This window comes from Impatiens glandulifera, chromosome 1 (genome assembly GCF_907164915.1).
Source record: "Impatiens glandulifera chromosome 1, dImpGla2.1, whole genome shotgun sequence".
In the NCBI taxonomy this organism is placed as follows: Eukaryota; Viridiplantae; Streptophyta; class Magnoliopsida; order Ericales; family Balsaminaceae; genus Impatiens; species Impatiens glandulifera.
The window spans coordinates 130745771-130817859 of NC_061862.1; the positions used below are offsets into that span (position 1 = coordinate 130745771).

Here is a 72089-nt window from a genome sequence, read left to right on the forward strand (position 1 = left end):
GATTTTCAATAAAGAAGTTTCATGTCATCCAAATATGATAAGTGTAGTTCTAAGCCCATATTTCATAACGGCCTGATTTTCAGCTTTGAATCCATTTCCATATACCAAAGATGTGTTGTTATTTAAAAAAAATTGGGTAGCTACAGAGCCCAGGTAAGGTTAAACGTGGTCCCGCCCCTGTTTGTATTGGCTTCTAATTAAGCAGAGGCGGAACCACGTTCCACCTTACCTGTGCTGTAGCCCGGGTAGCCCAAAATTTTTTTGTATTCATTTGACAATAACTTTGGTAAAATATCGTCGTTATTGATAATTTTCGGTCACTAAAGTATAATAGCTATAGTAAACTTGTTTTATTTTGAGCTCGGGACACGAGTAGGATATTGGCGTGTGTTCTGTCCATTCTTCAAGCGTTCCATGAAGATAGTGCGATCCACTTTGCGAACTGTTTCCTTCCGCGTTGGCTTTCCATTTTCCTTTGTTTGGGCAATTGGCAAGCATGTTGGATCATTTAGGTGGATGTGCAACCGTTGGATGGATTAGATCAGTGCTCCATTGCCTGGTCTCAGTCCAATCACTGTGAAACAATTCATAATGTCATACATTCTAGAAAACTCCAACACAAAACCCATTTCTAAAAAATAAAACAAAAATAATAATTTATATTTTTTTTAAGGACTATTCTATTTATTTATTCACCCATTTATTTATTAATTTTGAGTTTTATTTAAATTCTCCAGCATTAATTAATTTGGGATTTTGATTAATACGACACTATTTTCTGAACCAATTATTTATTTTAAATTTCGTACACCGAGTCTATTTCTGAATTTTTGAAAAAAAATTATACGCTTAAAAATTTTAAAGTTAAAAGATTGAGGTGTAAAAAATAAGTGTCTACACATGGATTTGAAAAAATAAATTAAGTGTAAAAAATTGTAATTTTATAAATGAAATATTTGTAGTAGAGATCACTCAATTGGGTGAACACTTGAGACATAACGTTAATGTATTTTTTTCACGTGTAACTAAGTATCGAACTAGAAAACAAAATTTATTTTTAATACGTTTGTACAATCAACATCTTTTTGTTTTCTAATTTTTCGAGAAGAAAATTAGGTGACGACTATTAATAAGCCAAGCTATATCTAGTTTTGTTAAGTTTTATTTTTGGTTCATCAACTCACACTTAGTAAGACGACTCTGATAGAGTTGTTTGCTCGTCTCGTTTTACAAATTCAAGAGAATAATAAATTATAGAACTTAGCAAAATATCGACGAATTAAAATTAAATTATGGTTTATATTCTGATTTAGTTCATCATCTCTTATTCAAGAGAAATGTACGTAGGCATCAAATTATCTCTATCGAGTTTGATTTTTTTTTTTTAAGGTATGCTATAAATACATAAAACCTGAAATCTATTCACATATAGAATGTCATTTTTGTTAAATTAAATGAGAAAGATTGTATTGAATTGTTATTTATGGTTACATAGATTATGTTTATTATATAGACATTATAATTGACATATAAGAAAACTAAATAATATAATATTGATATTATCACAATTTATAATGTTGTGATAATATCTTACAAATATAATATATTATACTATAACATCCCCACTCAAACTCACAATGCAACAACAATAATCATTAAAAGTTTGACAATTAGAAAACGAAAGCGCAAACAATAAAAAGTTACGTAGCATTCTTAATCTTCTTCTCTTCCTTCTCTTCTGCCCAATCCATTAACCATCCACTAAAAAAATAGCTCTTCTTCGATTCAGACCAATCAAACCAAAAAAAAAAAAAAATCAACAACCCACAACAACCAAACCAAACTAAAACCAATCAAACCAAACATTACAAACTTAGGGAAAACCCAAACAAAATTCAACTTCATTTACTCAACAAAACAACCAAAACCAATCAAACAAAGACCAATCAAACTACTAAAATCCTTAATACAACTAGATGACAACAAATTCACTCAAACAAAATCCAAGACCCCATATAAGTTACTTAAGAACACCGACATAACAAATATTAATAATAAATGATTAAAGACCTCCATGAATGGCTAAGGTAACCATTTATGGAGGCAACGAAAGACTATCACTTGATTGACTCAAAAACAATAACCTCGCTCTGATACAATGTTAAAATAAAGAGAAAAAGATTGTATTGAATTGTTATTCATAGTTACATACATAAATTATGTCTATTATATAGACATTATAATTGATATATAAGGAAACTAAATAATATAATATTGATATTATAACAATTTATAATGTTCTGATAATATCTTACAAATATAATTTTACCCGTCTTTAATTTCATCATCAACCCACAAACAAATTGACGCACTTTGTCAATATATTTGGACTTTTGATTAACTCTTGGGAAAACACCAATAGCACAAGAACTATGACTCAATTTGTAAACCAAAATAAATGGATGGCTTAGAATTTCAATTGCATAAACACCATAACTTCATCCTCCTTTCAAAGGTTATTGGATAAACCTTCACAACTATGAAAGAGATGGATCCCTCCATCATTGATAGATCATCTTTAACGTAAATACTTGTAAGACCAATCAAAACAATAAATCTTTCAAAAATGTCACAAAGTAACCCCAAAAAAAGCATTAAAGATAAAAATCATCAATGAGATTTGTTTCAAAATTGGAAACAGAACAAAAATATACATTTGGACGGAACACTGGATTCACTTTTCGGATAATCCTTTAGTCTCAATCTTGGTCACAAAAAATCTGAACAACTTTCTCAATCCAAATGTTCCTTTCATTTGGGGGACTCTTCTTATGATAATTTTTCAGAAAAATGATACTAACAAATTCAACATCAACCAGAACAATATCAATTGAAACAATTTTAAAAAAAACTAATTAAGATTTGCAAAAATATCTTATTCTTGTATCGTGAATTCTTTAATGGGCTCTGTTTATAACCGAAAATTTTAATTAATCAACTAAGTATCTCAAATGGAAAGAATGGTTCATTATCTAACAAATATCACAAATTTATTAATTTTCAACATTTAAACAAAATTCAAATTTTAAATTAAGCAAAAATATATTAAAAAAAGAAAATTTAATACTTTTTTATATAAACTTTCTGTCAACTCTATATTTATTAATATTAATTTAAATTATAATATGAACAAATAAGTTTTAAATAAATATATTATAGAGTTGAACTTATTTAAATTAATATATTCTAAAGTTGATAAATTAGTATATTTGTCAACTCTATGTATAAACTCATTTAAATTAATATTTATTATATATTCTAGAGTTGACAGAAAGTTTATATAAAAAATATTAATTTAGAGTTGAACTTATTTTATATTTTTGCTTAGAGTTGAAGTTATTTAATAATCAACTTAGAGTTGAACTTATTCAAATTATTGGAACTTAGAGTTGAGCTTATTTAATAATCAAACTTATTTAAATTAGTGGAATATTATATTTTTTTATTTAAAACTTATTTGTTACTCTAAGCAAAACTCTAAGTGACAAAATCAAATATATATAGAACAAATAAGTTTTAAATAAATTTATCACTAATTTTAAAAGTTATCACGAATTAAATGTATATATATATATATTTTTTATTCAAAAAAATATTCTTATTTTATTATAACTTATTCAATATTAAATTTAATAATATTTTTTATAAAATAATATAATTTGTTTTTATTAATAATAAAATTATAAATTGAAATAATAAATTATCAACTATTTAAAACATATCAAAATATCATGTTAAATAATTTAACTATTTTTTTATTTAATAATTGATTATTATGTTTTGTATGATTAAATTCAACAATGTAAAATCATAATAATATTCAAAATATTAATATGGCATTTTGTGTATTTTGTATTAATGTTTTAAAATTATTAATTATTTCTATAACTATATATAAAAATAAATTTATAAAATATAATAAATTCATTATATATATTCAAACATTACAATAAAAATAATTAATTAATTTAGTATTATATTTTGACATTTTTTAAATATTAACTATTTAATTTATAATTACTGTACATTTTTACAATTATAATTGTTAAATAAAAATAATACCTAATATTATTATTTAATAAAAATAATTATATTATTTTAAACCTAAAATAGTATTGAATAAAACAGATGAAATAAAAATAAATTTAAAAATATAAATTTAACTAATTATTTTAATTTTAATATATTTAAAAACTACTCATTTATTCGAACAACAAAATCATTACTTATTTATTTTAAAAATCGATCGGAATTTTATGATAAAAGAATAATAAAAAATGTCCATTTGTTTATGGACATAAATGTGTCCCAGATTCGTACATAAACGGTATAGTCAATAAATCATGATGTTATGTCTCTCTTTCTTTATCATAATGATCTATTTATTTCTCTATCTACTCATTTGGACTTATTGACACTATCTTCATAAATAATTAATGGTACATATTATGGATTAAGATAGTTAAAATCTCTATCTTTAGAATTTTAAAAAGAATTAATCAGTTAAATTAAGTGTAATTTTTATTTGCCACTAATTTAGTAGAATTAAAATTTTTATCAGTTTTTTCACAGAAACTTTTATATTAGCAGTTAGTCTTCATATTTCAAAATCTCTGTCGGCCGGTCAACAATTTTGTTCGGATATAAGATGTGATTAATAAGTTTAATGGTTATTATATATATATATATATATATTACAATAAATTACTAAAACAAAAACTAATTGATAAATATTATTCTAAATAAAATTTTAATAAATTAAATTATTTTTTTTTCTAAATCATTAAAATATATAATATTAATTTAACTTAAAAGAAAATCATGTTTGTACTTTTATCATTTATTTATATATTTTAGTAATTAAATTATTTAAATAGTTAATTAATTTTAAATTATTTTATTTTATTTTTTAAAAATATTTTAAAATAATAAATATATTTAGTTATTTCATTCAAATAACTTAAATTATAAAATATTTATAATTAAACATATTTTTAAGTATAAACTAAAATTTATTTTTACATCATTTTGTAGGTTTAAGTTTATAATTTCAATTTTTTTCTCTTATTATTATTTTTTAATTATTTTTATAAATATTCTATCTCCTCTTTCTATTTTGTATAATTTTTATAGAATTTAATTTAATTATAAATAATTATATATATATATATATATATATATTAATTTAATCAATTATGTAAAATTATTATAATAATAATAATAAAACATATATTTAAATGATAAATTTAAATTTTTATACCTCTTCACATTATTTTTATTTATTATTTTTAAAAATAATTAATTATAATTCTATAGATAACATATAATAATAAAAAATAAAAAACTACCACCGTAGTTACTAACTTACTACCCACAATAAGAAGATTACAAATATTATATATTTTTGATTTTATAATGGTTAAAATTAATTGGAGAATGAGTTTTTAACTATTTATTTTTAATTTATTTTTTTTTATTATATTATTATAAATTTAACCATTAAATCTATTAATTCATTAATTAATATATTACTTTATTTTTATTAAATTTAAATTTTAAATACATAAAATTATTTTAATAATTAAATACAAATAACATATTCTTTTAAATTATTAAACAAAATCTAAAAAAACAAACACTAAACAAACTTTTAGATATAATTTAGTTTTATAAGATTTATTTATTTACTTATTTTAATTAAATTTTAAAATTATATATTAATAAAACTTATAATTTATTAATTATTTAAAATGAAGTTATATATATATATATATATATATATATATATATATATATATATATATATATATATATATATATATATATAGGGCTAGTTTGATTCAGCTTATTCAACTTATTCGTATGATATCATTTATTTATTCATTAAATTTAGATAGAGCTTATACGTCTAATTTATTTATTTTTTATATTTATAATATTATTTACTAATAAATATTATATATATATAAATATATAATGATATATATATATTAATTTAATTTTAAATATTAGTAAATAATTTAAATTAAAAAAATTGTACATTTGAAAATAAATTATATTAATATATTAATTTTTATAAATTATTGTTAATATATGATTTTAAATATTAATAAATGACTTAAATTAAAAAAAATAATATATTTTAAAATAAATGTTATAAATATATTATTTTTTATAAATATATAATTTGAAATATATTTAATATAAATATGATATAATATATATATATATATATTTAATAATATTAATATCAATTTCTTTATTCATATTATAAATTAATTAAACTAAAAATTAGTTTATTTTAAAATAAATATATTATTTTTTATAAATTTTATTAATATATATTTTTTAAATTTAATTAAACGTAATTGATTTTTTTAGTACGTTGTTCATAAACAAATTTTTTTTCTATTCATATTTCTATTTCTAATTTTTTCAAAAAAATATTTAGATATTAAGAAAATATATTTAAATCTATGTTTTATTATTTTAATAATTTATATAAATATATAAAAAAATATTAAAAATAAATATAATAAATGAGAGAATGAATAAAATTATTAGAATGAAATTATATAGATTAAAAAAAAGAAAAAAAAATTAAATATATGAGGGAGAATAAATAAAAAAAATATTTAAAAGGATAGAGAGAAAAAACAAGAGATTATAAGTTTTAACTCCCAGAAAGAAAAAATTGAATTTAAACGCAAAATTTGTGTTTGATTATAATTTTTTGCATAAACTTATTACGCAAAATTACTGTAACAGCTTATTATACGACACCAAAAACGGTTTATAATCGTCGAAACAATAAAAACCAATAATAACTAATTAAGTTAGAATAAAAGTTTAATAAACCTACCCAACTTTACTTTATGATAAAAATAAACTAAATATAGTAATTTAAGAATAAACTAACTTTAACTTTAGTTAGTATAAGTTAAATCAAACTTATTCCTTAAGTTGACAATGATAATGTCTTGTTTCATATGTTTTGTACTATGATCAAAAGATTTCAAATGATTTATCCTTTATTCTATTCTTATTAATTAATTAATTTAAGTAAATGATGAATCTAAATTATAATTTTGGATGAAAATCATTTGTGGGTCCACCTAATCTTGTTTGTTTTTCCTTTTAACCTTTTCTCTCCTCATAGAACCGTCCACGTATTTCTTTGCATCTCCTTGTTTACATCTACTTTTCATATTCCAGTTCATCATCATCTTCTCTTTCTAGAAAATGGCGTCGTCAAAACAATCATACAGAGTCTTCTGCTGTTTCCGTCGCCGATTTATCGTCGCAGCGGCAGAAGCTCCGGCAGATATAAAGGCTTTGTTCAATCAGTACTCAGAAAATGGAGTTATGACTGTCGGTCATCTTCACAGGTTCTTAATTGAGGTTCAGAAAGAAGAAAACGCTACAGAAGTGAAAGCGCAAGCTATAATTGATGGTCTACACACGATCAAACATCTCAATCTTTTTCATAAAGGAGGGATTCATCTTGATGCTTTCTTTAAATACTTATTTGGGGATGAAAATCTTCCTCTAACTCCTCTTGGGGTACTAGATCTGTTCACGCCTTTGTTTATTCATGATGTGGATAAAACCTGATTTCATTTTGTTATTTATTGCAGATTCATCATGATATGACTGCTCCATTGTCTCATTATTTTATATTTACTGGGCATAATTCATACCTAACTGGGAATCAGCTGAGTAGTGATTGTAGTGATATTCCAATTATTAAAGCACTTCAAAAAGGGGTGAAAGTTATTGAATTGGATATATGGCCTAACAATGCAAAGGATGATATTGAAGTTCTTCATGGAAGGTAAGGATAATCTAGATCTTGATCTAGAAAACAGTTTTGTTATGATTTTTTTCTTCTTTAAATATGATCTGCACTAGTTTTCCAAAAAGGTATGAATAGAGGCATTTAAGGAAATCATAGAAATAAATGTATTAGTTATTTCAGATTCATTTCCATGATCCCCACTTAAATCAGGGTGAATGTGCATTTGAGTCTCAGGCTTTAGATACAAGATCCCATATGAATCAATAACTTGATGCAATAAAATAAAATAGGATTTTGGGTGTTTACAAATGAAAATGAAATTGGGGATTCTTCCTTTGACTTTAGAGTTATGGTGTTTGTAGGACACTTACCACGCCGGTTCCATTAATCAAATGTTTGAGATCCATTAAAGAATTTGCCTTCTTTGCTTCGGAATATCCTGTTGTGATAACATTAGAAGATCACCTTACTCCTGATCTTCAAGCTAAAGCTGCCGAGGTATGTATAAATAAATGAATGTTCTTATATTTCAAGGTTTTGATCTTTTAATCTAACTGATAAAGAAAAACAAAATCTATAAATGTAGATGATCAGTCAAACTTTTGGAGACATCCTGTTTGCTCCTGGTCCAGAATGCTTAAAGGACTTCCCTTCACCAGAATCACTGAAAGGGCGAGTCATGATATCAACCAAACCTCCAAAAGAATACCTTCAGGCTAAAGTGGTTAAGGAGAAAGTGGATAACAACTCACAGAAACCAGCCACTAATGAGACATGGGGAAGGGAAGTTTCGGGTCTAAACTCTGGTATAGTTGGAGATAATAAGGTATACCCCACCCCTTTTGGTATATTTGTTTCACTTTATGTTTGGATGTGTATAATTAGAATTAAAACTTGAATCAGAATTCTAATTCTAATTTTTTTTATTCGAGAGAAGGAATTATACTTTCGATTCCATTGTAATTATAATTGCAATTCCTTATTTTAAGTCATGAAACAAATAAAGGATTTGAAAGACCCCCAACTCCAATTCCACTTTAACCAAACATAGCCCTTAAGCAATTTGAAGTATCTCAACAAAGAAGCTACGTTTTATAGGATGATTTGCAAGACGAGGACGAGAACGGAGATGAAGAGGAAGAAGAAGAAGAGGATGATGATAATGAAACCAAGTCTAAACATATTCTAGCACCTGAGTACAAGCGCTTGATTGCTATTCATGCTGGTAAAGGTAAAGGTGGATTAAGTGATTGGCTCAAAGTATACCTTGATAAAGTTAAACGCCTTAGCTTAAGCGAACAAGAGCTCAGAAAGGCTGTAATAACTCATGGAAAAGAGATTGTCAGGTAATAATATCTTGATGATAGCATTTGTGATTTTTTTTATACTAAAAGTGTTCAAATTTCTGATGTTTTTCTGTAGGTTTACGCAGCGGAATCTGTTGAGAGTGTATCCAAAAGGCATACGGTTCGACTCATCCAACTATAATCCTCTGATTGCATGGATGCATGGAGCACAAATGGTTGCATTTAATATGCAGGCAAGATATGGTTCTCTTTATTCATGTCCACTGAATAGGAAAAAGAATAATTATTTAGGTAGGCAGTATAAATATTCAAACTAAAAGCTCTTTTTCTTTTTTGACTATGAATCTCTATTGTTTTCTTTAACTTTTTAATTAGGACAATGGAATAGAAGTAAAAATAGAAGGCAACTAAGCCTTGTATGATGTTGGTTACTAGGATAAAATCTTAGATCCCACAACCAATCATCAATTCTTCCTTCAAATCATTGATAAGATATCAAAAATACATATTTTGATCATTTAGCCCAAATAACCCCCTTATTCATGAAACAAGATTTTTCATCCCAAAAAAACCCATATTATATGAGATAATTGGGCTCTTTATGTATTCCCTTTGAATTGTTTGTGAAAAAACAAGAAGGGTAGTTTTATATTATATAAAAATAAAATTAAGAAGAAGAATGTTTTTATTGATAAATTTGATCGATGATGGGATAAGTTTTATTTTAGAGCCATAAGATTCTGATACTGTGAATATGTTGTAGCCATGGCAATCCACATGATTATGTTTCCTTTTTAATATAATTTCCAATTGATAGTTTAAAGATGTTCTTCACAGGGATATGGACGATCCTTGTGGATAATGCACGGAATGTTCAAAGCCAATGGTGGTTGTGGATATGTAAAGAAACCAGAGTTTCTGTTGAATGCAAATTCGAACCACGAGATCTTTGATCCCAAAGTTCAACTGCCAGTCAAAACAACCTTAAAGGTAATACATTTAATTTACTTCACGCTTTACCCCTAGAGTTAGTTAATTCTGTTTGTGCTAACTTCTGTTCCCTTATTACCCACCAGGTGTCTGTTTACATGGGCGAAGGATGGTATTTTGATTTTAAGCACACCCATTTTGATGCTTATTCACCGCCAGATTTTTATGCAAGGGTTAGTTAAAACTCTCTTTGAACCGATATTTTCTGTACAAGCATCCGTTAAACAGAAATGTTAATCTCGTTATGCAGGTAGGAATTGCAGGGGTGCCTGGTGACACAGTGATGAAGAAGACTAAAACTATAGAAGACAGTTGGGTACCTGTTTGGGACGAGCATTTTGAATTTGCATTAACTGTTCCAGAACTAGCTTTGCTTCGGATTGAAGTTCACGAGTATGATATGTCGGAAAAGGATGATTTTGGTGGCCAAACAGTTCTTCCCATATCGGAGCTGAGAAGTGGTTTACGAGCTATTCCCCTTCATGACCAAAAGGGGGAGAAATATAAATCTGTAAAGCTTCTTATGAGGTTTGAATTTGTTTAATAAATTCAAATCAACAATATTCTTGACTATTTGTTCCTTTTTATGTATGGGCTCTTGTGGTTTTTGTGTTTCTTTTATTTGTGTGTAAAGTGATGATGTTTGTATATTTATCTGCAGAGGAGTAAGTAAAATGAGTGTTTTGTCCATTGTTTTGCTATGGTTATCTGATTATTAGTATGTTTTGTATTTTGCATTGCCATATATATAATATAATATTATTAGAATTATCACCAACATAAATGAGACAAAAAAATACATGTTTTTGTTATGAAATTCTTAAAGTTTATTTCACAAAAAAGGGAGGAAAATATTGTTGCAATATTTTAAACTTTGAGGAAGACAGTCAAAATTAAGATTTTATTTAAGATAGTTATTCATTTATAAACTCTTGAAATTGAGTTTACTTGAAGATATAAGATTATTTAATATAAACTTAATTATAAATTAAATTTTATTCCCACAAGTCAAATTTTGATAGATTTAATTGCATATTAAAAATAATCATTAATTGCATCAATAAATTATCAACATCACACATATTAGCAATATAAATCAAATAACCTAAAAAATAACTTGAAGAATATAGGACAATCCTCCTTGGTAGTAATGACTTATTTCACAACTTAATATATTATATTACAAGTGTGAATTGAGCCCTGATTTTTATTTTTTTTAAATACTAATTTTTCTCATTTAAACTATTTTATCCTAAATAAAAATTAAAGTAAGGCAATAATCAGAGAATCACAAATTCATGAATCAATTACATTGGTCAGGACAACTCATTCAAAAATCATGAAATTGATATTAATTTATCATATACTATACTAAATCAAAAAAAAAAATCCCAGCAACTCTGTCATGATATTAGCCAATAAAGTTCAAAATTATGCAACTAATATGCAACCAAAATTAAATTTCTTCAATATGTATCCACCCACATTATTTATTAATTAATATGAGTTGGATGGGGGTATTGGTTGGGTAGAATATTAAATTTTGTTTTCTTTCAATAAATTTAATTTAAGTGATTATATCTTAATACATTTTTTTGTCCATTTAATATTTTTTTTTATCAATTTGAATGGACTAATTCATACCCAAATTCAATCTACAGAACTCACATCTCTTTATTAATATTGGTTGGTAATTCATATTAAATTTTGTTTTTTAACAATTAAATTTATTTAACTTATTTTTAGGTGTTTATAATTTTAATAAGTTTTTAACCATTTCATTTATTAACATATTTTTGATCCATTTAATATATATATATATTTTTTTACTGGATTAACATATTTGGACTCATTTAACATGTGTTTTTAATCGATTAAAATATTTTTACTCATTTAACACGTTTTTTAAATTTGATTAATGCGTTTTATATACCAAATTTGAAAAATAAATTCTAAAATAAATGATTAGTTAAAAGTATAAAATCTAAAAAAAAAAATCACATTTATTTTTAATTATAATCATATTAATATAAACAAATTTATTTTATTTTAACTTTTTTAAATTTGTTTTTATAATTACAATTTCTTTTAATTTAATCTGATTAATATTATAATTAAAATAAAAACTTTAAAATATTTTTATCAACCAAAATTATTAAAGTATTATTTTTATAATTATCCTTATATAGTAAAACTTAAAAAATGGATTAAATACAAATATTTTATCACCTAAATAATTAAAGAACTAATTTTAAATCTTGGTTTTAAATTTATTTGTTCCTTTATAAATTTTATAAAAAATCCAATATAATCAAATATTATTCACCACTCATTAATTACATTAATCAAAATATTAAACTATTTCTTATTTAAATTATTTTTTATCATTATATAGAAATACATTTAAATATTTTTACTAAAACAATATACTAGATTAAAATATTTGCTTTTAAATAATCTAAATTTTGTACTAAAACAATGTACTAGATTAAAACAATTTTTTTATAAATAATCTAAAATTTATTACAATAAACATATCAACCACAAAAGTTTGTATTTTGAGAATAATCATTGGGATATAATAATTTTTTAATTTTAATTTTAGACCTGGAATATTAATAGCAGCAGAATCAATTTTAGATTAAAATTTTGAATCAAATAAAAGTTCTGAAGCATCTACACCGTAAGCCTACTTACATGGGATAAAATTGTAGATATAGCATAATAGTGTATATAGTAAATTATAATGTTTGTTTTGTTGGTTAATATTTATAACTACAGTAATATGTAAGTATAAATTATACATTAAACTGGGTATAATATAATACCTACTCAAAGTAGTTACAAAAATGTATTAACTTTTCTAAAATTTAATATTTCTTTTTTACCCTTTAATTTTAAAATTTATAATTTCTTTATTATATTTTAAATATAATAATAAAAATTAATTATAATTAAATATTTATATATATTTAAATGGGTTTGATTTTATAATTTAAATAATAATAATAAATACTAAATTACTTATTTTTATTTAATTTTTAAATTTATATATTTTTTTTTTATCTTGTAAACAAAAATTATATTATAAAAAATTTAAATGTGACAATTTTATATCTAATTAAATATAATAATTATTTAAAAAACTAATAATGTTAATTAATAGATAATACTTATATATATAATTAATTTATAAAATAAAATTTTATTACATTATTAATAAATAATATTTAAAATTAATTATATAAATTAGTGATATTATTATTATTATTAATTCATATAATTTATTTATGAAATTAATTTATAATTATACCATTCTAATTTAAAATACGATTTTATTAAAATTATTATTAATTAATATATAAATAAGTTTTATTTATATAACTATATAATTTATATTGTGAGGAATTATAATAATATTATTTATTTTAAAAATACATTAATGTGATAATTATATATTATTTTTTTTTTTTATTAATTTCAATATAATTAATAATACAAACTACATCTTAAATAAACATTAAGATAATAATTTATATAAATATAAGGACAAAATAGTCTTTTATATTTCTTATTATTTTCTTATATCACAAACCAAACACAAAATAATAAAACCTATATAATTTATACATATTCTATACTCCCAACCAAACACTAATAACTTATATAATTTATATCTCCTAATACCTCCTTACAATTTATACCCCTTACAACTTAACTTATATAACTAGTACCGCATACCAAACACTAATCAATTTTAAGAGAATAAACAATGAAGGCATTTATTAAATAATCATAACCCTAAACCCTAAAAAAATTTATATAGTGATGGTTCAATTTATCATCAAAATATTAAAATAAATTTTATTTTAAATTAATAAATTTTATTTTATTATTATATATTAATACATTTTAATTTTATTTTTTATATAAAAAAAATCACATTTCATCCAAATCAAAATAATTAATTATTTTCTAAATAACCCAATTATTTGAATAACCACTCAGAACAAACGTATAATTCTCGATTTCTTCCTCCGGGGAGGGAATGGAAAAAATTGGGAAAGCACCAATACAAAAAATAGGATTGAATAATGTATTTTGAAAGTAGAGTCTAACACTTTAAATGGAGTGAGATTTGCTGTCTTAAAAAGACAGTCCTAAAGATCAAAACGATCTCATTTTGATAAATTAGACAAATAAAAAATTATATATATCACATAAACCTAAATTCTAAATCCTTAAAATTATATATATAATTATATATATGACATTTTATTTTAATATTCAATTTTCTCTTTCATCTCTACTCTCTACTCTCTCCTGAGCAAGTAAAACAGTCTCTTGAGACAATAATAGATTCTAATTCATTGAAATGACTCAAAATAACCTGTTTGTGTGATTTGTTTCTTACCTTTGTTTTCATGTCATTGTAATCTTAAAATAAATGCGCTAATAATTTATCAGATTAAATCCGGTTAGATTCGAGTTAAGAGATACAATCGGGTCATTTATATATAAACAAAATTCAGGTTCATGTAAGATTTTGAGACGCTAAATCGGCAAACCTCTAAGGTGTTATTCTATTGTAAGTAAATGCAGTCGGAATCAAACTAGCTAGTAAACAAGTTTTCAAATCATAGTGGTGCTTTTATTCAAAATAAAAAAACTAGTCTATATTACTTACTTACTGCCACTGGCGCCACTATTTTCTCTTAGGTGGTGATGGTGCTGAAGCGAATTGGAAAAATTAGCAGAGAGATCTGAATAAAGAGAAGCGACCGTCGATATATTCGAGTTAATCTCCTGAATCATTGCAACGTTCTTCACCAGATTCTCATGAATCATCGATTCTTGATTTTCGTTCACCTGCTTAATCAGAACTCGATTCCGATCTAAAATCATCTGAACCTGATTGAACTTCTCTGCAAGGGCGCCCCAAACTTCTCTGCGCTCTCTGTTCCCTATATCTCCTTCTTCTTCTCCTCCTCCTCTTCCTTCGTCGCTGATCCTTCTGTAGCGGCGGAAACCTCGACCGCCGCTGTTGGCTGTGCCGGTCGACGTTGAGGCGGTGGCGGGTGAGTGATCTTCGATTACATTTGTTTCAGGGTTACGGCGACGATGACCAATTAAATTGTTTCCTTCCATGAAGAATGGTGATATTGATATTCGTTCAATCAAGAAGAAGAGATATTAAAGATTTGTAGAGAATCTTGAAAAACAAAATTATGAACACAAATTGAGAGAAAAAATGGAAAGGGATTTATGATATTTAATTGAATATTAATTGTATTAACTACAATATAATTAAATAAAGAGTTAATTTGATATTTAAATATATAAAATGATTAATTATATGATTGAAATAATAGATACCAAATGATTAAAATTTAAAATAAAATCCTGAAAAACAAAAAAAAAAACCAATACATCAAATATCAAAATGAACCCTTAACTCTCCCTAAAAAAATCTATGTTTATCTTCACCTCACTAATTCAATAGCAAATAATTTAAAGTAAACCTTGAGCAAAACTCATAGGCATCCAATCTATGGGTACGTGAAGCAGCCAGGGCATGAGTGCAAGGAAGACCAGATACATCAAATACCCTACAACTACAACTCATTCCTCTCAAGTCAACTTTATAATCAGATTCACCGTCATGGACATAAAACTCGAAACGGTTAAGTGGATGAACGTTATATAATCTGGCCTTCTCAGCTTGATCACGTAAGAACTTTTCATAATAAAAAGATAAACGTTCATTGTGATTGGAAGCTTTTTCTCTTCGACTGTTAAACCAATCTTGTAATGTGAATCTTAAATAATCAGCTAAGATTGATATGGGATACTTTCTAGCTTCCCTACTTTGACTATTGAAGCTCTCAGCGTAATTACTTGTCATTTGATTGTATCGTTTACCCGGAAAAAATGCACGACTCCATCTCTCAAACCCAATATCTGCCAAATACATAGCAATACGAGGGTCCTTAGCATTGATCTTGTCAAAATGCTGATTAAACTTCAAGATTGTGTATGCTTGAGAAGCCAAACCAAACTCGGCGTGGCAGTGATCGGTTTTGAATTTGGCCATAATATTCATCTTGATATGATATGTGCACGCACCGTGGTCAGCTTCTGGAAAAACAGCACACAAGGCATTGGCGATGCTTGGGTGTCTATCAGATACAAACACGAGATCATCAACCAATCCAATTGCATCTCTAAGTTTTTGCATGAAATAAGTCCAGGAGTTGTTATTTTCAGAATCAACAACGCCGAATGCAACAGGATAGAGTTGTTCATTCGCATCTAATGCTATCGCCACCAATAGCTGACCTCCAACCTTGTGCTTAAGAAAACTGGCATCGACGCACAATACTGGACGACAACAGTTTTTGAAACCCCTAATTGAGCAGCCTAAGGACATGAACATATACCTGAAATGACCGTGCTCATCCGTCTGGATGTCTGTTATGGTACCCGGATTGTTCTTCTCCAACATGTACAGGTATGATGGCAATTTACCGTAAGAATCTTCTACAGTTCCTCGCACCGCCATTAGGGCCTTTTCTCTAGACCACCAAGCCTTATTATAAGACAACTTTATTCCATAAGTAGTCTGTATGTCTTCCATTATTTTCTTGGGCATGTGGTCATGGTGATGGTCCATGTACTTGCTCTTCATGCATTCCCCAAACACCCATGCTGGTGCTGGCCTTTGATTCTCTTGCCTCGTCACAATTGAACAGGTATGATCTTTTACGAATTTACGAATCTCAAACATTTCCGAGGAATTTACTCTGACAGCACGCAGTCTCCACTTGCAATTCTTATCCAAACATTTCACAACCCAAAGTTCTTTTTTTGACTTCAACACTTTGAATTCAAAATGATTAGTCATGGCATATTTATATAACCTCAGCTGAAGTTCTTTTTTATTCTCAAACAAAGAACTGACTTCCAATCCGATTCCGGTACTTACTGCCTCATGTAAAGGATTTTCACTACTTGGTATGTTACTAGCAACCCATTCACTGCAGCTTGGTTGAGTACGAACAACAACATTGTTTTGTTGTGTACTAGGAACCCAAGAACCGCTTGGATTTGGATTGGTACTAGGAACCCAATCAGAACTACTAGGTTGGGTAATAGGAACCCAATCATCATCAGCATCATCCCCCACATTCAGACGCAAATGTTCATCTTCAATGTCATTTTCAAAGAAAACCTCACGCTGCATCGGGAAGACGTCGGGGTCATCAATTTCTGGAACAGCTACACTTTCTTGAGTTGGTAGTGACTTCTCTACTAAGGATACACACAATGGAGTGCGGTTGTGGACTGAAACTGCTTCATGTAAAAAGAACTCCACATCCACATCTTTTTTTATATCAGTTATATAAGAAAATTTGGCAATCATGCCAGGAGCATTATACTTGGCTTGAAGCAATAAATCATATCTAGATTTGTCAACATCGGTAGCAGAATAAATTTGATCAACTAATTGGGCATAAGTAGAATTTTGGGGAACAATCATACCGCTGTTTGACTTTGCAGAAAAATGAGTAAGATCGTCCGTAGTTTTCCACTCTCCATCAAAGTAAAGAAGTACAGGTACTTGAGCTGCAATTGAAAACAGTTCAACAACATCACAAGAATTGAAAACAGTTCAACAACATCACAAGAATTGAAAACAGTTCAACAACATCACAAGAATTCAAAAAAGTTCAACAACATTACCATAACCGAGGAGAGTTTGCTCGTAGAGTTTCAGGAAATCCAATGCCGCAACTTTTTATCATAAGTTTGCTTCAATGAATCTAATGTGATAAGAGCTCCCTATCCAATAGGTCCATTGAAGCAAACTTGTGGTTAATTCTTGGAACATTGTATCTCCACGAAACATACCAGTAAACTCTACCTCAATACTAGAATAACAAGATAGTATTGAGTGAAATCAGCTACACTATGCCAGCATGCAAACCCTAAACCTTAATACTAGAATAACAAGATAACTCAAGAACTGTGGAACTTAAACAAAAAGGTCTTGTAACTATAAGAACTGTGGAACTTAAACAACGTACTGATAAACAAATTCCAAGACAATAACTCAATAAGACTTTCTATGCACTAAAACAAAGCTAATACCCAAATCAAGGCCTCGTTTGAGGAAGGGTTATTTAGATTTAATCAAATCATTTCAATCATCCACAAATTACCCTTACTTTATTTGAATAGCATTTTAAATATTAAATAAACATACCCATTTTGAGAACGAAGAGTAGTGGGTAAGCGGCTGCTGCTCGTGGTCGTGTTCTTCAGGGTATCTTGGTGTCGTCGTAGTCGTCCGCTGCTGCTGCTCGTGGTCGAGTTCTTCAGGGGAGGGTCGAGTCGGAGTGGCGAAAGCGAGAGAAGAGAGAAGGGGAAATTAAGGATTCGTGGTTTTGTTATAAATTAGGGCACAAAAATAATATATACGATGAAAGACGTGAATTGTTATTCACGTGTTTCATCTAAAACACGTGAATCAACTCACGCGTTTTAATGTGAAATGCATTCACGTGTTTCATCTAAAACACGTGAATAAACTCACGCGTTTTAATGTGAAATGCATTCACGCGTTTCATCTAAAACGCGTGAGTTTATTCACGCGTTTTAGATGAAACACGTGAATAGCAACATTGTTCCTTGTTCCTTGTTGTTTGAGTTATGTGGTGAATATGCGTGAATAACAACATTGTTCCTTGTTGTTTGAGTTATGTGGCGAATAACAACATTGTTCCTTGTTGTTTGATTATACACAATACGCGTGAGTTATGAGGATAAGTTATGATATTGTTAACATAAGTAATAAAGCATAAATAGAAGAATATTCAGTAATATAAACCACCATAAATCATAAATATCCAAATTAAGAATTGTTATAAACCATAAATATCATAAATATCATAAATAACCCATAAATAGAAGAAGAACAATAAGTCTAAACAACTCCAAATTAAGTAATCAAATGCTGCAAATCACAAGCAGCAACAGATTGAAGCAACTTTGTATGAGGAACAACATGTTCATCCAATATGCTTGACAGAGCAGCCGCTGTCTCAAAAAGCCAATTGTCGGGGAGAACATCAAAATCCTTTTCAATTGATCGATACCTGCTGTCTATCTCGAAGTATACTATTATAGTTTTCGCATCCCTTGGCTCAGCAAATGGATAATCTGGATTATCCGATTCTTTAATACTACCACCTCCAGCAACTATTAACTCAATGAGATCCTGTTTGTATAGTGTGTTGAAATTCCCTACAAATATAAAAATGTAACCGTCGAACAGTTTCGAACGCTGAAAAACCAACAAAGAAGATAATTTCAGTTATCATGCAAAATAAGAAAAAGTACAGATAGGAGGAATAATACCAAACTCACATTATTCAACAACAGAAGTCTGCCTTTTCTAGGACCACCTTGGGCTCCATGATTATCATGTTTAACCTCATAAGGTTCCTCATCAACACAGTTTTCGGTTTCCAATGATGATTTTATCCCTAAACAAATGTGTATGAAAATAATTTTTAAACTAATTTAACAGACATATGTATGAAAATAATCGTGTTAACAGAGACTCACAATCAATAGTAAGGACCCATTTCCCGTTCAGAATTGCCTTCAATACTTTTTGAGTTCGGCCGCATGCACCATTGGGATCAGTGTAAGCAATAACATGAGTTACATCTTCTCTCCACTTCGGAGACACCCTTGCACCAAAAGTGCGAGCAAATTCAACTATCAACAACTGTGTAAAACAATAATATAATGGTTATTACATACAAAACTAGTTAATATGGACATAGTAGAGAGAATAGAACATACATTATTTTCAGGTGATAATTGATTGGGACATAAGGTCATAACAGTGTTTGTTGCCTGCATATTATAAAAAAAAAAGAGTTGAACGAACTGAGAAAACAATTTTATTAACAACCATTTTAATACATACCATTTTGTTGAACGAACTGAGAAAACCACAACGGCAGCTCCTGATCTAAATACTACAATATCCATCATTATAAACAGCAGAATATACATCAATAGCTAACCATACAATATTCATGTAATTGAAAATCAACAATCAATCAGTATATATAGGAAAACCAAACCTTAAACCCTAAATACAACAATATCCATGAATATAAATGGCAGAATATACATCGAAACCTAACCCTAAACATAAATACTATAATATCTATCAATATAAATGGCAAAATATACATCAAAACCTAACCCTAAACCTAAATACATCAATATCGATTATAAACAGCATAATATACATCAAAACCAAACCCTAAACCTAAATACATCCATATAAATGGCAGAATATACATCGAAACCTAACCCTAAACCCAAATACTTCGATATACATAGGAAACGGCATAATATACATCAAAACCAAACCTTTACCCCTAAATACACCAATATCCATGAATATAAACGGTAAATATACATCAAAACCTAACCCTAAACCTAAATACTTCGATATACATAGGAAACGGCATAATATACATCAAAACCAATCCTTTAACCCTAAATACATCCATATCCATGAATATAAACGGTAAATATACATCAAAACCTAAGTCTAAACCCTAAGCCCTAAACTGACCTGATGATGTTGAAGAACGATGATGTTGGAAGGATCTCGATGATGTTGAGGAACGATGATGTTGAGGAACAATGATGTTGAGGAACGCTGATGTTGAGGAACGATGATCTTGATGAATGTGGGAATGGAAAGTCGGCCGCAGTCGGAGTGGGAGGGAGAATCGGGGAGGTTTTGTTTTAAATTAGGGCAGAAAAGTAATATATAAGACTAAAGACGCGATTTACCATGGACGCGATTTAATTTAAATCGCGTGAGTTCATCACCGCGATTTAGATTAAATCGCGTGCATGGTAAATCGCGTACATTTAAAAACGCGAATTACAAATCACGCGTTTCATCTAAATCGCGGTGATGAACTCACGCGATTTAGATTAAATCGCGTGATTGATAATTCGCGTCTTTGAGCGTAAGAAATGGCGCCGAAGGGGTATTTCCGACATTTCGTAGGGCAAAAGGGCCCTTTTTGCCAACTTTAGTAGGCGGGGGCCCTTTTTGGAATTTCCCCTGTTATGGGGGCCATTTCATCAAATTTCCCCTTTTGCAGCTGATGTGAAAAAAAATTTGAAAATTGACTAAATGACATGACTACGGCCACATAAAATTTTGCAACAATATTTTTTCCAGGTCTAAAGACGAAAATACATTTTCGCCATGCATCAATTGGAATTAAGCTAATTTCATTATTTAATAAAAATAAGATTGTGAATAAATAAAATAAAATAAATTTCAGACTAAATTCAAACGTGAATTAACGATAAATTTAATTCAAATTATAATTAAATATTAATTTTTTAATTAATATTTAATGCCTAATTAAAAAATTAAAGTATAATGTTATGATAAACATTTAACTTTAAATGACATATTAATTGACTAACGTATGAACTTTTCAATATCTAGGTTTTTAACAAATTAGTGTATAGGTAACAATGTTAATTAGTTATGGATTAATTGATAAATTAATGAGTAATATTCATGGTTAATAAAACGTTTGAATAATTTTATTTGAAGGTTTAATTCTCAACAATACATACCCATTCGTTATTCATTTCACTATACTACATCGTCTTATCATTTCACACTCTAAAATTTCAAAAGTATTCTCCTTATTTTGTGAGTAATCTTCGAGTTTTTTGCTTGACATTTCCGTTGAAACCCGGTGATAGTTCACGTATTCTGTTCAAGTTCGATGCGTAGTGATTTCAATGTAGAATCACTACTTAATTCGTTGTATCCTAGACAACAACCATCTGCGATAAACTCCAGCACAAACTGAAGATGATGAAACTGTTTTAAGGAAAATGTGTCTAACACATGCCTCAAATCAACATTTAAATTTGGTGATTTCATTCTTCGTATATTTAATTCTATTTAATTTATTTGTAACATTATATGTATTGGGGAGAGAATATTTGAGAAAGAATTTTAAAAAAATGACGTGGCATAATCTGATTGGCCAAAAATATAACAAAAAAATTTCCCTATTCTCTCTCTCCTCCTCCTTTATCCTTTTTCCAACAAGTGATATATTGACACATCATCCCCTCACCTAAATCCCCTCCCTATCACTCCTCATATATATTATGTTATTTTAAGACAAGATATCTAATAGCATTCCCTTAATATTTATTATATTTCTCCCAATTTTTTTATTTTTGTTTCCCCTCTTATTCCCCGTTCTCTCTCTTCTGGGTCTTCTCCCTCTTCTATCTAAACCCTAAACGGCGAACACAATGACGAACACAAATTGATTGTTGCGCCTAAAATTCAACCTAGTGCAGAAAGTACTTTCGCTGAAATTTTCCAAGAGAGGATATTTTTTTTAACGATTTTGAAAATGAAGAATGCCCCTTGTCACCAGTCGTATTATTATAGAAGTGAAGAACCTTTCATAATATTATATACATTAAACATAAAATTTTGGATTCTAATTAAAACAAGTCTCATGCTCACTAAACTCTCTTTATAAGAGATTAGACGAATTACCAAAATGAAAAAAATATACATAGATAGATAGATGTAAAAGAAGATAATTCGGACACAATTAATATTCATATACAATAAAATTTAAATTATACAATTCTTAAATAAATGTCCAAACACTTATAGTTTATTTATATGTTAATTTTAATATTTAAATTAATCAGTGGCATCAATTTATACTGAATTTTTGAGCGATATTAGTAGGAGTAGACCGATTTGTTTTTGTTTATTACAGAAAATTAAATGATGGTATTTATATTTGAACCTCTTTATGCTCAGTTGTTTTTAGAACTTTTTTAGTTATTTACTGATGAAAGGTTTTTGTTATTTTGTTTATGGTCTCTTTTTGAATGAAATGAAATTTAAATTTGTTTTTATTTGCTTGATATAAGTGAAAAAAATAACTTTAAGTAAAATTATCTGAAACCATACCATCAATGTTCATAGATTTCTTTTCTGTCTTGTAATTTCTCTTTTGGTAACACAATTTTATGTTAGGAGTTTTCATTCTTATAAACACTTTTAGTGTTTTTTTTTTAAAAAAATTTCAACAATTATACTATATATATATATATATATTATATTTGTATTGACAAATTATTATTTATATTTAAATTGTTGTTATTATCTTGTTAAAATGTTAAATTTTGTTACTGATTATTTTATTGGTATGATTGTTTAAATATAATTATTGTTATTATGCTTGTAATATAAATATATCGATTTCTTTCATAAATTTGGTAGTTCAAAAATTACATTTTACTGTACTATTTCTTTTATTAACTATTACACATTGATAAGCAATCAGATCAATTATTAATTGACCAATCAAATCAACCAATAAAATGTAAATTAAATGTTCGAATTAAAAAAATAAGATGATGCCTACCTAACCCGTATATAAATTAAATATTGAATTAAAAAATAAAATGATGCCCCGCTATTATTATATCTATCTCACCTTTAATTATTTTGACATATTTTCAGATAAATGAAATGAATAAGTTGAAAACAAAAAAAAATATCACGAATTTACGTGTTCTGTCACGATGTTGTTCGCATTTTTTTAATAAATTTTTTAAATTTTATTTTCGCTCCCCAACTCTTCGTCTTCTCTTTTCACCTGTAAAAAATAGTTTTTATCGAGGGCAAAGACTCTCGATGAAATCCTAATTGACGTCGTTGATGGTTTTCACTGAGGGTGATAAATTCTCTCAGAAGGTGTCGGTAATTCGACTGTCGGTGAAAGAAAAATTAATATCACCGAAAACATTTAGAGCCGTTGAAGATAATATTATTAACGAGAGCACTAATTATTCTCGGTGATAATTCAATTCTTTTACCGAGAGCAGAGTCAATGCTCTCTTAGATAATATACTCTAGGATTCATCAACAAGAGGTCTCTATTTCCTGATATTAACTATCAAACAAGACCCCTAAGACAACCAACTAAGATTCCTTTCCTGATACGCCGCTTAACAAATTGAGGTTTCCTCCTCACATAATGCTTCCAGTCACTTCCTCCAACACCAATCATTTCCCTCTATTTCCTAATCCTCTTTTCTAGAAAGTACTAGAATTAGTACAACAGATGGATCATAAATTTGGTTTATCCAACCAGAAAAAATAACATCTACAATTCATATGTTTAAAAAGATGCACAACCATGAACCCAACATATGTTATAGGTAGATGGTCATTAAACAATGAAACAACAGCACATCAATGATAAAGAGGAAGATATCAACATCTACAGTGTTAACAGTTTTTATTTTCAATCTCATGAAGGTCTGAATGGCATCTGAAGCCTGATAAAAGCTGAGCACAAATCTAAAGAAAGGGTAAAAAATAGATTAAGGACATACATATAAAGCATTCAAAACTAATAAGTTTCACGATAAAATAATGGAATGGATGCTTAGGTTATATCACTAATGGAAGCTACCAAAATCCCACAAGAAAACGAATCCATTATGACACATGAGTCATTAATGATGAAATAACATACCTTTCACAGTCACAAACCGATCTGTTTTGTAGCTAGACCATCATTAGAGTGGTTGAATTCCTTCTTAACAAATCAAAACCTGTCTACTTGACAAGTAAAACTTAGACTGCCTCACCATTATCGGGATCCTTTTTATATATTATATTATCTCAAACTAGATAAAGACATTCTCCAACCTTTCATATCCAAATCTAAAATGGTTAGAAGAAGACAAGTCAAAAGTCATATGTAAAAAGCAGAAATAAGGAGAAAACTCCAATGAGTTATGTAGAGAATTAATCTACACGCTTTGTATGAGTTTGTATAAACACGAATACATGTTGTCACGGCCCAATCTTCATGGCCCAAGAAAATGAGGAGGCTTAAGAAGAATGTCACAGCCCAATCTTCCTGGCCCAAGAAGAGGAGGAGGTTTAAGTCCGCTTAAGCCAACACAAGGAATATTCTAACTGGAAGGAAGATGCCAGATTAGTGCATCATTAATTGACAGTTAAAAGACATGTCATTGATTAGCGCATCACTAATTGATAGTTAAAAGGAATGTCCTTGATTAGTGCATCACTAATTGACAATTAAAAAGAATTTCTAAATTAGTGCATCACTAATTGACACTTATAAGGAATGCCCTAAATTAGTGTGTCATTAATGTAATAACTAGAATTAGTCCTATAAATACCTGTGAGGTATTACATTGTAAATCGCCAAATATTCTAGTGATATAATATTATTCTTTTTAAGAGTTTACTCTCTCTCTCTAAGAATTCTTGTGTCAATTTTATTAAACGTCGAGTGTTGCGTCGAGTAAGGCTGACTAGTTACTCGTTCTTGCGAAGATCGTAACTAGTGTCGAACGGATCATCAGTAAAAAGTCTGAGCCCGTGACAATTGGTATCAGAGCTGAAATGACGAAGAGATCGGAGAAAAGTTCAAAGGTCGTGGATGAAGTAGAGAATCTTTCCCACGGGACCGGAGAAGATGGTAACAACTCTCGCAAAGTTCAGGCGGGAGGATCCAAAGCTACCAAAGAAAGAGAGAGATCAAGAGACGCTATCATTGACATTATTGCCAGGTTGGAGAAGGTAGAACTCACCGTGGCATACGGACAAGATAATGCTGGGGACCTAGAGGAACGCATTGCTGAGCTTGAGAAGGGAGAGAGACGAACTCTGAGGAGGAATGCAAGGTGCCCTGAACGAAGGCTTGTCAAAATGTCAAGAACAAACTCAGATCGTGGAGCAGACTCTTCTTGGTGAAATCAGTACCTTGACTGAGAAACTCGAGGTAATGACTTCTAAGTTACAAGCTACCGAAGAGGATGCGGCATTACTCAAGAAGGCGATTGTGCAAGAGTGCGGACGTGCACCTGTAGGAGTCCCCAATCCGACAAGGATAGACGTTCCAAGGCCTAAAGCGTATTTATGCGAGAGGAATGCGAAAGAGATCGAAAACTTTTTATGGAGTCTGGACCAGTATTTCAAAGCACTCGGCCTAGTAGAAGAGGCGAGGAAGATAGATATTTCCACGACATACTTAGAAGACACCGCAATGCTGTGGTGGAGGCAAAGGAGTAGCGACATTGAAAGAGGTACGTGTTCTATCAATACTTGGGATGAATTCAAGGAGGAACTCAAGAGACAATTCTATCATGAAAACGCCATTCGAGAAGCAAGGTCCAAGTTGCGACGACTCTCACAAAGAGGGAGTATCAAGGAGTATGTCAAGGAGTTCATCGCTACTCTCCTTGAAATCCCTTAACTACTCAAACGATGAAGCCTTGTTTGCCTTCACTGATGGTCTAAAAATGTGGGCGAAGTTGGAGTTGGAACGGCGTGGTGTCCAAGATCTAAGCTCCGCTATTGCCGTGGCTGAATCTCTTGTCGAAATGAGAAGGCAAGAGAAACCAAAGTCGACCTATGAGAGGAATGACAACGGGAAAAATGGTGGAGACCATATCTAACTATGAAGACCCAATTAAGTTTACCAAATCCAATGGTAAAGGAGATTGGGACGAGAAACGTGGAGAGAAACCCCGGATAAAGTGTTTCTTTTGTGAAGGGCCGCATAAAGCAAGAGAGTGCCCTATGAAGAACAAACTATCAGCATTGGTGGAGGAGCAAGAACGCCTTCACGATGAAGCTCGATTGGGGTCGTTAAACCTAATTAGTGCTGTTACAGCAAAGTTTGATGAGCCAAAGTCCGCGAAGAAATGACGACTATTTGTGGAAACTAAAGTAAGAAACCACATGGTTAAAGTTTTGTTGGATACGGGAGCCAACAACAATTTTCTAGAGGTAAAGAAGACGGGAAGACTGGGGATCAGGTACATTAAGGAGAAAGGGTGGCTTAAAGCAGTCAACTCGGCACCAAGTGCAACTTATGGGGTTGCTCGTAATGTAAAGATCAACATGGGGGAGTGGACCGGCCTTCTGGATTTCTCCATTATTGACATGGACGACTACAAAATGGTTATAGACATAGAGTTCCTAGACAAGGTAAATGTCATCCTACTCCCTTCTGCCAATATGATGTACATTTTAGAGCAAGGTAATACTCGCACAATACTTTTAACAAGAGAGGGCAAGAGAGAAGCTAGACACCTATCTGCCATGCAACTCTCAAAAGGTGTGGAGAAGACCTACCCATCATCTTTTGTCACCGTAAAAGAAGATGAGAAAATTGCGTCCAAAGAGAAGATACCTCCAGAAGTTACAACTGTCCTAGAGAAAGGTCATGACGTAATGCCCGCTGGATTATCAGAGAAACCCCACCATAAGAGAGAGGTGGATCACATAGAAGAGTTAGTCAAATGTACTAAACCATCAATGGAGGTTCTTTATCGCATGAAGCCTCCCAAATTGGAGAAATTGAAGAGGCAACCAGAGGAGTTTCCCTTCAAGAAAGAGAAGTGCGAAATAGCCAAGACCGCCAAAATAATGAAGAAATGGGAGGACAAGAAGAGAAGACACTCAGAGTTTGGAGGAAACCGAGTGATAGTAAAAATTCTCCTCCATCAAGAGAAATGACTTTCCAAAGTTCACAAGGGGCTTGTGAGGCAATACGAAGGCCCTTTCTTAGAGAAGAAACGGGTTGGAAAGCTAGCATGTTGCTCAAAATTTTTATCATATGTGGAGACATCATTCAGACCTACAAGGAAGACGCGATGAGGACGTTGCCAGATTGAGTGGGGGAGAATGTCACGGCCCAATTTTCCTAGCCCAAGAAGAGGAGGAGGCTTAAGGAGAATGCCACAACCCAATCTTTCTGGCCCAAGAAGAGGAGGTTTAAGCCCGCTTAAGCCCAATACAAGGAATGTTCTAGCTGGAAGGAAGGTGCCAGATTAATGCATCATTAATTGACAGTTAAAAGGCATGTCCTTGATTAGCGCATCACTAATTGATAGTTAAAAGGAATGTCCTTGATTAATGCATCACTAATTGACAATTAGAAGGAATCCCTAAATTAGTGCAACACTAATTGACACTTATAAGGAATGCCCTAAATTAGTGTGTCATTAATGTAATAGCTAGAATTAGTCTTATAAATACCTGTGAGGTATTACATTATAAATCGCCAAGTATTCTAGTGATATAATATATTTTTTAAGAGTTTACTCTCTCTCTAAGAATTCTTGTGTTAATTCTATTAAATGTCGAGTGTTGCGTCGAGTAAGGCTGACTAGTTACTCGTTCTTGCGAAGATCGTAACTAGTGCCGCACGGATCGTTAGTGAAAAGACTGAGCCCGTGACAATGTGCATTGAATATTGAGATCGACTATGAAACTTGGTTCATAGATGTTAGTTTACTTAAATAATGCCAAACCAAGGAGGAGGAGTAGAAAACTATGAATCCCGAGCCAAGTAGAGAGAAAGACTAGAAGTGGCGCCCAATTGCCCAAGAGAGCCAGCGGCGGGGAGAGGAGTTGCAGAGAGGAAGAAGAAAAAAGTGACCACATAATTATGGCAAAAAATAAGAATAATTTTACCGAGGGCGTTGTTGGGTGCTCTTAGTGATAATATAAATGAATATCACTGAGAGATGTATCCAATTGCTCTCATTAATAATAATTATCACTGACGGCAACCCTTTATTCTTGGTAATATTAACAATTATCTACGATATTAATATTCCCGAGAGCATTCTTTCACTTTCGATGACAATTCTCGGTAATTGTACATATTTTACTAGTGTTTCTTCTTCTTTCTTCTTTCTTCTTCATCGATTTTTCTTCACTTTTTTTCGGCATTTTTTTATATCATTTCTTCTTCTATGATATTCATTTACTTCGGCGATCAACGATTTTCATCTTCTTCTTCAGGAAAATGTTATCTTCTCCTTCACAAAATGTCAAAGCACTAATTATTATTTTAATCTTACATAAACTTTAGCTTTATTGTTCTTCAATTTTGCTTGTTCTTCATTTTTGTCGTTTGTCTCTTCATATCTTTGTCATTCAAAAATGGTAAGTCTTTAAATATTATTTGTCTTTTCTCATTCGAAACCCTATTTTTCTGTCCAAAATAACAAGTTCTTTTATTTTTCAGGAGAATATAGTTTCTGAAACTTCAGACAATGTAAAAAACTATCAAATGTAATTTATTTCTAGATTTTTAGTTTTTTTATTAGTATTGTTGTCGAATATCCAATATTTATTTTTTCTAGTTTTTTTTGTTCTATAGTTATTAGTGTTGGAGTATAATATAATATATTTGTAAGATATTATCACAATCTTATAAATTGTGATAATATCAATATTATATTATATTATTTAGTTTCTTTATATGTCCATTATAATGTCTATATAATAGACATAATCTATGTGACCAATAATAACAATTCAGTACAATCTTTATCTGTTTAGTTTTACATGGTATTGGAGCCTTGTTATCGTTCTTGAGTCAATCAAGTGATAGTCTTCCGTTGCCTCCATCAATGGTTACCTTAGCGATTGATGGAGGGATCTAATCATTTAGTATTAATATTATTTTTTATCGGTGGTATTAAACAATTTATCTGGGGTTTTAGATTTCATTTGAGTGTATTTGTTTTTGTTTAGTTCGATTGGGGATTTTGATAGCTTGGTGGAAATGAATTGGGTTGTTTTGTTCTTGAGTGAGGAGGGTAACTTGGATGGGTCGAAGGTTAATTCAGTTGAATTAGCTGATTTATAAGAATGCTGGTTTTATTATTAATCTTGGAGGAGAGGAAATCAGAAGTGAGTTTTTGAAGCTCGGTTTGATTGGTCTTTGTTTGATTGGTTTTGGTTGTTTTGTTGAGTATAGGGAGTTGAAGTTGGTTTGGTGTTTCTTTATGTTTGTGAAACTTGGTTTGATTGGTCTTGGTTTTGGTTGTTATTGAGAATAGGGAGTTGAATTTGGTTTGGGTTTTCCCTAAGTTTGTAAAGTTTGGTTTGATTGGTTTTGGTTGTTGTGGATTGTTGATTTCAGTTTGATTTTTTGGAGGAGTGTGTGAAACTTGGTTTGATTGGTTTGATTGGTTTTGGTTTGGTTGTTAATTTTGGTTGGTCTGAATCGAAGAAGAGCTATTTTTTTGGTGGATGGTCAATGGATTGAGCAGAAGAGTGAAGAGAAAGAAGAGAAAAAGATTAAGAATGATGCGTAACTTTTGTTCGTGCTTTCGTTTTCTGACTGTCAAACTCTCAATGCTTATTCTTGTTGCATCGTGAGTTTGAGTGGGGATGTTAAAGTATAATATAATATATTTGTAAGATATTATCACAATATTATAAATTGTGATAATATCAATATTATATTATTTAGTTTCCTTATATGTCAATTATAATGTCTATATAATAGACATAATTTATGTAACCAATAATAAAAATTCAATATAATCTTTATCTCTTTAGTTTAACAATAAGTTATATTTTGTAATTCTAAGTTAGACAATGTTGAAAACTTGGAAATGTAGTTTTCTATTAAAAGAATATTTAACTTTTTTTTAGTCAAAAATGTCATGTGCAACCCTATAAGGCTATGTGTAACGCCTTGTATGGCCATATGCAGCTCCCTATACGGTCACGTGTAACACATTTTTTCTGTTTCAAAAAATATTTAGTTTTTTTTCACTCTAAAATGTCATGTACAACGCCCTATAAGGCCACGCCTTATAAGGTCATATGCAGCACCCTATAAGGTCATGTGCAACACCTTTTTTCTATTTTAAAAAATACTTAGCTATTTTTCAGTCAAAAATGTCATGTGCAACTCCATATAAGACCATATGCAATGCCTTATAAGGCCATGTGCAACACATTTTTTCATTTTAAAAAATATTTATCTCTTTTCAGTCTAAAATGTCATGTGCATCACCCTATAAGATCATGTGCATCACCCTATAAGATCATGTGCAAGACTCTATAAAGTCTTGTACAGCGCCTTATAAGGCCATATACAATGCCCTATAAGGCCATATGCAATACATTTGTAGACACTCATTTTTTACCCCCAAATTTTTATAATTTATAAACAATTATCTTTGAAATAATTGAATTTTCAAGAGAAGTTAATTTTAAATTTTAATAAGTTAAGGTAGTAATTTGTCTAAGTTATAACACTTAATAAAGATATTATACTTAGAATATTAAATGTTTTATTTTATTGAATTACCATGGATATTTATAAAGTAATGATAGGGAACGCGAATCTGGGGCCGCGAAAGTCCGCGAGAATATTCTCTCACTCTTATTAATTAATTTATCTCTGTCTCTTCTACGAATTAATTAATTTATCTCTCTTTCTCTCTCACTAATCAATTAATTTATCTCACTAATCAATTAATTTATCTCACTAATTAATTTATTTAAATCCTAAACTCTAAACCCTAAACTCTAAATCCTAAACCCTAATTAATATCTCTATTAATATTAAATATTAATTAATATTAAAGTTAGTTTAGTTGAATTATGAATTTATCAAAGAAATGAGTGAAAAAAATTAATTTATTAATAATTAGTCACCATAGAGAGAAAATAATTAATAAGTCAATAAAAAAAAATAATAAGAAAAAAAAGAAGGCATAAAGAATAAATAAAAAATATTTGATAAATAAAGAAATTGAAAAGTCATAAAAATATAAAAATAAAATAAAAGAGATAAATTCATAATTTAACTAAACAATGATATTAATTAGGGTTTAGGGTTTAAAATTTAGGGTTTAAAATTTAGGGTTTAGGATTTAGAGATTAGGGTTTAGTGAAAAAATAAATAAATAAATAAATCCAATACATTATTATTATTTAAATATATTATTATAATATTTAATGTGAGAATTTATTGTAAAGTGTTGAGTTAAATAATTAGTGGGAGGAGAGAGAATATTCCGTGTTTAAAAAGGAATATTCTATTTTCGTGCACTTTCGCGGCCCCAAATTCGCGTTCCCTATCATTACTCTTATACTTAGAATATTAAATGTTTTATTTTATTGAATTACCATGGGTATTTATAAAATCAAAAAAATACAAAATATACAAAATATATGTTAACATTTTTTATAAAGTTTATTTTATAAAAAAATTCATTAAGTATATTTTTATTTTTTTATTAATTAGATTAGTTTTTTTTAAATAATTAGTTCAGTTGTTTGTTTTTATTTAATTAGATTAAGTTAAATTAGTTAAATTAAGTTAAATTAGTTTAATTAAATTAACTAGTTTTTTATTCTTTTAGATTAGGATTAAATATAATTATTTCCTTTCTTTTAAAAATAAATAATCATTTATTTTCCCTTTTGTTATTTTTATTAGTTAATTGATTAAGTAATTAATAATTTTTTTTTATTTAAAAATGGTTTTGTAGGATTTAAAAAAAATAATTGTGGGCAAAATCAAAAGGGTAAAGAATATTCAAGAACTCCAAGAATTAACCCATGGAAGGCACTCTCCCAATCATGAGCTTGAATAAGCAAGGAAAAAAGAGAAAATGACTTGGCCATTTTTTAATTAAAAAATCAAACCTTTAAGGCCACAAGACTAGGTAGTCTTGTGTTAGATTAAGTTAAATAAAGAAAAGAAATAATTAATTAAAATAGAAATAATTAATTAAGAAAAAATGATTTAATAAACTTAAGAGAATAAGATTAAATCAATATGAAATAGTTTTAATGATGTGTTCTAAACAAAACTAAGTTGGGTAATTTGCCTTTGTGCATATATAGATCTAAAGAAGTATGTCTCTCCGGACGCTGTCTAAAGCAAGCGCAATTAGACGTAGTCCGAACTTTTTAGATGTGTTGTCTAAAGAAGAGCGCAATCGGATGTAGTCCGAACTTCTTAGACGTGGTAGTCTGAAGAAGAGTGCAATCGGACGAAGTCCGAACTTCTTAGACGTGGTAGTCTAAAGAAAAGCACAATCGGACGTAGTCCGAACTTCTTAGATGTGGTAGTCTGAAAAAGAGCGCAATCGGACGAAGTCTGAACTTCTTAGACGTGGTAGTCTAAAGAAGAGCGCAATCTGACGTAGTCCGAACTTCTTAGACGTGGTAGTCTGAAGAAGAGCGCAATCAGACGAAGTTCGAACTTCTTAGACGTGCTAGTCTGAAGAGGAGCACAATCGAACATCGTCCAACTTCATTAGATGTGTTAGTTTAAAGAAGAGCGTAATCAGACGTCGTCTAACTTCTTAGACATGGTAATCTAAAGAAGAGCATAATCGGATGTCATCCAACTTCATTAGACGTGTTAGTTTAAGAAGATCGTAATCGGACGTCATCTAACTTCTTAGATGTGGTAGTCTAAAGAAGAGCGTAATCGGATGTCGTCCAACTTCATTAAACGTGTTAGTCTAAAGAAGAGCGTAATCAGACGTCGTCCGACTTTATTAGACATCTGAAGGAGCGTCCGATTCCGTGCCTCAGTAGTCGTCTGATCATCTACTCAGCTCATCAGCTTGGCAATCAACAATACTCTTTATCAGCTGTCTGCCTAGACAATTGAACACGCTTTTATTGCCCAAGTGCCACGTACTCAATATTCCAGCTCACGTTCTGCATTGTCCCATAAACCACGTTCTTGGGAATATTTTATTGTACAATCCGGTACGCCCACGATCAAGCGCATATACTCTACTATATTAGCTCGTACATTTGGCGTACATCCAACGGATGGTTGACACATGTTAAAGTTGAAGATTCGACCGTTGGTGCTTTTCAAGTATAAAAGGTGATCCAAGGACAACATGCGAATCTCTCGATTTTTGAACTCTTAGTTACTCTCTCAGCTCTTAAATTCTTTCTTACTTGTTGAATACTCTGTACGAATCAATAATCTTCTAAAGTGTTGTGTTTACATTCTATGAGATTATTCTATAATTCATCTACTGTTCTTTCTGTGTGAAATTTTAGTATTGTAAGTTGAACAGAGGTTGTTCTGTTCAACAGAGAGTTATCTAGAAGTTCAGAAACAGGCGGTTGTTAAGTTCTGTGTTTTCTAACCAGATTTGTGTAGCATTCTATACCAATCAAAGCCTTCTAGTGAATATCCTTCCCGTTGAGGAAGAAGGGGTGAACGTAGGAGTTTTAATCTCCGAACATCCATAAAAACTCCATGTGTTATTTCCTTTCCGCTCTTTTCATTCATTCATCTGACGATTCAAATCCAGCAAGCTGTTCCGCACTTGAACTCATTTAAGAGCTTGCGAAGATTTGCGAAGAATCAAAACAGATTTTAATCCCTCATAGGATTAACATCAAATTGAAAGTTGAAAGTTTTTAACTATATTTATAACCCCTCTGTATAGTTGACATCGATCCTAACACTAGACATTCCTTGAGACTTGGTCATTTTAATTAATCTTTTGCGAGTGTTAAATGGGCCTTAGGCCCTAGAGTTTCTCATGAGTTCCCTATAAATACACATAATGTCAGTTTTTCCATTCTCTAATTGTCTCTAGACTACCAAAACCGCATCTCTTAATCAAACACTGATTAGTTAAAAATTGATCACAAGTCTTGCTTAATATCTTATAGAATTCATCTCCTAAAATCAATAAAGCACCCCTTATTAGCTTATTTGATTATTTTCTACTTTTGTCTTTGCCTTTCATCTAAAAAAATGTTTATCTTTGACTTTTCCTATTATATAATGTAATCACGTAGACTAGGTTTTAATTTTGCATTTTAAGCTTGTAAATATGTAAATATAAACTTCAAGAACATGTAAATAAATAAAATAAAAACAATAAAGAAAACCCGAAAACGAAAATCAAACAAAGATTTGATCATAACCTTTTTTTAAAATAAAAATTGACTTAGGAATTAGACATTTGAAGAACCCTAAAAAATATAACAAAAAATACAATTTGTGTTTGATTTTATATTTGATTTTACTTTTATGTGGTTAGATCTAAGATTTTAATTTATATAAATGTTCATTTACATGTTATTAACCATTCTGAAAGATTTTATTAAATTTAGGATCTATTTGAATCACCGAAAGTTAGTTAGATTAGGGTCAGGTCGAAAACCAAAAATCTTGCCCTAGAACGCGCTAGAGGAGCCTCCGACCAAGAAATAGACACCCTGGAGCATACCTAGGATAAAGAGAGCGGACCTGCTGCTAGTCATGTTTCTGCACCCGATGTTAACTCAGGACCGAGATGATGAACCTGTTACTAGTCATGTTTATGAACCGCGATTTCCTACACCCATGGCTAACCTAGGACCAAGATGATGAATTTGTTGCTAGTCATGTTTATGAACCCGATGCTACCTAGGACCAAGAGCTCCTACACCCGTGGCTAACCTAAGATGGCTAACCTAAGACTGAGAGGATAGACCTAATGCTGGTCATAGTTTTGAACCAATGCTAACTAGGACCGAGAGATCCTACACCCATGGTTAACCTATGACCAAGAGGATGGACCTACTTTTGGTTATATTTCTACACCTGATGCTAACCCAGGACCGAGAGTTCCTACACATGTGGCTAACCTAGGATCGAGAGGATGGACCTGTTGCTGGTGACATTTCTGCACTTGATGTTGACCAAGGACCGAGGACCAATGACCGAAGCTTGCTACACTTGAGGATTGATGGCCGAAGCTTGGTGCACAGAGGACCGAGGAACGAAGCTTGCTACACTAAGGACCGATGACCGATATTTTCCGCACCCGAGGACCGTTGTTGCTGACTAGGGATCGACGCTGGTTGCACCTAAGGACCGAGAACCGATAGAGGGTGTATATTCTGACCGAGTTAGGTTCACACTTCAGCTAAAATTAGTTATAGGACCGTGGAGGCTAGCCACGGTCCTTGTGCATATTTTCATATTTTTGTGTTTTGTATTTAGGCTAGGATTTTCATTTAATTTTTGTTGACTTTACTTTTTATGTGATCCTAGGTTAGCATATAAATATTTTAAAAACATTGTAAAACATAAAATATTTTTAAAAACTGTCAAAGTTAATTAATAGAGACTTTAGAGACGTTATGGGACATAACGTCTACAAAAATTCTTTCCCATACGTAACCAAACGTCAAACTCAATCTTCTTAAAGTGGCAACTCTTTTGTCATGAGGAAATTAAAAATGAAAAAAATTTAAAGTAGGTCTATGACATACTTCCCATTAAAAAAACTCTCAATCTATTTCAGATTCGACGGGATGGTAAGTTATAGAGTTGTCTACAAAGTCACGTTTTATAAACTTAAAATTTTCAAACTTAAATTAGTTCCCCTCACATTTGAATTTTTTTAAAACTTATCTTTTTTAAAAAGAGAGATCCTAGAAAAATATTTAAAGCTGTCGACCTCGACGTAAAAAATCAATCCTAAATTTTTCTGTTTCAAAAAATATTTTGTTTTTTTCAGTTAAAAATATCATGTAAAACGCACTATAAGGCCATGTGCAACACTTTATAAGGCCATGTGCAACACATTATTTATGTTAAAAAAATATTTAGCTTATATTTGTCTAGGGTTGTGTTCTTTTTATATTTAGTTTATATTTATCTCTTTTTGTGAAAATTTTGGGCTTTATATATTAGCATCTTTGTAAAAACTTATCCATACATGTTCGAGCTTTAGAAAATCTAATTAGTTGGAGGTTTTTATTTAGATGATTTTGAAGACATTATATGCATTTTTGGCATTCATACTTCGATGTGTATGGTGATAGGAAGTTCAAATGGTATTACGGGTAATATTACTTAATTGTCAACTAAATTTGGCATACTTATAATGTTGGGGAGTTGTCATCATTAAAGGATCTCACGGCGCCAAGGCTGAATTTTGCTTTAGAGAAGAAATTGAGTGTTGACTTCTCAAGCTACTACAAAGTGCTGAATGCACTTTTAACTAGTGTGAAGACCTTTAATTCATTCTCAAATTTATGTAAAATAATGAATAAAAGAGGAGTAATTACTAATCTAAGTAGTTATGAAGGTCTTATCAGAATCTTCAATGAGGAATGGAATACAGAATATACATATCACTACAACAAAAAAGACCTACGGTGACCCTTAAAAGACTTCTGTCAACCCTTAAAAGCGTCACCAAAAATATCACCGATCCTTATTCTTGCGTCGCCATAAGCAAGGTCGGCGCAAGTTATACCAACGCTTATTTAAGCGTCGGTAACATTAATTTAAGCGTCGCCAAAACCCCATTCCCAGTGAGGTTTTGATGTTGAGCATAATCCAAATGGAAACAATAACCAACTATGGCTCTTCGTTAATTTTTATTGATTTTACTTTAATTTTTGTTTGTATTTTTATTTGTATTTTTATTTTAAATTTAATAATCATTAAAAACATTTAAAATATCATTTCCTATTCATTATTGACAATTTAAATAATAACAAAAAAAACATAAATTTTCTCAATAATATTTTCTCATAAAATAATATCATAGTCAAATAAATAAATATTAATTACCAAATATTCTAATGTTCAAATAAATTAAATATTAGGTTCTCGTCAACTTCGAGTGAACTCTGGCTTTGTATGTAAAGAACATTTGTGATGATCACTATTTTTGTCGGAAAGCAGCTCACGAACAAAACCATTAAACATTAATGGAGTGAAATGATAAACAAAGATGAATCATTAATCACCCGACAAATATTAACAAGTTCAAATAAATTTATCTAAATATTGCACTTACAGTTGTGATGTTCATAGAATTTGTTCTAATCTGCAACAGAAATATTCAAGTCATATTTATCTGAGACATGGACAAAAAAGACAAGAACCTTAAGAGTCTAAAAAATACACATGACAATAAGTTATGTAGATACAAAGAATGTATGAATTACGCAATTTCAAATGCAACCAACCATGTTTAATGACTTAAGTAGTATCGTTATCCAAAGAGAATCATAAATAAATAATGAATATTATAAGTGCTACAAAGAACCGGGCCTTTTGATTTAACAAAAATTAAAAACTATTGGAAAACAAGTTTTCTAGAATTACCATCCTGATGAGCTTCGTAGCTGATAATGACATCTAGAAATCATATAACGCAATGCAACGATCACTAAACCCAAAATAAAATAAATTAATAAACCAACAATTCTATTTGACCAACATAAATTATAAGGCTATGGTTCAATCAATACACATTTTAAATCATTCATCTAAAAATACCTACCTTCTTATGTTGCCAAAACATTTAATTCTCCAGGGTTTAATCGAACTAATATAACTGTCATTATCCTACTCAAACATGTTTACTGGATGAGACCTATTTACATCAATTTGAACTCCACATCATTGAAATGCTCAATGAAAGGAAAAAAAAATATTAATACCTATTAGGGTCCCATATGTCTAGTTGAGAACCAGCAGTGGCGAAGAGTGAACCATCCCATTGGTAATTAACAAACCTAATAAATTGCTCCAAATCAACAACTTGTTCATAACAATACTAATCTAATATAAACCATCATTGAAACAAGGCATTCATTATCTTGATATAAACATACCATAATGCATGCGTCCACACATAAACGACCTAAGGCTGAGTAAAAAAGATACATCTATTAGATAACAAAGAACTTGTTATTTCATTTCAGTAAAGTATATAATATGTTCTCTAAACACTACCTTAGCAGAATTACTAGACAACTTATCTGAAATTGTATCGGTAGAAACATGAACATCCATTTCGTGGAGAATAATTTATGCTTCTCACAAAATACTTTGGTGCAAGCTGTAAGTAAGATCATAGAAAATTGACTCATCTTAAAATCATTTCACAGACTTAAAAAAGAAGAATGCCTTGTACTAACTAATATCAATGTCTTTCATCCATTTCAAAGTTATTTTATTAAGATGAAAAAGAATGAAAAGAGTATAAAAACAACATACCTTGCTATAACAACAAGGAAGTGGTGGTCCAACATGTCCAACATAATTGTCATCCCACTCTGTAAAAGCACCTCCATCACAAGTCTCCGTCAAGCCGTAAACTTGGCCAATAGGTGCTTTGAAAGAACATGGCAAGAAACCGTGATAGATTATGGTCATGGATATGCTAGTAGGACAATGAAAGAAGGTGTAACAATGCAATCAGACAGTGGCCCCTTTGAAAACACATATTTTGTTGTCAATGTATCTAATTTGTATTGCAAACAAAGAGCAAAGATTCATTGATGGTTTCTCATTTGCATCCGAATTTAAATTTGAACACCAAAAGTGTTTCCAAATAGGCCAATTAATCTCATTCTCGTTCTGGGTGTAGAGATATATTGGATGACATGAATTTTTTTATATTTTCTTTCTAGAGAAAGATACAAAGTTGGATATTAGAATGTTTACCCAATACAGATGTTAATAAATCTCTGTGTCTCAGCAGATAAAGATGCTCCGCCACATAGCATGAATCTGATCTCTCCTCCAAGAAAGCTTCGTATCTTTTTGAAAACAAAGATATCCAACATATATCTCTCTAGTCCACGGGCTCTAAACCATTTTCCGTTTGCAGCTGCTAGTCGTCTACTATACGCAATTTGAAAACATTTCTTTGTAAAACCACCTTTCGCCTCAACCTACGAGAGTGTATATTTATTGAAGGATGTAATTGCTTCATTTCTAAAATTTCATAAAAATATTAAGTTATCTTCGAAAAATTAAGTTATCAGACCGTCTTTGAAACTCCTTCTCTAACATGATCTAGAATGGATGGAACTGCTGTCATGATGGTAGGCTTCAAGGCAGAAGCGTCTCCCTTGGTCCCTTTCTTGATTTTATTAGAAGTGTCTGTCAAAGTCAATGGTGAACCATAGCCAATTGGGCAGCCAACCGCCAATATCACAGACGGGAAATAAAGAATATCTGAACAGTTCAGTTAGGAAGACAACTTATACTAATACCTCTGCTGCCAACTCGAAAACGTGTGAGCTAGAGGCAAATACGCCAAGTAAACATAATTTTCTCCCAAGTTTGGAATCAATGTCATAACTGCAGATGCAATAGCTATAATGTTTCCATGAGTTACTATGACTCCCTACATATAAGAGTTGAAGACATGTTCAAGCAGCCAAGGGAAATAGATTTGCTACAAGCGTGTTCAAGTGCGGCTTTGGAGCAGTGGTGTATAACATTTGGAAAGAACGAAATGCAAGGGTATATGACAGAACCCGCAGGAGCGTTGAAGAGTTATGGAAATATATTGTATCGGATTGCAGCACCCTTGCAGGAACGTGGACAAGAATTCCAAGCACGGAGTAAAATTGGAATATCTGTAGAAATTGGAATTTACCATTTTTAAACTCACTAAAATTGAAAGCATTGTAATAAGATAATTCATTTACGGTTTTAGCTTTTTAGCTTTTATTCAGAATGTTACGACTTCAAAATCAATCTAGGCCTGTCTAGAATGATCTCTTAAACTCGTGGTTTTTTTCCTATTTTTAGGAATTTTTAATGAAATGACGCTAAGTCATTTTTCCCAAAAAAAAGACATGTTCAAGCAAAAGGAAGCATGATTTATGAACATCATACAAGAATATAAGAATAAGATCTTAATGAAGAATACATAATATAAGCAATGTCACACATTTGGTAGACATGTACTTCCACTAGTATACATGATAACCGTAACATCTTCCTTGAAAGGTAGTCTATAATGAACAGGACTTTCTACCACAAGATTCTCAACTTCAGTGAATGAATTAACACTCTAAGTCTGGATGTTGGAGGCACATTATGTTTCATCATCTTCAAAGTAAACAACATTGCTTATAGTTCTCAAGCTCGAACTTATAGCATCCAACTTCTTCAACTACTTGCGATCAAATATTAGGGTCGAAACTTGTGTCTGTAATTTTTTTATGCAATTAGATACCCTATGATTCAGGGAGGTGAATTTAGTAATGGGTGTTATAACGGAACGCGTGAGATGACGTAAACAATAAGAAGGACAAAGATTTAACGTGGTTCACCAAGATAGAAATTGGCTACGTCTACCCAAAAGAAAGAGATTATTATTGAAAAGATTGTTTTTATAGAGATGATATGACAAACTAGGGTTATAACACGAGTTTATATAGCACTTGGTCCCCTGAAACCCTAATACATAAACCCTAACAAATAGAGAATTGGGTCAGCCCATTAAGAAGGCCCAACTATTCAAGTCTATTCAAGAAATCTCCACCTTGACTTGAATTCTCTCAGATGTCCCAGGTGCATTAGTCAATGCCCAGATTTCCCAAATACATTCGTCAATGTCAGATGGTCCAGATGCACTCGACGATGCTGGATGGCCCAAATACACTCGTCGGTGTCGGACGGCCCAGATGCACTCGCTGGTACTGGATGCATTAGTCAATGCCCAGATGTTCAATCTTCTCTATCTCTCTCTTCTAAAGTTTCCTTTAGGGCAACTTACAGTTTCTGACGTTAAGCAAGTCCAAACAATGTTGGAACTGGCTATGAGGAACTGACTTGGTGAACATATCAGCAGGATTGTCAGCAGTTCCTACCTTTTTCACATTTATCCTCTTCTCAGTCCTTAAGAAATGATATCGCACTTCAATATGCTTAGTCCGTTCATGATGAACTTGATCTTTGGCTAAGCATATAGCACTCAGACTATCACAGAAGACAATTGCTTGATCCTGATGTAGGTCAAGATCACTAATTAGTCCTTTAAGCCATATTCCCTCTTTAGCAGCTTTTGTTAATTCCATGTACTCTGCTTCTGTTGTAGATAGAGTCACAGTAGGTTGTAGAGTCGCTTTCCAACTAACAACTGAGCCCCCAAGAGTAAATACATAACACGTCATAGATCTCCTACTATTAATGTCTCCAGCATAATCAGAATCTGAATACCCAGTAATCAGACATTGTGTATCACCTCCATATATGAGACCAACATCAAAAGTTCCCCGTAGATACCTGAATATCCTCTTCACAGCTTGCCAATGCTCCTTCCCTGGTTGTACCATAAATCTACTCACAACACTCACTGCATGTGCCAGATCTGGTCTTGTACAAATCATAACATACATCAAACTTCCTACTGCACTAGAATAAGGAACTCGAGTCATATACTTTTTTTCTTCATCTGTCTGAGGAGCAAACAAAGTAGTAAGATGAATATTAGCAGCACAAGGTGTATCTATAGGTTTAGCTGATGACATCCCAAACCTTGACAGCACCTTCTCAATGTAACCTTTTTGTGATAAGAAAAGTTTCTTTTGGCCTGTATCTCTAAGATTCTCCATTCCTAGAATTTTCCGAGATGGTCCTAGATCTTTCATCTCAAACTCAGCATTTAGAAGATCTTTTAGCTTCTGAACATCTGTTTTTCTCTTTGTTGCTACCAACATGTCATCTACATACATGACTAGGTAGATTGATGAGTCATACTTCAACTTGTTGTAATACACACAACAGTCATATGCACTCCTCTTGTAGTTAAGAGACATCATAAAGTTGTCAAACCTCTTATACCACTTCCTTAGAGACTGTTTAAGTCCGTATAAAGACTTCTTCAACTTGCAAACATATTTTTCCTTTCTTGGAACTTGGAAACCTTCTGGCTGAGTCATGTATATTTCTTCCTCTATCTCTCCATGTAGAAAGACTATTTTCACATCAAGTTGTTCGAGCTCCAAATCCTGATGTGTCACTATTGCTAGTAACACCCTAATAGAAGTATGTTTGACTACTGGTGAGAAAATTTCGTTATAGTCTACTCCCTCCTTCTGATTGAACCCCCTTACAACAACTCGAGCCTTAAACTTGACTCCTTCAACATCTGTTATACATTCCTTTTTCTTGAAAACCCATTTGCAGGTAATAACCTTTCTCCCTGTAGGCAAAGAGACTAACTCCCAAGTATGATTTTTGTGAAGTGATTCCATCTCATCTCCCATTGTTGTGAACCACTACGCAGCTTCAAGACCGAATACATCTTCTTTGTAAGTGGATGGTACAAATGTATTCACTTCCTCCTCAACAACTTGTAGTGCATAACCAACCATATCTTCATAAATGTATCTCTGAGGTAGTCTAACTCCAATCCTCCTTAACCGACCTTTAGCTACACTCTCATGAATAACTTCAGACGGTTGAGAATCTAATTGTTCAAACTCTGGCAGCTGACCCTCAACGTGGGGTTCTTTTTCCTTTTGTAAAGTAGTTTCTAACTCCACCTGTTTGTTAGCACTACTGCTTTCTTCTACAGATTTCTCAATAGAGTTAAGTATAGAGTTCTAATCAACGATGACGTTTCAACTCAGAATAACTCTTTTTTCAGATGGAGACCATATTTTGTATCCTTTTACACCATCTCCATGACCCACTAATACTCCAAGAAGATCCTCCTTTGCTAGAATCTGCATCCCCTTTTCACTCATATGACCAAGCCTTATATGTCAAAGTTTAGTCATATCATCCTTGTGAATCTCTGAGGATGCAACAGAAACAGAACCTAAGACAGTAGAACCTTGCAAAAAATATAAAGTACCATTCTTGACACCTTTCAGAATAACATCAGAACCCTTGCATACATTCAGAACTCCACTTTCACCGTTGAACCAAAATCCTTTACTATCTAACATACTTAGAGATATCAAGTTCTTAGTGATAAGTGGAACATGCCTAACCTCATTTAGTGTATAGAATTTGCCATCGTGTGTCCTGATCTTGATTGAGCCAATCCCAACTGTCTTACAAACACAACTATTTGCTATAGAAACACTGCCAACATCTACCTGCTTGTAAGATTCAAACCACTCTCTTCGAGAGCAAATATGATACGAAGTTCCAGAATCAAGAACTCATGCATCAATTTGATGGGTATGACCATCTACCACTAGAGCAATGTCATCGTCAGATAATATATTATCTTCTGCAACAGTTGTAGAACCAGAATCAGATTTCTGTGGATTTTTCTTCAAAGGGCATTCATTCTTCCAATGTCCTTTCTCTTTGCAGTAATTGTAGATATCAGTCGACTTAGAACCCTTTGAAGTAAACGACTTGTTGCGTTTCTTCTCTTTCCCTCGCCCATTACTTCCGCTGGTAAACAACCCTGAAGCTTGACTATCTGTAATTGTACCAGACGCCATATGACGTAGATCCCTTGAATGAATGGAAGACCTGACATCTTCCAAACTTACTGTATCTTTCCCAACAATGAAAGACTGAACAAAATTTTCATATGATGGAGGAAAAGATACTAACAATATTAATGCAGCATCTTTATCATCAACTTTAACATCAATATTTCTTAATTCTAACATAATAGAATTCAATTGATCTAGGTGTTCTCTGATTTTCCTACCTTCGTGCATTCGTAGAGTGAACAAACGTTGCTTCAGAAGTAACTTGTTGGTAAGTGACTTCATCATATAGAGACTCTCCAACTTCAACCATAACCCAGTGGCCTTCTCCTCCTTTGAGACCTCAATGATAACATCGTCTGCAAGACACAACATTATTGTTGAATGCGCATTCTCCTCTAGGATGGCCATCTCAGCGGTTATATCTGCTCCTGTTGACACTTTCAGTGCCCCCATAGGCCTTGTTGTTTCAGCAAAGCCCGCATCTTGATCTGCCATATGCTAAAACTATTTCTCTCCGTAAACTTGTCGATTTTAATGTTCACTACTGTCATCTCAGTTGAAGAACAAACAATCGAATAGCCTGAAGCTTTGATACCAGTTTATTATAACGGAACGCGTGAGAATGACGTAAACAATAAGAAGGACAAAGATTTAACGTGGTTCACCAAGATAGAACTTGGCTACGTCCACCCAAAAGAGAGAGATTATTATTGAGAAAATTGTTTTACAGAGATGATATGACAAACTAGGGTTATAATACGAGTTTATATAGCACTCGGTTCCCTAAAACCCTAATACAGAAACCCTAACAAATAGAGAATTGGGCTAGCCCATTAAGAAGGCCCAACTATTCAAGTCTATTCAACAATGAGAATGTTCTGTCTACCTCGTTGAGTGAGTGGATCAGGGCCTCATCACCAAGAGATTGAAATGACCTTACCTTGTTACATCAATATTGAAACAAGACATCTGACTTCATGCAAATCAATCAATAGAACTGGAGTATCATCAACACTTACTAACTAAAGATCACATGTTTTATAATATATAGATAGATTTGAATTGCAGCGAGCTATAATCAACAGTCTTAAGAAATCATTATTGAGTTGAAAAGGTATGAAAAAGTCCAAACTTATGGACATTTATTAGTGTGTGAATCACTCAATTGACGAAAAGGAGAAGAGCATAATAGTCTTTGATTTTGTGAATACATATTGCAGATCCAATGTGAGAAATACAATCCACATGTAATCTGGAGGTAGAGATCAGGTTATATATAGGAATAAGAATAAGGTCAATTGCTGCAGGAATTCAAAGATTGAATATGGAAACATCAAGTTGATACTCTCATCTATGAACAACGTGGAACCTATTCATATCACCCTCCAGAGTTGATTTAAAGCACAACCAAAGAATCAAACTTAATTTTCATTTATGCTGATGTTCAATATCCATAATCTTCACTCGAAAGCATATTTAAAAAAAGATAATCATTGCTTGCATCGATGGGGAAAACCAGAAAACGAACAGGAAAGAGGGGGAAGCAACGCCACCGACGACTAGAGACTTGCAGATGCTGAGTAAAGCATGAGTAGGAGCCAAACTCCGGCTACCTTCGGCTCTTCATCCAGATTGACGATGGTTGTCACCAGCTCAGTCGACTTTCCCACCAAATTCTCAGACGCCAAAGAATACAACCTCGTCGAAACCCTAGGAGAAAATTTGAACTGTTTAAACTGAACTCAGAGTGAGCGACTTCCGTTTAGGTGGAGTGCGGAGTCTAAGACTGAGAGTCATTAGCTTTTAAGAGACAAAAAAAAATTGAGTCACTATACTAGTTTCTAATTTTAAAAATATATAGGTTAAATTTTTATTCTTAAATTTAATATAATATTTAATTATTTATATTATTTTTACTTTTAATTTAATTAAATTTAAATAATAATTAATTAAAGTACAAATGTTAATAAAAAAATTAATAATTAATTTTTAATGTTAATAAAATTATAAGTCAAAATTAATTAAAAAAAAATAATGAAATAAAATATTTATAAAATTAAAAATAAAACATAAAAATATTAAAATTTAGAATAGTTAAATTATTAAGTTGTCAAACAAGTATTTATATATAAAAAAATTAATAAAGGTTGTGGTATGTTTAAAGGTTGGCAAAAGTTTTATTTCTTTTGATTTTTAGCCACGCTTAATATGAATATGCGTTGGCATATAAGGGTCGCCAAAAATAGTTTTTGTTGTGGTATATGCACTCTAGAATGCTAGTGGGAAAAGAACTAGGAGCAAGAAAGGCAAAAAGAAAACGCATAGTAAACCTTGTTATTTTTCGTTAATTTTTTACTTGTAAACATGAAACACTATTTAGGATGTCAGTTTTGAGGCTTCTATTTATCAGCAGATTAATATAGAGGATTTAGTGTAATGATATACTGATATCCATGAAAATATCCTTGGCTCGAGTCCTTCATGCGCTTGGGTTCAAAGGTTTAGATTTATATATTCATTTCCTTGTTAGTAGATTGTTCATTGGCTTGTAAAACTGTTATTTAACTGATTCATTTATCGTTTAAGTTCTCATTGTGGAATTTATGATGCAAATTAACTATTTGATTGAAAGACTTAGACAACATTTCTCTCATTTGTACTACATCACATCTAGAATATCATATCTAGAATGATCTAGACACTTGTGTTCTATAATGTTGTTTCAATGTTAAATACAAAGTTTGGGTTAATTACTACAAGTCTTACTCCTGAAAGAGATAGAGAAAAGATTACTAGACTTTTAGTATCGTTGTTCTATTATTGTTAGCATTCAAGGAACTTTTACTTTTGGTTTTTTTTTCACAGGCTTCAACTGCAAACAACCAAAGTTAAAAAGAGTACTCCTTAAATCACTCTAATTTTTCCCTGATCAAAGGAATCAAGCGGCAAAAGTTAAGTCAAACATCTTCATCGTATATATCATGTGACTTGTACAAGGTAAAGTTATATCTTTTTTTTACGATTTTATTGTTTGCCTTAACTTTCTGGTCGGTTTGGTATTTCTTCCATAATTAGTCATCATTTATTGTTGTTTTTGAATGAAAGGTGAGATGTTTCATTCTCTTTGTACATCTCATATCATTGCTTAAAAATCACATTAAAGTGAAAAAAGAAATTGTTTTGAAATATTTTGACAAACTAGATATAAATATAAGCTAAATATAAGAATACGATACTAGACAAATATAAACTAAATATTTTTTGAATAGAAAAAAAGTGTTATACATAGCCTTATAAGCTACACATTATATTTTAGACTGAAAAAAATTAAATATTCTTTTGAACATAAAAGTGATGCACATGACAACACATGATATTGTTAACTAAAAAAAGCTAAATAATTTTTTGAGCAGAAAAATATGTTGTACATAGCCTTATAAGACGATCCACATAATGTTAACTGAAAAAAATTAAATATTATTTTTTAACAGAAAAATTGTGCTGCATATGGGCTTATATGGCGTTGGACATGACATTGTTAACTGGAAAAAATTAAATTAATATAACTTACGACTACAAAACTAAAAAGCTAGAAATAAAAATATTGGTTTTTGACAGCAATACGAATATTGGTTTTTGACAACAAAAACAAAATAATAAGAAATTAGAAATAACTTACATTTGAAAGTTTTCAACATTGAATGAAATTTTAGGAACGATATACTTTTGAAAAGTATAAGAACTTATTATTTTTGTGACATAAAAATAGGGTTTTGATTGGTAAACACAAATACTGTTTGAAGGATGACCATTTTTGAACGACAAAGAGACAAACGACAATCTAGGATTTTGCCATGACAAGTTGAAGAACTACGATATAATGTTTCTGCAAAGTTTGGAGATGATTTTTGCTGGAGTGATGAGAAAGAGAGGATTTGACGACAATAAACGGGAAATGAATTTAAAGATGATTTTTTTCTCTCATGCCTAGATTCGTGATCTTGCTTTTATTCTGGTTGCCCCTATTATTTCTCATATTTTAAATATTTCGAACATTATTTAATATTATTTTAGTTTCTCTTTTATTAATTATATTATTTAATTATATAATTAAAAATATTAAAATAACTATTTTTTAAAATATATTATTTTATCATTGTATATTAATATTTTTAAATTTTTTTATTAAAAATAATCTATTACATTTTTAAAATTCTCTCCTATTATATTTTCAATCCAATGGAATAATGATCTACTATCTCACTTACTGTCTCAAAATTAAACGTTTTTGATAAATAAGATAAATAAAAAATTATATATATATATGACATTTCATATTAATATTCAATTTTCTTTTTCCTCTTTCCACTCTCTTCTCTCCTTTGAGACCGACATTCTATTAGGAATTCTATTAGGACAATAGATCCGAATTCATATATATATATATATATATATATATATATATAATAATAATAATAATACTTAAAGTTAACAAATACCACATTAATACGAGTGACTGTTCAATTTGCTGTCTTAGAGATCAAAACGATTTCATTTTGATAAATTAGACAAATAAAAAATTATATAGACATAAACCCAAAACCCAAAACCCTAAACTCTAAACCCTAAACTCAATGGAATTCAAGAGATGAGTTTAGAAAGGCGATAGCTAGTATCAATGGTAATAAGAGCCCCGGACCTGACGGTTTTAATGCGGAATTCTTTAAGGCTAATTGGGATATTGTAGGTATTACGTTACAGAGGGGGTGCTGGAATTTTTTAGAAATAGAAAGATGCTTACCCAATGGAATGTCACTATGCTTAATCTTATTTCCAAAAATTTCGTGCCTGAAAAAATTCAAGATTTTCGACCTATTTCTTGTTGTAATGTCGTGTATAAAATCATTTCTAAAATACTTGTTAAATGTTTTCAAGGTGTTATTCCTAAGATTGTAAGTCTAGGGCAATCTGCTTTTATACCCGGTAGGTCTATTTCGCATAACATTCTTCTTATACAGAATCTTTTAAAGGGTTGTGGGAAAAGGAAGATCTCACCTCGGGTCGCGTTTAAAATCGACATCCGCAAGGCTTTTGATTCCGTTAAATGGGGAACTATACATGATTTTCTTGTCGTTGCTGGTTTTCCTAAAATCTTTATTGAATGGATTATGCAATGCGTCTCTACCTCCCAGTTTGTAGTTTGTGTCAATGGTGTTCACGGGGGATATTTTAAGGGCGAAAATGGTGTGAGACAGGGCGATCCTCTCTCTTCTTACATCTTTGTATTGATCATGGAGATCTTTGAGAGTGTCTTAACGACATTCCGAAAGAATCGCCATTACACTTTCCACCCTTTCTGCGAAGAGGAGAAGATCACTTATTTATGTTTCGTAGACGACTTGTTCTTACTTGCTCATGCTGATGTTGAAACCATTAATACTATAAAAGATGCGCTTAAATTCTTTTCTGATGTTACAGGTTTAGCAATTAATGTTGATAAAAGTTTAACGTTTTATGGCGGTGTTGATGATGAGACAAAGGCTAGGATACAAGACATTATGGGCATCCCCGATGGTTCGTTTCTGGTACGTTATTTGGGCATTCCGCTCACAACAAGACAGATTCAAATTGTTCATTGTAGGCCGCTCATTGAAAAAGTTAAAAACGTCGTTATGGGGTGGGCAGCCAAGAAGCTTTCATATGCGGGCAGAATTGAGTTGGTTGGAAGCGTGGTCATGGGATTAATCGATTACTTGTCTCAGCAAATTGTGTATATATATGACATTTTATATTAATATTAATATTCAATTTTTTTTCCTCTTTCCACTCTCTTCTCTCCTTTAAGACCGACATTCTATTAGGACAGCAAATCCATCCGAATTCATATATATATATATATATATATATATAATATTAATAATAATACTTAAAGTCAACAAATACCACAGTGACTATTCCACTTGTTGTCTTAGAGATCAAAACGATTTCATTTTGATAAATTAGACAAATAAAAAATTATATACATAATATAAACATACAACCCTAAATCTTATACCCTAAACTCTAAACTCTAAATCATAAACTCTAAACCCTAAGCCTTCAAATCTAAATCCTAAAAAATTATATATGTAATATTTTATTTTAATTTTCAATTTTATTTTCCTCTCTCCACTCTCCTCTTCGACTCCTCAACAGATCTTAACTCCATTAATCCTAGTTATATAATCCACATCATTATATATTCTCTCTCATCTCTCATTCTCACTCTTTCTTAATTAAAATTTGTTTTCCATTAACATATATAATATATAATATATAATATATATATATATATATATATATATATATTTCCTTACCATATATCATTTAAAAAATTTATTAAAATTAAAATTTATTTAAAATATAAATAATTTTTTTTATAAAAACACTTACCTTCATAATTTTATATTTATTTGTTATTATATATATATATAGAGAGAAATGATTAGGTGAGGGAATTTGATGAGGGAATTTGGTGAGGGAATGATGTGGCATAATCTTATTCGCTGAAAAAATCAAATAATTTCTCTCTTTTCTTTCTTTCCTCCCACTTTTACATTTTCCAACCAATGAGGGTAATGCCACGTCATTCCCTCACCAAATTCCCTCACTAAATTCCCTCACTCTATCACTCCTCATATATATATTATAAGAAATGATTGGGAAAGGAAATTTGAGGGAGAAAATGACGTGGTACAATTTGATTAGCCAAAAAAATAAAAAAAAATTCTCTTTTCTCTCTCTCTCCTCACTTTTTATCCTTTTTCTAACCATTGATGTGACACATCATTCCCTCCTCATTCTCTCTCTCAAATTTCCTCTCCGTATCACTCTTCATATTATATTATTTTTCATTATTAAATTTAAATAAATATATTTTATCTTTTATCATACATTTTTTTCTCTTTATATAACATAAATAATTTTTATGTTGGTATATAATCACATCATTGTATTTTCTCTTTCATCTCTTACTCTATTTTTCATTAATACATATATATATATATTTATTTATTTGCTTACCATATATCATCTAAAAAATTATTTATAATAGTATTAATTCAATATATAAACAATTTTTTTTTATAAATACACATAAACGGGACAGAGCATAATTTGAATAACTATATATATATCTAAAAAATTATCTATATTAGTATTAATTTAAGATATAAAAAAATGGTTATAAATACACTTAATTGGGCAGGGCATAATTTGATTCCCAAATGGAATGTGATCTCTTTTTTTAATATTTATTTGTTACTTTATATATAAATATTATATTATTTTTCATCATTAAATTTATATAAATATATTTTATTTTTTATCATACATTTTTTCTTTTATATATATATATATATATATTAAAAAAATGAGAGTAAGAGAGATGATAAAGAAAATAAAATGATGTTGATTATATAGGGCTGTGCAAAAAAACCGGAAAACCGATAACCGAATCGATAGTTAACCGGTTTCATTTTAACGGTTTATTGGTTAATCGGTTCTAGCGGTTCTAGTTAATCGGTTTTTTACCAGTTAAACGGTTCGGTTTTCGGTTTTCTTATTTTTCTAACGGTTTAACCGGTAAACCGGTAATAATTTAATTATATATTTTTTATATTTTACAATTTGTATTAGTTATTTTATAAATAATTCTTATAGAATAATTTTTAAAAAACATTATAATTTAAAATATAAAAATATATAATTATTTTAGGGTTTAGGGTTTAGGGTTTAAGATTTATTAAAATTTTACAAAAATAAATTAAAAACAAATTGAAATAATTTCATTAAAATATGTAAAATTGTTTTTAAGAATTAAAAATTAACAAAATCAAAATAATTAAGCAAATTAAAATATGATGTCTTGAAAGTTCAACCTTTACTTTATGTTTTAACTTTCTCTACAACATGTCCAATACGGAAACACCTAAAATCAAAGTTATAAATTATAATTTACCGATTTTACTTCCCGTTCTATCGGTTGAGAATGGATTCTATCATATTCGCTTATACTTGGTTGGTCAAAGACTAATCGACATAATAAATTTGAATTTTCTGAAGGAACATATAAAACCTAACAGAATAGCTATAAAATATATTATATTATTGTACTAAAATTATATATTATAACATATTCCTAAATATATCAATAAAATATATTATTATAATATAGTATATTTATATTATATTATAATAATAATATAATATATTATAATATAGAAAAAAAAAGGAAGAATAGTATAATAGGAAAGTGCAAACAATAATTTAAAAAATATATTTTATAAATTTATTAAACTTAATTTAAAAAAAATCAATTATCGGTTCCCGGTTAAACCCGGTTAACCGGCCAGAACCGACCAAAACCGTTAGAATGAGAACTGGTAAACCGGTACCATTAACGGCCGGTTAACTGGTTTGTAAAATAAAAGCCAAAACCGATATTAACCGGAACCGTTTAACCGGTTAAACGACCGGTTGAACACCCTAGGATTATATATATATATATCATCTAAAAAGTTATCTATATTAATATTAATTCAAGATATAAACAATTTTTTTTTATTTTTATAAATGCACCTTCCTTCATAGTTTTATATTTATTGTTACTTTTTATATATATATATATATATATATATATATATATATATATTATTTTTCATCATTAAATTTATATAAATACATTTCCGATCATATAATAATAATAATAATAATAATAATAATAATAATAATAATGTTTAATTAATTGGTAATAATTAAGATTTGTTTTTCATTAATATATCATCTAAAATTTTAATATTTCCTTACCATATATCATTTAAAAAATTATCTATATTAATATTAATTCAAGATATATAAACAATTTTTTGTCTAAAAAATTATTTATATTAATATTAATTCATGATATATAAACAATTTTTTTTTTTTGTTATAAATGCATATACCTTCATAATTTTATATTTAGTTGTTACTTTATATATATATATATATTATTTTTCATCATTAATTTTATATAAATACATTTTATCTTGTATGATACATTTTTTCTCTAATTATCTATATACATATATATATACGTATATATATATATATACGTATACGTATATATATATATATACGTGTATATATATATACATATATATATATACGTGTATATATATATACACGTATATATATATATACGTGTATATATATATACACGTATATATATACGTGTATATATACGTGTATATATACGTATATATATATATACGTGTATATATACACGTGTGTATATACACGTGTGTATATACACGTGTGTATATACACGTGTATATATATATATATACACGTATATATATATATACGTGTATATATACGTGTGTATATATACGTGTGTATATATATGTGTGTATATACGTATATACGTGTGTATATATATACGTGTATATATATATATATATATATATATATATATATATATATATATAAAATAATAAAATTATTTCAACCATTATAAGTGATATAACAATTTAAGTGTTCACATTTAATGCTTAAGACGGGTTCGAATTCTAAAACATGTAAATTTATATTTTTAATAATCTATTCATGACTATAATATATGGTGGCGTCACTTTTAAACAAATAATAGTAATCTAAAAGTGTGAGGTCAGAATTAATGGTTGGTTTGACGAACATTTGAAAGTGTGAGTTCACGAGATGGAGGTCGGGTGGTTTGTCGATTGTGATGTCAGAATTAGTTGTTGGTATGACGAGCATTAGGCCTGGCCCTGGAGTAAGCCCAGCAAGCCCTTGGGCTAGGGCAGCCCACTCTCCAGGGTAGCCCAATTATTAAAATTAGTAAGATATTTTTATTAAATTTATTATAATTTTAAACAAAAATGTGTTGTAGCTTAGTTGTGAAAGATAAGTATTTAAAATATTTAGTTGATTGTTGGTTCAAATCTCATTATAAACTATTTTTTTAATCCAATTTTAAAATAGACTTAGGGCAACAATATTTTTAATCTTTTTTTTACCCGACGAATGTGATGTCAGAATTAGTGGTTGGTATGACGAGCATTTGAAAGTGTGAGGTTACGAGATGAAGGTCGGGTGGTGGATGGTTTGACAGGCATTTGAAAGTGTGAGGTCACGAGATGAATGTCGGGCGGTGGTTAGTGGTTGGTTTGACGTTTGATAAGAGGTTTGTGATCAATTGGGATTGATTGTTGATTTGTTAAAGTGAGAGTAAAATAGAGGTTGACTAAGATTGTTGAATGGTTTATCGAGGGATAAAGACATATGAAAAAGTGTGAGTCACAATATTAGGGTCAGCGGGTGGTTTACTGAGGGGATAAAGAGGCATATGAAAAAGTCTGAGTCACAAGATTAGGGTCAATTGAAGGGTTAATGGTAGAGTTTAACGAGATATAAGAGGTGTGTCATCAATTGAGGTCGACTAAAATTGGTAGGTGGTTTACCGAGGGGATAAAAATTGCATATGAAAAAATGTGAGTTACATAAATTGAGGAGTTAAGTGGGTGCCGAGGAGATAAAATATATGTTAATATTAAGTGGCATAGTTGAGGTCGATTAAGATTGGTGTGTGGTTTGTCGAGGGGATAAAAATACATATGAAAAATGTGAGTCACAAAATGATGATTAATTGAAGAGTTAAGTGGATGTAGATGAGATAAAATATATGTTAATATTAAGTTTAAGTTTAAACTTAATTTTTATAAACTAAAACTAATTTTAAATTAATTATATTTGAATAATATTAATTTTATCTAAAAAATTTATAGATAAATAATATTTTATATATATTCTTATCGTGTAATGAATATGTTATGCTTGAAACCAAGGTTTTGAAAACCGTTCCAGTTATCGACTCGGTTTTTTGGGCGAACTCCGGTTTAACCGGTCCAAACGGTTCAACCACCGGTTGAACCGAATTTTAAATTCATTAAATTTAAGTTCTCCTCTCTCCGCCTTCTTCCATCTCTATTGATTAGAATATATAATATAGTAGTTGGATGTAATGTAGATCAACGAAAATCCCAAGTTTTATTCAACCATCACCAGTGCAAGATTTGAGGACTTGAAAATGGATTTGTTCAGAAAGTGTATGGAGCCAGTTGAGAAGTGTTTGAGGGATGCTAAGATGGACAAGAACACCATCCACGATGTTGTCCTTATCAGTGGGTCTCCTTCAAGATTTCATCGAATGTTGCAGATGTCTTCGATGACCTGATACTTTATTGGTGGTGCTACATCTCCCACTTCAACCAGGACTTACGGTCGTTGCTCAACAATCTGATGGTTAAGGCGGCGGCTGGTGGCTCGCGTCGGACATTTGCGGCGGGGAATAAGGAAGGACCAGATTTGATGCAGTGCACTCTGGATTTGACAGAGCAGGAATGTAGTAATTGCTTAAGTGAAATAATCCCTCAGATCTACGATTGTTGTAATAGGAAAATAGGGGGTAGAGTTGTTATTTGAGATTTGAGACGGCTGTTCAAGTTTTATCACCACCACCTCCAGTTAACTCACCGCCAGACTCCCACTGATGTCTTCTTCTTGAAAGCCCGATGATCCAGTCTTGAGAGAGAGGAGAAGAGGTAGATGAGTCTTGAGAGAGAGGAGAAGAGATACATCAGTAGAGAGAGAAGAGGTCCAGAGTTTTACTATTTAAAATAATGACCTTTCGGACCGGATATTTCCGGTTCGTTTTTTGGGTTGAACCGCCCGATCGGACCGGATTTTAACCGGTTCGAAAGGTGACCGCATTAAAGTCAAAAACCGGACCGTCCTTTCAACTGGTTCGCAGTCGGACCGGTTGAACCGGCGGTCCAACCGCGTATTTTAAAACCTTGCTTGAAACTATAACTTAACTTTCCGAGTTCTTGATTCAAGAAACGTGTTCTTGATTGATGGGGACGAGTATAGAATTCTTTAATCAAGTGCAGCAGATGTAATGTGATAAGAGAATTCAAGGTTAAAGAGAGAAGAAACCGGGGTGAGAAAAGAATACTACTAGAATACACCTAGTAGTCCAAGAAAGAGGTTCAAGGCCGAGAGAATAACTTAGAGTAACAACTTTCACAAGCTTCAATTCATAGCCCAAAAAGTGGGGTGGGCATCAGCATTTAAAGCGGATGAATATACCCAAGAGTATTCGGTTACAACTTGTTATAACAACTTTTCAAATAACAGAATTCGGTTTGAGAGAAATATAAGAGAAGAGAAACAAAATATAATTATTCAACAAAAAACATAATCTGGCCCATGTGCACCATAGGACCGAGAAAAGGGTGCCGAAAATATTCTAGGACTGAGGCCTTGATGCGTAGACCATAACATTATCTCCCCCTTCAAAGTTCGTCGCCCTCGACGAAAAGAACGTGGACTAGTCAGCCTCTAATGCGCATCCTCAAAACTTCAAAAAAGACTATTGCTTCGGTCGGGCTTCAGCCAATTCAGCAAGGGTCGCAACATATGACCGGACTTCTTAAAAATCTTTTGGCAGAATCGTTTCAATAGTGGATCTGGTCGGGTCCTTACCTCTCTGCCCATGTATGGAATTTCTATGCACCCAAGGTCGAGTTTTTTATTGTTTAGAGCTGACCTTTGTTGCTGCAATGTCGCAAAGACTTGTAGCAAATATATAAAAAAAAACTTCTTCCAGCTTCGATTATACTCTATGGTATTATCAAAAATTCAGGCCAAGTCTTTTTCCCAAACAAGCATCACAGGGGCAGCAAAAGAGGCATGGCTTCTAATTATTCTCCTAACTTGTGGTCGGTCTTCGGGTTGTTGGAATAGAGCATTGAACACTTCAAATAGTTGCTGGAGATCTTCAGGAATATCTTCTAAGGTCATTGCCGCGAGGGAAACAGTTTGGCCTTCATGCTGACTTTTTATTTGCACTTTGGCAGCAATACTACGTTCTTCCAAAGTTTTTTCCAGCTGGTTACCATGCATCAAAGTGATCTGCGACCGAGGAATACCCTTTAGGACCGTGGTTCTGCCTTGCTTCTCATAAGATAGGGTCAGCTTTTCAAAGTTCCAAGATGAGGGACCTAAAGTAATCAGTCATTCAATGCCCAACACAATAGCATATCCGTCCATGGAAATTACCTTCATTTCTGTTTGATAGTCATTGTCTTCCATCGACCACTTCAAGTCTTTGCAAACACTAAAGCATAACACATTGGACCCATCGACCACTCTAACCGATTGCACCCGAGTTGTTATGCTTTTGTGGTATATTTTCTCAAAAATCCTACTATTGATAAAATTGTGGGTGCTGCCTGTATCGATCAGGATCACTACCGGCAGGTTCCCAACTTTTCTAAGAATCTGTAGCATTTGAAAGGCTTTAGAACCGGTCAATGCATGTAAGGATATGGCTGGTTCTTCCCTTGCCCTGAGCAACGAAGGTAGATCATCCAAAACAGGTTCTTGATCGGGTTCTTGGTCTTCTTGATTGGCCGAGACCATGAATAACTTTGATTTGCATCTATGGTTTGGTTGTCGTTTTTCATTGCAAGTGTAGCATAGACCTTTCTTTCTCTTTTCATCCATTGAGACCGAGTCTAATTGCTTAACATGGCCCTGGTTTTCACTTGAAGAGGACCCATATGATGAATTCTTGAAGTCGGTATTGGTGCTCGGCCAGGCTGTGTTGATATTCGATGGCTTGGGCAGCAACGGTGCTTCGGCGCTGTACAAGTGCCCGTTGCACATTAGGGACCAATACATTGCTTCTTGGACTTTAGCCATGGCCATGGCTTCGTTTAGAGAGTCGAGAAATCGCAACCTGATGCAGTTTGCAATCTCCTCCTTAGACCGGACAAGTAGCAATCTATGACATATTCCTTTGGCATGTTGTAGAGTTTTTGAGAGATCGACATGTATCGCAGATTATATTTTGAACCGAACCAACCTGTTTTAAATTCATCAGCTGCCTCATTGGAGTGTTGTGTATAGAGGGCCCAAATTGTGTCAAGAGATCTCTCTTGAACACATCCCATGACAATGCTTCCCTTTGGTTGCGGTTTTGAAGGTATGACCCGTACCACATTCTTGCTTCGCTAGAAAAGTGAATGGGGGCGATTTCTAATTTAATGGAATCCTTATTCTTGTCCATCCTGAAGAATTGCTCGGCGAATATCAGCCAGCCCTCGACATCGGGTCCATCAAACCGAGGAAAGTCGATCTTGGTTAGCCGAGTGGGAGGAATATAATGTTGGTCGCGGTTCTAACCAGGGTGATGGGGACGATATGGACCGTGGCAAGAAGGCTCTTCATCATCATAGGGGTCGGCGCGGGGATCTTGGGCCTTACCCGACGCACCACTTTCAATTGCTGCAAATCTTTCTTCAGCGATATTGAATCTTCCGTCCATGTTATTTCTTAGTTTGGCCATCTGTTGTTTAAGAGCGGCATGCATAGCTGCCGATTCAGTCATGTGTTGGTGCAAAATGGCCTGCGTAGCGGCTGATTGTTGAGACAATCCTTCGATTAGGAACTTTAGCGCTTCCATTTCTGTCTGTTGGCGGGTTTCTACCATTTGGAGAATCGCCCAGCTTTAATACTAATATGTTATGCTTGAAACTATAACTTAACTTTCCGAGTTCTTGATTCAAAACACGTGGTCTTGATTTATGGACCGAGTATAGAATTCTTTAATCAAGCGCAGCGGATGTAATGTGATAAGAGAATTCGAGGTTAAAGAGAGAAGAAATCAGGGTGAGAAGAGAATACTACTAAAATACACCTAGTAGTTCAAGAAAGAGGTTCAAGGCTGAGAGAATAACTTAGAGTAACAACTTTCACAAGCTTCAATTCATAGCCCAAAAAGTGGGGTGGACATCAACATTTAAAGCGACTGAATATACCTAAGAGTATTCGGTTACAACTTGTTACAACAACTTTCCAAATAACAGAATTCAGTTTGAGAGAAATATAAGAGAAGAGAAACAAAACAGAATTATTCAACAAAAAAACATAATCTCGCCCATGTGCACCATAGGACCGAGAAAATGGTGCCGAAAATATTCTAAGACCGAGGCCTTGATGCATAGAGCATAACAAAATATTACACTGAATTCATAATTGAAATTTTTTGTTATCAGTTGTTTTAATAATGTCTTTCCCAATTCGATTTAAAAGAATCCCAACCTTAAATCTTTATACAATATTTTATAAAATTATATTTTTAATTAGTCTCTTATAAAATATAAAATGTCGTAAATATTGTTAATTTTTAACTTTCTTCCTTCCCATGGAGGTGGGAGGGTTTCATGAGTTTCATCATCCCTTCTCATTTTTTTAAATTGTATTTTAACTAATTTTATAAATAAAATAAACTTTATTAAAAAAACATATATATAAACTATAAATAAATATATAGATACAATATATTCGGTCAAACCGGATATAAAACCGCACAAACAAACCGGGCAATTCGGATTGTACGCAATATAACAAAGCGGGGTAAAGGGTAAAATGGTCAAAACTAGGTCTTATAAAAAGAAAAGGGAGAAAAAAAATTAGGGTTTAAGGAACTCAAGGTATGAAGGAATGAGGCAAAAAGCAAGGGTTTGGGAATTTCTAAGGGCGGTTACCCCTCTTTTCATATTGAACAGATGAGATTGAGATGATCAGATCGATCGTCTCTTTCATCTCTTCAAGCCTATGATTTCTCTTTCCAAATCCACTAATCAACAACCCTTACATGTATGCGTGTGTGCGTGATTTTGCAGCTAGGTTTTTGGAACTCGATTTCATCGTCGTTCTGTTAAATCTTCTTCTTCATCTTTCTTTCTTTCTTTTTTTTAATTTTTATTTGCAGAATCAGCTTTACTGTTTGGTTCTGCATTGGTTTGAACGATGATGATTGATTGGAAAATTTGATGAAATGACCCTGATGATGATTGATTGTTCATGTTCATGAGAACTATGCGATGCGTTGCTTTAAGCAATAATATAATAATAATAATAATAATAATAATAATAATAATAATAATTGGGAAATTTGCGAGCGGCTGTGAAGATAAATCTCTCTTGAGTTTCCCGAGTTAGACACCGGGTTTGTGATCTGATCCTTGGCGAGGCAATTCGGAAGATCTGAGTTGCAGCCATGGTAGAAACACTGCTCTACTGTCTCACACTAAAACAGATCTGAGCCCTCGTTCTTTCAAATTTACTAATTATATTTTTAATTATTTTCTTTTAATATACTGTTACAAATAGGCTGCAAAGATCCAGTTTGAACTTGACTGTTTATTTACAAACTCTTGACTATTTATTTACAAACTAGACTGAAAAATTTAAAAATAAAATAAAATTTCATACTCAAATTCGAACTCAAAAGTTAAAAAAAAAAAATTAAAATATCACACTTTTATATATATATATATATTAAATATTTAAAACATGTTAGAGATTGTGGGCTTTATAAGCTTAAAAAAAAAGAGTGAAACAAAATAATATTATTTAAATTTTGAGTTTTAATATTAAATAAATAAAAAATATATTATATATATAAGGTTCGAAAAACAAACATTACATGAACTCGACTCGAATATTAAACGAGTCGGCTCGAGCTCGGTCAAAGTCAAGCTCAAGCTGAGCTTTGATCGAGTGGTTCACAACTTGACTCATTTGAACAGCTGACTCATTTTAGTCATAGTTGTAAATATATCTCATTTGAACCCTATTTTTAGATGAAAATTTGATTTTAAATGAAAATATAGGTTTTATATGATTTGGAAAAAATGATTTTTTATGAAAAGAAATGAGATGGTTTTGTTTTTGCTTACAATTTTGAAATAATCCATAGTTTTTTTAAATTTATTAAAAATTTATAATTATTTTTTCTAAAAGTAATTTAATTTAACTTTATAATTTTTAATATAGATCTGATCATTTTCTTTTTATTTTTTTTTTTTATAAAATAAACTTTGTAATGGTGGTTAGAAATATATATATTTAATTTTTTTTAGATGTTTCAAGACTAAATGACTCAACAGTTTTAATTATAGAATTTTATTTATTAAAATGATTAAAATTAGGAAAAAAATTATAAGAAATAAAGCTATATGATTAATAATTTAATAACAAATAATTCACCCTATTTAAATACATTTGAGTTTATTTTAGAGCATGTTTGATATTTGATTTTTTGGTTTTATTAGTGTTTTTCCAAAAACATATTTTATAATATTTTTTTTTGTTTACAGTTTTTGGGTATTTATTAACGAAAATACTTTTATTTTTATTTTCTCTAAATTTAATGATAATTAATTTTAAATAAAAGATAATTTTGATATTTTAATAAAAAAAAAGTAATTAAATTAATAAAGATGAGTGATAGGGGAGGAAATTTGAAGGGGAATGAGGAGGGAATTAGGGGTGTTCATCGGTTCGGTTTTCGGGTTATTCGAGTTTTCGGTTCGGGTTCTTCGAATTTTTATTTTTTTTAAGCAAATTCGAAAACCGAACCGATTTGAATAAATTCGAATTCGGTTTATTCGAATTCGGTGAATTCGAATTCGGTTCGAATTCGGTCGGATATTCGGTTTAGACCAAATATAGAACATCACCTACCCATAAGATAATTTTTTTTAAAAGAGTTAACAAAATAAATAATTTGTTAAAGAGATCTTATATACTTAAATTATAAAAAAATATAAATCACGCAAACTTAGTGACTAACGCTAATATATATTCGATAATTAAACGACGAAAATAAAACAGTGTCGACGACGACAATATATGGCGGTTTAGAGGTGTGGACAACTAGAGAAGGGGGAAATGAAATAGGGATTATGGATTTAATGTAGGGATCTAATAGGAGGCCCATGATAATTTAATATATAATATGTAATAAGTTATATAATATATAATAAAAATAAATAATAAAAATGAATTCGGTTTTCGGTTTGGTTTTCGAGTTAATACCTAAACTCGAAAACCAAACCGAAAACCGTATTTGAATTCGAATCGGTTTAAAATTCGATTCGAAAACCGAAAATGTAATTCGAATTCGGTTTATTCGAATTCGGTGAATTCGAATTCGCTCGGATATTCGGTTCAGACCAAATATTGAACACCCCTAGAGGGAATGATGTGAAAAAAAGATAAAATGTGAGGAGAGGGAAGAAAGATAATTTTTGTTATTTTTTTGGCTAATATTTATTGCGTCACATCATTCTCTTCCTCAAATTTCTTCTCTCCATCATTTCTCATTAATAAATTATATTAATAGGTAAAACATTCTTAAAAACATAATACAAATAGAATTTTATTTAAAATGATAAAATTTATGAAAAAAAAGAAGAAATAAAGCTATTTGAATAATAACAAATAAATTCACCTTGTTTAAAAATATCTTATAAAAAATATATTTTTATTTGTGGTATTAGTACATAAATAAAATTAACTGAGTTTATTTGGATGTGATTTTAATATTTTTAATCTGTAATTAAGGTTTTTTTATATGTATTTATTTATTACAATTTGTTTTTTTGTTTTTGAAAAAGGTTTACTGTCCTTTTATTAAATAAATTATTTATTTATTACAAATTTGATTTCTTCTACTTGGGCACTAGAGCCGAAAGAAAAAGGGTTTTGATTTCTGATATTGTCTATTAAGTTTTTCGAAGAATACTATATTTATAACTTTCATGCTAAATATTTTTCATATTTATTATCTAACTTAAAATATATCATTTTAATACTTAACCTTTAATATTCTTCTCAAATTTACACTATAAATTTATAATAGACGAAATTTATAAACTCCGTTAATATTTTGACAGGTGGACAACATATAGTATAATTAATTTGCCACGTCAATATCCACTTTTTTATTTTTAACAAAATTAAAAATTATAATTTTATTAAAACAAACAGACCGTTAACTTCACTCAGTCTTCTCTTCCACTCTATCTAATGGAAATCCACCCAAATTTTAGTCTCTCATTTCAATTCGATCCGTTTCTAGTCAAACTTCACATTATTGTTTCAGATTTTCTTGATAATTGATGATGATTTGAGCAAATTCTTTTTATTCCCGGACATTCGCCACCATTTCCACTCAAACTTCACATTTCTTATTTAGGTTTTTGACAATCGATGATTATGTTCACTGGTTCTTCCTATTCTGTGATGCCACTATATTTATGCAAATTTCATCTGTTTCAAATTTCTTGATGATTTATGATGATGTGAACTGGTTTTGTTTCAAGTTTCTTGATGATTGATGATGGTATGAACTTGTTCTTTTTCTTCATGTGATATCCGTCATTTCGCTCTGAGTGGCATCGTGGGGCTTCTGTTCGTCTGGAATTGCGACAGGCTACTGTTCTTCTTCTAGAGTCGCGACCTGTTCGTATTCATTAAAAACAGATTCTTCTAATTCTTGCATTTCAAATTACAGTGAGGTAGGATTTTGGTCCTATCATTTTATTCACATCGCGAGGTGCGATTAGAATTATGGATTATATCCATCCTATTTGCTATTTTGATCTTGGATTTAGTAATCCTCTATTATGTGATTCTAATACTGAAATATAGTAGATACTGTTACTATTCTCAGTAATTTTATATTCTGTGGTTCTGATACTAAAATATAGTAGATAATGTTAAGGCAACAACGAGAACACCTTTGCCGATTGATGACGATTAGTTTATGACCAATCGCTATAGTCTTCTAGCGATTGGTTTGGATGTGAATAGCGATTGGTTTACCAATCGCTAGAAGGTTTTTTTACTAGGGGAAATTGGATAACTGTTTTCTGAAGCTGGCTGTATTACAACATAATTTGATAATCCAATTTTAATTGTTAGCCCTTGTTGAAGTTGCATATCAATTGCTGTGTAATTATAGCCTTACCCGTTACCTGACTGTTCAGGTTTCTTGATGATTGATGATGATGTGAACTGGTTCTTTCTCTTCCCGTGATATTCGTTCCAAGACTTCACCTTAGCTAGTCGTCAATTTGGACAGTGAAAAAGAAAGGTATGTCTAGATTATGTTTACAATTTTTCTATTACAGAACCGTATGTAGATAGAGTTGAAAAAACAGTTATGTCTACAAATTTGGATTTTAAACATTTATTTATGTTAACTTATAAATGTTTGTCCTTATTTGTATTTAGATACTATGAAGTAATCTCATTTCTATTATCATACTCTTATTAATTTGCATAATATCCCAATGAACTGAATTTCCAAAGATTACAAAATACAATATTATCACATTATAAGGAAAGTTAAGATCTCGATACAGATTAATAAGAGTAGTATAATATGTATATTAATAGAAATGAGATTACTTCATAGTGTTCAGTTGGTTAATTTATAAATGTTTAACAGTTAGGATCGATCCTTATGTTATATGTTAAATATAGGAAACATTCATTGCTAGTTGTCTTTTGAGTAAATATGAACTTTAAACATTCATTATCGAGCTGAAAGGTTAATATATAGACTCAATGAAGATAGAATAGTCTTTGTAGATAAAGTTAGATAGTGAAGAAGAAAATTTGTTCTTATTTGTATCTAGAGTTAAAGTTTTTAAATTAGAATATACTTTTATATACAATAAATTAGAGAAAATTTTGGGATAAACAGTTACATTGTGTGGTTTATTTTTAGAAAGAAGAATTCAATATTATAGTCTATTTTTTAGTACACATTATTGTCTTTATCATTATAATTATTATGTTTGGGTATATATTGATATTTGAATTAAATGTATTTTTTTCAGTTGGAACGATTATAAATTAATTATACATCATGGAGGAACACTTCATGTTAGTCCTAACGTAACCACCAAATATGTTAATGGATTCAAATTGATTATATTTAAAACTGATTTTATACATTGTGCATATGGGATATAATCGATGTTGCTTGGAAGGTTGGCTATAAAAGTATGGTGAATTTTGAGTTATTTTTTGTATACATGATCAAAATTTAACAACGGGGCTTAAAGAGATCAAAGATGACAAGGACGTATTATCAATGTCTTCATATTTAGCTAACTATAAGAAGATTGAAATCTACGTAGTTCATGAGCTAGAGAAACTATTTGATTTTGATAATGAGGATTGCATGAGATATATTGATGGTGGACTAAGTCAACTGTCAAAATAAATAAATGTTGAAGCGGATGAAGAAGAAGCTGATGTAGAAGTTGAAATAGTGGTAGAAGAAGAAGTTGAAGTAGTCGTCAAAGAAGAAACCGAAGTACAAGTTTAACATAAAGAAGTCAATGAACATGAAGAACTTGTTTCAGAAGATAGTGATGAAGATTCTATGTATGAGCAACCACCATCTGATTCCGAAAATCCCAATGAAGAACAACAAAGTGATGATATGAGAGAAAATACCTATGGCGATTCTGATTGTGGAAGCTTTATATATGAATTAGGTGAAGAAGATATTGATTATGAACATTTTAATCTAGAGAACTTGGTTTATGAACAAATGAGAAAACCAAGTCGAAGACGTACTTATAATCTCAATGATAGTGGGAATACCAAGTTTATGGTTGGCATGACTTTTAAGTCTAAGGAAGATGTGAAAATTGCAATAAAAGAATATTGTTGTGAGAAGAAAGTTGCTTTAAATTTAAGACATGCTGACAATAAGAGAATCAGGGCTATATGTAATAATGGTAAGTGCCCATGTGTCATGTGGGTTAGCAAAGATAAGACTTATAAGACTTGGATGATCAAGACTATTCAATCAGAACATACTTGTTATACATATAACAAAATTGGTTTAGTAACGGCTCAATTCATTGCATTGAAGTTTGAGAAGAGGATTAAAATAGATCCTACAACTACATTGAAAGTTCTCATGGAATTATGTAAGATAGAACTTAATGTCGAAATCGCACAATACAAGGTTGCGGGAGCCAAAACTCTTGTTTTGCAAAAGCTAAAAGGAGATGGTTTGAGATAGTACCAAAATTTATTTAGCTATATTGAGGAGATAAAATCTAGCAATCCCGGGTCAAGTGCTGAGTTAAAATTAATAAGAGATGAAGAAACAAATGAGTTACAATTTCAAAGAATTTATGTATGCTTGGATGCGGTGAAGAAGGGTTGGTTAGCTGGTTGTAGACCTATAATTGGAGTGGAAGGCTGTTTTTTGAAAACTGTTTTTAAGGGTCTATTGTTATCTGCAGTTGGTCGAGATGAGAATAATCGGATGTACCCTCTTGCATGGGTTGTGGTTGAAACGGAGAGTAAAGACTCGTGGTGTTGGTTTTTTGATCTTTTATCTAAAGACATTGGATCTAATTTCTTTGATGGTTTTGGTTTAACTATTATGTAAGACATGCAAAAGGTAATCCTTTGATCTATTTTCTTAAATTAGAAATATTATTTATATTTTATTTTAATACTTAAATTTTTTATGGTTTCGTATAATTACAGAGATTAATAGCGGCGGTTAAAATTGTTTTTCCAGAATCGGAGCAGAGGTTTTGTGCAAGACATTGGTATGTCAATTGGTCTAGAAAATTTAGAGGCGATGACCTCAAAATGCAGTTTTGGAATTGTGCAAGATCAACATATCCTGAACAATTAGATGCCAATATTCTAAAATTGAATACTTTAATGGATTGTGCTGTTGCTAAAGTTATTTCTATACCAGAAAAAACATGGACAAAGGCATTTCAACATGAGACAACAAAATGTGATATTGTTGAGAACAATATGTGCGAGAGTTTTAACTTTGATAAGGAGGGATGTCATGAACAAGAGAATTAAGAATCGCATATTAATGCATAAGTGGCCCCACAACATCTCACCCAATGCCAAAGAATTGCTTGAAGTTAGTAAATCTCAACATCATGAATGTCACGTATTCTTTTGTGGTGGTAAGGGTTATGAAATAACGCAAGGTAACCATAGACATACCGTTGATCTTTTCAACGAAAGATGCTCTTGTCGACTATAGAATATAAGTGGCATTATGTGTGCTCATGTTGTTCGAGCAATTAATCATGCTAATAATGACACTTTAGAAGATTATGTTTCTCATTGGTACAAAAAAGTTGCATACTTGAAAACATATTCATTTGACGTAAATTCTTTGAGGGGGGACGCGTTTTGGCATAGTGATTGTAACTTAAAAATTTTACCACCAAAAGTGGGAAGATCAGTTGGTAGGCATAAAAAGAATAGAAGACGTGCTCCTGAAGAACCTAAATCTCATGGGAAAATGTTTAAAAGAGGTATATTGATGCATTACACTAAATGTGGACAAGAAGGCCACAACAAGAGAGGATGTAAAAAAGAAAATGGTGGTGGCATAACCAATGCTCCGCCAAGAAAAAATACAGGTAATTTAATGTTATGATTTTTTGTTATGTAATCTGCATTTTCTTGTCTTACTATATTAATTTGATAACAATGGTACAAGAACATCTACACATAATTATAATATTGTAATACACATATACATAGTAATGACGGTGTAGGTACATCCACACATATCCATGATAATGAAGGTACAACTATTAAAGTTAGTTTTATGGTGAAAGATTGAATATTTGCATGGTTTATGTGATATGTAGTGAAAAGAATTTTTTTTTGATTTCATACTTTCAAATTTTGTTTTGATATAATCGGCATTTGTTACTTTAATCTATACTTTTCTTATCTTTACTATATTAATCTTATGATGATGGTATAGAAACATTTACATAGAGCTATAATGGTGTATACACATCTATATAAAGTTATGATGTGTAAATATATCCACACAGGTCTATGAAGCTGGAGGTACAACTATTAAAGTTGGTCTTATGCTGAAAGAATGAATATATGCATGGTCTATTTGATATGTTGTGAAAAGTTTTTCTTGTTAATATCATACTTTCAAAGGTTTGTTTTAATGTGCATTTGTTGTTTTAATCTATAATTTTCTCGTCCTTATTGTATTAATATATAAATGAATGTGTAGATACATTGGAACAAGACATTGTAAATGGTGGCATAACCAATACTCCTCAAAACAAAAATACAGGTTTTTCTTGTTTACCTTAATTTGCATTGTTTGCATAGCTATTATAATTAGTTTTATGGTGAAAAAATGATTGTTTGTATTGTTACAAATGAGAATTTTATATAGTAAATAAAATTATATATGTGATTGATTTGTAGTGAAAATATATTCTTGTTGGGCTAATATTTTGTGTTGAATTATAAGAATATTTACACTTAGTTATAATGGTGCAGGTATGTCCGCACAAGACTTGTCAAGACAAGAAAAAGGAAGAGGAAGTACAACCTCACATAGTGTTGGAAGAGGAAACACATTGTCACTAGGTGTGGAAAGAGGAAGAGTAAATACAACTTCACTAGGTGTCGTAAGAGGTAGAGGTCGAGAAAATGGAACGGTTGTAATTGGTGCAAAGAACTTACAACATGGTATTCGGCCACCAGGATTGTGGAGAGGTAACGAAGTACTCTCAACTAGACAATTACAAGAAAAAGTGAACGAGAAGAAAAAGAAATTGTATGGTCAAAGTAGTTCAACTTTTGGATACGAATAGTTTTGGTTAATGGATTTGACGATAACTTATATGCGATGATTACTTTTTGTTATATCTTATGTTGGATGAAATAGATTACTATATTTTGTAAGTATCTCGATGGAGTTTATGTAAGTGTCTAAATACTATATTATTATATTTTGTAAGTGTTTTATGTTTGTTATAAAATAAGTTTAATTATAAGATCTCATTTGTTAACCTATTGAAAAGTTAAGCTAATGAGTCAGGGATCAAATGTTTATTAAAGGATTGGTTTTGTTGTGGCGTAGTTTTGGTTGTGGCTGGAAGTATTTGTTAAAGTGTGTAAAAATAGTAGAGTTAATTGATAAATATTCTAAATATTAAAATCATGAAATTGAGAGGAAACACATGGATCATTGTTTACTTAAAATACAATATTGAAGTGTAATATCTTATTTTTAATTGTATTATTTCGTTTCATATATAATTTACTTAGAATACATTAAATACAAACATTAGAATACATTGAATACAAACATTAAATAATAAAATAAACTCCAATAAAAATAACCATTAACTTCAAATCACAAATCTTATTGACCATATAGTTTTAACTAAAGCGGAGTTCATCACAAATCTTGCAATGTTGTATATTTATATTTTATTCTATTACAATACTAAGAACACTTTAAACATCAAATGTATTATGCATAAAAGAAAAAAAAAATATTTTACAAATTCCATCTTCAATTAATCTACAATAAGTGATATTCTCCAATTGATTCACTTTAGTGGAGATCCCGTGCAATTCATTCTCCAATTTCTTCAATTTGACTGAGATCGATTGTAACTCATTTATCAACTAAAGTTCCTTTGTACGTAGGATAATAAAAATGAGATTACTTCATAATGTTTAGTTGGTTAATTTGTAAAAACTTATAAATTTAAATACAAATAAGAACAACATTTATACGTTATATATAAATGAATGTTTAAAATTAAAATTTGAACAGAAAGTTTGTAATAGAAAAATGACTGTTCTTTCAACTTTATCTACATAGTGAAGTCTTGGATTAGATCTATTGCAAGCAAGCTCGAATTTTATAGCCACCGATCTCAAGCGCAACCAAGAATTAAATTTATCCGGCATGTGGATATATCTATTAGTGTTAGTATACTCATCTTTTTCCTCTTTAGAATGTCAAAACTTACACTTACTTTCACCATGTAACATGAAGCTTGCATTTTAGCTTCAATTTGACTAAACTTTTATTAGAGATAAATTAGGAGGAGATAAACATGATTAACGAATGATATAGTTGGAGGTTGAAAAGGAGGAGACTAACCTTATTCGTTCAAGATTCTGTGAAGTTGTAGAGAATGAGACTCGAGAAACGTTGAGATTACAAAACGACGACGGAAGGAGGTAAGAGGGGAGGAGTTGTTAATGTGTTCTGCTTACTGCATTGGTGCTTAAGAAGAAGGTGGTGGAGAAATCAAATCCGTTGAATTGAAGAAAAAGAATAAGCTGGCAATGACAGAAGTATTCACTCCATCTCCAGTTCTCGTGGAGTTGGAGAGAGTTTGAGAAATTGCATTTCGGATTAGATTCCGGGCGTCACTATCTTTGGGGCCACCTGAGCAATCACCGTTTTTTTAAATTTTTAACAGTCGTTTTATTATAATATTTATTTATAAAGTAATTTATGAGTTTATTCTATTAATTTACTCTATCTACATAGACTATTCTATCTTCATTGAGTCTACATACCTTTCTTTTTTCAGTGTCCATATTAACGACTAGCTGAGGTAAAGTCTTTGGACAAATATCACGGGAAGAAAAAGAACCAATTCACATCATCATCAATCATCAAGAAACCTGAACAGCCAGGTAACGGTAAGGATATAATTACACAACAATTGTTATGCAACTTTAACGAGGACTAACAATTAAAATTGGATTATCAGATTATGTTGTAATACAGCCAGCTTCAGAAAAGTTATCCAATTTCAGAACAGAATAGTAACATCATCTACTATATTTTAATATCGTAATCACAGAATATAAAATTAATGTGAGAATGGTAACAGTATCTACTATATTTCAGTATCAGAATAACATAATAGAGAATTACTAAATCCAAGATTAAAACAGCGAATAGGATGGATATAATCCATAATTCTAATCGCACCTTGCGATGTGAATAAAATGATAGGACCAAAATCCTACCTCACTGTAATTTGAAATGCAAGAAGTAGAACCCGTTTTCAATGAATACAAACCGATCGCGACTCCAGAAGAAGAACAACAGCCTATCGCGATTTCAGACGAACAGAAGCCCCACGACGCCACCCAGAGCGAAATAACGGATATCATAGGGAGAAAAAGAACCAGTTCATATCATCATCAATCGTCAAGAAACCTAAAACATAACCAGTTTCACTCTCATTAGTTTAAGTATGAGACTCAAACAGAGGCGGTTAGGGTTTCAAAGGGTGGTTGCCCCGTCTCTTTAAAGCCGATGATTTCACCATCTTCGTAAATTTCAACAACCCTTTAAGCGAGATAACTTCATCACGACGGTTCTGCAAAGTTTGCATTTCTGTTGATTGAAGTTAACTCTCTGTGTGTGTGTGACTGTCAATGGTGAAGTTTGATTCAGCTTATTCTATGTTAGGAGATGATGATAGATTCTGTATAAGATCAGACTATTGTGGGCAAAACATGCTTTGCAATTGAGAAGGCCTGTTTGAAACTTTAGGGTTTTCACATAGCAACTGTTTGCTGAAGCTAGTTTTAGTCCACATTGTCTGAAAAAAGGCGAATCTGAGCCTAAAGTTACAATCTTTTTTTAACTTTAGTTAGAGTAATTTATGATTTTTTAATCTTGATTCACATCATACTCAAATCTATTTACAGACCAAACAAGAAACCAGAGGAGAAGAAGAATATGTTTAGTTTAGCAATGGAGCTGGCTTTCTGTGTTGTTCTTGTTAATTAAACTAGGTTATGCAAATAAATGCCATTGATAATATTGAAGATGAAAAAAATCCCCAAACTTGCAAATTTCCTTGTACATCCTGAACTTGGTCCAGTGGTAACAGGTGGTGTCTGAGAAGATGAAAGCAATGATGGCAGCGGCGGGTCTACCACATCAGCCACCGTGAGGGATGGGGTT

General features: G+C 30.9%; 2 protein-coding genes and 1 pseudogene across 2 annotated transcripts; 1 reads left to right on the forward strand and 2 right to left on the reverse strand.

Moving 5' to 3' along the window:
* The first annotated feature begins 7257 nt into the window (after positions 1-7257).
* Positions 7258-10845, forward strand: LOC124919788 (phosphoinositide phospholipase C 2-like). Its single transcript, XM_047460122.1, has 9 exons — positions 7258-7623; positions 7698-7894; positions 8221-8356; positions 8445-8684; positions 8957-9204; positions 9281-9398; positions 10003-10155; positions 10242-10328; positions 10406-10845. Exons 1-9 carry the CDS (start codon positions 7303-7305, stop codon positions 10697-10699), a joined length of 1794 nt encoding a protein of 597 aa, XP_047316078.1. The 5' UTR covers positions 7258-7302; the 3' UTR covers positions 10700-10845.
* Positions 10846-14838: 3993 nt separating this feature from the next.
* On the reverse strand, positions 14839-15303 carry LOC124943309 (protein EARLY FLOWERING 4-like). Its single transcript, XM_047483844.1, has one exon. The coding sequence runs from the start codon at positions 15301-15303 to the stop codon at positions 14839-14841; it is 465 nt and encodes a 154-aa protein (XP_047339800.1).
* Positions 15304-27843: 12540 nt separating this feature from the next.
* On the reverse strand, positions 27844-45588 carry LOC124943340 (annotated as a pseudogene).
* Positions 45589-72089: the final 26501 nt, after the last annotated feature.

Coding starts and splice junctions, on each gene's coding strand:
- LOC124919788 (XM_047460122.1), top strand. CDS start 7,303: ATGGCGTCGTCAAAACAATCATACAGAGTCTTCTGCTGTTTCCGTCGC. Junction 8,685..8,956: donor GTATAGTTGGAGATAATAAG/GTATACCCCACC, acceptor TACGTTTTATAG/GATGATTTGCAAGACGAGGA. Junction 9,205..9,280: donor CATGGAAAAGAGATTGTCAG/GTAATAATATCT, acceptor GTTTTTCTGTAG/GTTTACGCAGCGGAATCTGT.
- LOC124943309 (XM_047483844.1), bottom strand. CDS start 15,303: ATGGAAGGAAACAATTTAATTGGTCATCGTCGCCGTAACCCTGAAACA.